The following is a 71,204-nucleotide window of genomic DNA, read 5'->3' on the forward strand; positions in this document are numbered from 1 at the left end:
GATGGCCCTGGTGCTGTTTGTTAAAGGAATGTGTGCTGGAGGAACTGTCCACTGAAACAATTCCAATAGTGACTTTGAACTCTCTCCTGTTCCAGAAGGGCTGATTTACTCATTTCTGCGCTCCACAGCCAGACAGCAATAGCACAAGCAAGAGGAGAGGAGACTGAATCCTGGCAGAAGCAGATGGAGAGCCATTTTCTCAAAGGAGAGTGGCCATTTGTTGGAGAGCTGCACACTTTTTACTCTTAAGTAATCCTTCAGAGCAACAACCTTGAAGAGTATCTGGCTCACTAGAACATGGAGCAGTTGCTTTAGAGAAGGGAGGTGTATGAGCACAAGGCTTCTGCTAGCACCTTCCATGTATATGACACATACATCATTGCACAAGGCTGTATCTTGGTTCTTAATATATATTGTGTAGTTGTTCAATGTGTAACAAATGTACTGCACAGTATAATTCTTTTAAAGCAAAGCCATATCGTGTTTATTTAGTCACAGGCATCCCAGCAGTTTTTACAGTCTATACCTCTGTTAAGACTTCAACAGGCTGGAGCTCAGATGTAAGAAGTCGTCCAGTAACAATGGCCTGTCTTGGGTGTGCAGTTTTCCTTTTAAGCTGTGAAAGGAGAGAGTCTGCTACCATCCTCCACATGCCTGATGATAATCAAAGTGAGGTCTGAATTCCCTGTTTCCAAGTCTGTAATTGTGTAATAAACACCATGCTTAATAAAGCTGACTTTTATTTTGTAAAGTGACTATTGGTTAGAGGTGGAAGTGCTCTCTTAAATCTCCCAAGACAAATTCCCGCTGCCAGCGCAGAGTTGTTCCCTACACTCTTCTGTCTGCAAAGTATTGTTTGAAAATAAGCAGGTGCTGACAAAGTCAATCTGGGTGGTATTTAACGCTACCTTAGAGCACCACTGCTCTTACATTTGTGTAAATAGGACTCTTAGTGTTTACCTCAGTTAACCACTCCTGGGAATGGTCTTATATTTAGCTGCGGCCTTCATCCTGCCCCTCTTATGACTTTCTTTGAAGAACTAAATGCAATATACCAGAAAAGGCTATTTTTTAAAAAAAGGCCAAAGTTGAGGTTTTCATTCAAAAGGTGAAATCCAGGTGCTAAAATGAATAAACATCCCCTGTCAAGTTGGCAAACCTCATGCAGAAATAACTCCTTCCAAAAGGCTTTATTAGTTACTGACATTAGATCCATCTTCCCCCTTTCCTAGAGCCACTCAGTGTGGCTTTAGCAAGGCCACATAACATTCATTCTCTCTAAGGGCTAGGGTGACCAGATGTCCCAATTTTATAGGGACAGTCTCAATTTTTGGGTCTTTTTCTTATATAGGCTCTATTTTCTCCCCCCCCCCCTCCAAATTTTTCATATTTGATGTCTGTTTGCTGTCTGGTCACCCTACTAGGGGCACTTGTTCTTTTTGGCTTCAGCCAGGCCACATAACCTTCATTCTCCCTAGGGGAGCTTGTTCTTTTTGGCTCCATGCTAGCTATTTTCTAAAGGTACAGTAGGTCTATTTAGCAAAGACAAAGATCTTGAGATTAAGAAACTTCTACGAGCCAGGAGATGGGACTAAGTCCCCCCGTCAGTGTTTGAACAGAAGGCAGACAATGCAATTACGTGGCAAGATGGAGCCCCAGCAGCTCATTGGTTAGCAACTGGTGTAGTATGCGATTCGTTCATGGATATGACTGTTGATCTTTTCCACCTGCTCCTCCAGGCCTGCGAGGCTGGCTGACTTGACGATTAATGCATTGTTGCTTTTCTGAATTTCCGTTTCTATAGCTAAGGAGAGAGGCAGTTGGAGTTAGGGGAAGATAGTCCAGGAAAATTATATTATGCCCTCAGGCCTTCATCACCCTTCTGAAAATCTACACCTTCTCACCGTAAGTCAGGAGAGCACTATCAGAATCCAACAGAACAGCCAACCACGCTAGCCCTGCCTAGGACATGCCCAAACCCAATCAATAAGTGCATCATAAAGCCACTCCTCCACTGTCCAGGGCACCACATAACATCAGTCAATGTTTCTTTCCAATAAAGCCTGCCCCCCACCCCTCCAATAAAGCTACTCCAGACAGTGACCATTGAAGTCAATGGAAATTCCATTGCTGACATCAATGGCTGGGCAGAAACAAGCCCATACTGTATGCACCTCATGTTCTGGAAGGGAAATTGCACACAGGCCTATTTAGCAACATCAAGACTCCTTGCTGAGTTCAGCAATCTACAAGCAGCATTAAGTGCCTGGTACCAACAATAAGCAGCAGCATCCGATCAAATCCCTGACCCGGAGAGGCACCTTTGATAAATGATGTTCACTAGAGCCACTGCTTTATCGCTGAAAGCGGTGCCAAAGCTCTGGCCTGATAACTACTTGGGCTCAGTGCCATTCTCCACCAGCTTGAAAGGCTCGAGCTTCTGGCCAGGGCACTTAATCTGCCCCGTGGCTGGCACCCAAAGCATACTGAATGAGGCCCTTAGACATGAGTGCTGGAAATGGAAATGAGTGCATGGCGCATCAGCGTACAAGAGGTGAAATAGAGAAGCAGGTTATTGAAGCTAGTCCATAGGGGGCTGAGTGGCACAGTGGAGTTGGTACATTGGCTTTTGCTCTCCAGATGCAAGTTCCGATCCCTGCATGGGCCACAAGGGATTTGGTGGAGTCTCAACCTCAGTTCCCCATGCATGCCTCTCACAAAATGCCCATACCGCTGGCATGGAGGGGAAAGATACTGAAATTACACAGCAGGGCCCAAATCCATCCTGGTGAGGCCAGGGATGAACATGGCATGAGATTTCTATTACTCAACCCCATAATGTTGCACTGCAAAATTATCTAGGAGCAACAGAAGCAGCAATGGGAGTTGAGCAAAATGCTGTGAGGTTCAGTGATGTGACAAATGGTGGGCACATTAATCAATCCCTTTGTCATGAAAACCACAAAGCAGAATCCTTTGTATTCAGAGCTAAGTTTAACCAGTTGTCTGGGTTTCTGTGGCTAACACATTTGTCCTCCAAGGTCTTTACTTAGGAGAATGTTTCTTGTATCTACAAGCAGAATCACTCATTCAGGGCTTGGCTAGATTAGGGGAATTTGTACTCACATAATTATATTACATTCCTGGCCAAACAGAGTTTGCATAGGGGTTATTCACCCTGCTGGTTTACAAGCCCCTTCTTACACCAGTGGATTACACCTACATTAGGGCTTTGGATCAACGTAGAGGGAGGGGGATGAGGAACCTAATATAGACAGGGCTTCAGCCATCTAATTCAGCACCACTCCCTCTCAGGCCTGGTCTACACTACGACTTTAATTCGGATTTAGCTGCGTTAATCCGAATTAATCCTTAACCCGTCCACACAACGGAGCCAGTTACTTCGAATTAAAGGGCGCTTAAAATTGATTTCTGTACTCCACCCCGACGAGCGGAGTAGCACCAAAATCGATTTTGTTAATTCGAATTAGGGGTAGTGTGGCCGCACACCACCGAATTAATGTGGTTAAAATTAATGGGGTAGTGTGGCCGCACACCACCGAATTAATGTGGTTAAAAACCGAATTAATGTGCTTAGTGTGGCCGCGCACAATCGAATTTATACAATCTGTTTCCCAAATTCGAATTATCTAAATTCGAATTAATCTCGTAGTGTAGACGTACCCTTAGTCTTCTGTTCCTCTTCTGGTTCCATTCCCTCACCAGTGAGAGCCAGCAGCCCCTCTTCTCCCCTTGGAATCATGCTCTGATTGCCTGCACAAATTTACTTACTTTCCATCCTGAGCATCATAGCCCAGGTTTCTTCAAAGAGCGCTTTTGCCTCCATGTCGATACTTTGGATCCTGCTGCCCTGCGCTCCCAGATTTGAATTCTGTCCCATCCGCCTCTTCAGCTCAGCATATTTTTGTTTTACCTGTTCAAATCCCTGTAGGAAAGTGAATGAGTAGTGCAGGTGAATTCAAGCAAATAAATGAGGTCCAAGTAATGAATGACCTCTAGACACTGTATTGGAGCTGTGTGTTATAAAAGGCCATTATTACTACTATAGAGATATTGAAGACCCTAATACATTTACATACTGGTTTCCAATGCCTTTATAGAAACCAATAATTCAGCATCATCTGGATTAACATGTAGAGTACTGGTCACCCCATCTCAAAAAGAATGTTGCGGAAATAGGTGTTCAAAGAAGAGCAATAAGAATAATAGAGGTCCTGGAAATCTCTCACGTAAAGAGAGGTTGAAAAGCTTGGCATTGTTCACTATAGAAAGGAGATGAAGAAGAGGGACAAGATAATAGCATATCAAATAATGAATAGTTTAGAGGAGAGAGAGAGAGAGAGAGAGAGATCAGGAACTTCTGTTCTCCCTGTTTCATAACACAAGAAGAAGGGGATAGTCAAAACTGATGAAAGGAAATTGTTTCTCACATGTGTAATGAAATTGTGGGACTCATTGCCTTGGGAAGTCATTGAGGCCACAAAATTAGCTAGATTCAAAAAGGGATTGGACATGTCTATGGATCACAAGAATATGCAGGGTTACAATTGTTAATGCTAACAATTTTTGGCAAGGATATTCAACCTCGTGCTTCTGGGCTTAAATCAAACTAATTGTTAGACCAGGATGAGACCTAATGGGGGGACAGATTATCCTACTTCTGCTACTGCAGGGTTCTTACACCTTCCTCTAAGTCATTGGGTGCCGGCCATGGGCAGAGCTGAGATAAGTAGACTAGATGGAGCTTAGGTTTGAACCAGTCTGACAATTCCTATGTTCCTAAAAACAGAGTAATTCACTTTCCCTGCACCAGTCAAATATGTTCTGCATTTATGTGGCTTTGCTCCTGCATGAGAATAAGAAGCTAGTGAAGGATCATGGGCAGAGTCATTCCTAGGGTCCTACGAGACCTCCTCCTACCTGCTGAGCGCTCCTTGCTTCTTCACTGGCTTCTTTTGCTCTCTGCTGAGCATCTGTGGCCTGCAACCGATTCTGCTCCGCCTTGTGCTGCAATTGGCGGATTCTCTCCGTGAAGCTGTCCAGCTGATCCGTAATGTCTCTCATATTCTTCTCCATTGGACCAAGGACAGCCTGGATCTAAAAGCCAAAGGTGTTTGGTATTTAAAAGAAAAGCTCCTCCCAGAACATCATTAATGATATATCATCCTCACAGGCACGCTTATGATTTATTATTGGTCTGTAATACAGACTCAGAAGTGAGTACAGCCCCCAGCCAGGGTCCCACCGTGATAGGCTCTGTTCAGCTCGACAAAACAAAGACAGTTCCTATCTCACAGAGCGACAAGTGGACAAGCAGACAGATGAGGTAGGGCACAAGGAGAACACGAAGAGAAAAACAGTCAGACTTTTACAGCAAGCCAATTTTGCTAGGATCCAGCCTCTTTGCTGCATGGTGGGGCATCATTGCATCAGCAGGGTAGGATGAAAATGGGCGGGGGTCAAGGATGTGATTAGTAACCTACCCACCGTGGCAAGGCACTTTGCAGGGAGTTCCAGGAGAGTTTCAAAGGAGCAGTGTGCAGGCCACGCAGCGTTACAATGCCAGGAACGCGGCGTACATCACTCACCTCATCAACGCGGAGTTGGATGAGCTGAAGGGAATAGCTGGAGCCACTGATCGCATCCTGGGCTTCCTGGAGCACTGTGTTTGCTTGTCTCAAATTCTCCACCACTTCTTCCACGTTGCCCTCTACTGCGTTTGCTCGGTTCCTGGGAAAATGCAATAGGGAAGCATGATTAAATCAAAAATGTATCATTCTAATTATGACAACACAGTATGAGATACTGCTTTGGGGCTCAAAAGTTACAAAATGGCAGAGGGGAAATAAGCTGGACAAGTGGAACATCTTGCAAAGAGACGATGTGAAAAGCTTGTAATAGAAGCCAGAAGTCCTAAAGCCACTGTGCTTTAACCACTTGACCATGCTGCCTTCTAAGAAGAGAAGCAGTGCTGTACTTCCTACCACTAGGATGAGGAGGCAGGATGGGAAAAGAAACCAAAGCATCCTTTAGAAGCACAACTGCTTCTAATAATTGGTAAAGTGAGGAAAGATGAATTATTTAAAGGGGGAAGAAAGTGCCCAATTAGTTGCTTAAAGTTTTACGTCCGTTACACCGGCTGCCAGTTTGAAGTGAGACTTTTTACTTTCCCCTGGAATGTCTGCACGCAAAGCCAGACTCCCCTAACTCATCGCGCTCAGCTGGGGTCAGATGCTCTCAATGGGTTTACACTCTGATCCCATTAACCTTCTCTCCAGAATATTGCTACGACGGAGTCGTCATAAAATAAATCCATTGCAGCTCTACAAGGGCTCTCTGGTGGTGGTGGTTGTCGTAAAGGGACAAGCCTCCCCACTTCCATCAGGATAGTAAATATGCCATTTAATGCTCTTGTCCTCTCCCTTAGTAACTGTGCGATTATAATGGAGATCCTATTACTGAGTCCCTGGAAATCCCTGTTCAGCTCTATCATCTCTCATGATAGGAGCGCAAAAGAAGCAAAAAAGGTTCCCATTGGTCAGGGAAAGATCTCCCCACCCCAGTATCTATAATGAAGGGATGTCAGACTATTGTTATTAGCGGCAGGATTTATTATATGCATTGCGATATCAGCTAGAGGCACCAGTCAAGACTGGAGTCCCATTTCTCTAGATACTGTACAGACACACAAGCTATGGGGCTAGAATCTCAGCTGATATGAATCAGCACAGCTCCCCTGAAGTCAATGCAGATTTACACTAGCTAAGGATCTGGCCAGCAGTCAGGTGAAATTTGGTTCCGGTAATTCTGGCAGCATTATCCCAACCATGCTGTGTAACGTGACTCAGGCACAAAGAAGGTGAATCTGAGAGTGGGAGTTGCTGGAAGGCCACGTGGACAGTGAGCAGCAGCAGGATTGAAATGGGAGGGTCTCTCTTCTGGAGGGACTTGAGGAATGCAAATATAGGGCCACTTCCATCCATTTCCGTGGACTCTGGGTCAGGCCCATAGACTCTCATCCCATTAGCTTAAAGCCCAGCTTACCTTGCCTGTTCAGCCTCTTGCTGAAGCCTCTTGGCCTTAGCGATATCACCAGCTGTTTGGGTGAGGATGCTCTCAGGACACTGCAGTTTAGCAGCCAGGTTTCGGATCTCAGTCATTTTCCTCAGGACCGCAGCAGTGTCAGTTGGGAGGCGGAGTGAGAGCACGTAGTCGCTGACCTCCTGGATGGTAGCAGGGTCAGTGGCTGGGTCTAGAGAGTTTACAAACAAAAAAAATGTCAGGAAAAGCTGCAAGAATAGAGTGCGGGCAGGTCTGGGAGCACAGCACGGGGAGCCAGAATTCCAGAGGGTAGGCAGTGCAGCAGGTAACTGTAAACACCAGGTTCAGGGGTTACGAATTCACAGCTCCTCTAGGTCCCGCTACCTCCTCATTCAAGGAGTTGTGTGTGTCTGCCAACAGGCGGCCAGATTACCGCTAACTTAGTCCATTAGTGTATCCCCCATTTTACAGTCCCTCCGAAGGGACCCTAAGCAGTACTTCTGCCAGAGCCACTCACTACGCACATAAGATGTTCTGTGTGTCCCAGCTGTAGGTCAGTCTTTGTGGTTCCTACCAAGCAGGCAGGGTTTCAACTGTGTGAGAAAATCCAGGAGGTGATTCTTTGACAACTGAACCCTCTGAGCTCAGGGGAGTCCGATCAGTTGAGCAGAGAGACAATGGGCCAGATTCGGCTTTGCACAAGTCAGTGCAGGTCGCTGCACCAGCTAACACTAGGCATAAACTTGACCCATTGCCTGGAATAAAATAAGAACTGGTTGAGATTTAACTGAGGACACTGCCAAACACTTCAGCCAAGCTTCCAGCCAGAGTACTAAGACAACACCTTTGATTTGACAAAGAAAGCTGTGAGGCTAAATGTGGAGCACAGTCTGACACTAGCAACAGACTGAGTAGCACATGTATTCCAGGACAAGCCTTCTCCTAGATCACCACTGAAGGTAACAGATCTGAGACAGAAGAGATGTGCACATCCCAAAGGATGTTAGGTTAGTGACAGGGCCGGCTCCAGGCACCAGCCCACCAAGCATGTGCTTGGGGCGGCGCCTGGAGGGGGCGGCGCGGCGGGGCGCTCCGGCCCGAGAGTGGGGCCGCGACTGGGCTCGCTGCCCTCCCCGCGGCGCTCCGGCCGCCGGGGAGAGCGGAGCCGCAGCGGGCTCACCGCCCTCCCCCGGCGCTCTGGCCGCCGGGGAGAGCGGAGCCGCAGCGGGCTCACCGCCCTCCCCGCGGCGCTCCGACCGCCGGGGAGAGCGGAGCCGCAGCGGGCTCACCGCCTTCCCCCGGCGCTCTGGCCGCCGGGGGCTCTCCGTCCTCCCCCCGGCGCTCTGGCCGCCGGGGAGAGCGGAGCCGCGGCAGGCTCGCCGCCCTCCCCCCGGCGCTCCAGCCGGTCGGGGATTGCGGGCCCGCGGCCGGGCTCGGCTCCCTCCCCTGCCGCAATGGGGGGGGGGGGCGGCCGGTGGCTTTTTTGCCTAGGGCGGCAAAAAAGCCAGAGCCGGCCCTGGTTAGTGATTAGCTGGAGCTTGGTAATCTCTCTAATACCAGACAGTGCTGAATGACCTGATTTTCTTATTCAGCTAATGCTCATGAGGTTGATCCGTTATTAAAATCTGCTTATGAATTATAGGTCATCTCACTGGTTGTTGGGCACAATAACTTCTTTCGCCTGGTTAAATAATCTGCACCATAGAAGATTTGCTTGAGTTTATTTCAGGTCAGCAAGTGCTGCTGGAAAGCTGGTGTAGGTCTGAGTGCTGAGCAAAAGCCACCATCATAACTGATGCTAACTGAGGGTCCTCAAAGGCTGTCTCAGCATCGAGGCGAAGGAGAACGTACTCTGCTCTCAGATGCTAGGATAGAGGTACAATGGCAGTGGAAGGCATGAGAGGAAGTGTCTCCCTGCTGCCGCTGTACTGTACCTACTTTGCAGATGGAGTTCTTGGTGCCCCGGGGCTGCCAATGCAGCACTTTTCACCTCTGCTAAATTTAGTTGATTTGTTTTTAACTGTTTTTTTCCAATTTGGAAAAGGAGAGTGATTCCTGGACAGCTGCAGGAAGCAAGGCCAGATTTCTCATTAAGTTCTACAGTACAGAAGGCCGAGGTCTAGCAATTTCTGCCCTCCCTACAGCCACTTATGGTAACTTCACAGATGGCATTTGAAGGCCATTAAGGCAATGGGCTAAATCTGTCCCTGGTGTAACTCCGTGGAGGTCACCAGGGTTACACCACCAGTAGTTAATCTAGTTCTGTGTGAATGGCACAATCAAAGCTTGACTCTGAAGATGTTGGTCATGGTCAGACTGTACTGCTACTCCCCAGGGGAGAACTAATCTAAGTTTCAGGTGCTGAAGGCTCAAACCTATCTAGATATAGTCAAATACCAGAGCTGACTACATTCAACTTATATCAAAGTTAGTCCATTTTTGAATGCAAGTCTGCTGTCTGGGGCTCACGGTGCATTAGTGACATTTACACTCTTAGGCAAAGCAAAAGCAGCACTCCCTTTAAAAATGGTTGTATCAGTTTAACAGTGTTAGAGTAAGAATATTAACCACATCTGGTTCCCTAGACAGTGCAGTGTGAACTGATGGAAGGATGATATTGGGAATTGCAAGATATTATTAGAACTAAGAGAACTGTTCACAAAAAGGCCCAACACCAATCAGAACTTGCTTGTTCTCAGGTCTCATTGAAACTCGGACTGCAACTCAGATATTTGCAAACCTTTTGAAAGCTCCTGGGCCTTTTTTCCAGTAAATCTGAGGCCAATTTATTGTTTCCTTGCAACACGAATTAGGTGAAACTGAGCCATTTTAACTGAGTTTTGGGCTTCATTTGAGCTTTAAATACAAAGCAAACCTTGGAGGCGTTCAACGTACATGGATCAAAACCAAAGCAAATATTTGTACCGGGAGACAAACCCCTGGGTTTCACACTGCTGTGGTTATTTTATTTCCCCTGCTCTTCAGAAAACACATCTAGGGAGCTAGAGCTGGTGGGGATCCCAATGGCCCAGTGATTATGTAACTTTTTTGCCAGGATTCCATTTCTCAATGCAACCAAGAAATCCTCTCATGAGATTTAAAGACTACGCAGAGAGCACAAGGCCAGATCTTCAATGGCTTCTTTAACTGTACTCAGAACTGGCACATCCAGTGTAACCAGCCAACAAGCCCTTGTCCAGGTGAATAGGTGTAAGTCAGGTTGCGGGAGTGATTCCCTGACCTGTTCTCACCCCTCCTTTTTCTTGTGGCTAAGGTTTTCCATCCACAAAGGGACACGCATGGGCATGCTGTGGGCTTAGTTAAAGAGTCCCTTAGAGCTTTCCCCTCAGTGTCCTGCCCTCGCATGCATGGAGATGGTTGGATTTACCTGACAGGAAGTTGCGGACTTGCTGGATGAATTGCTGGATGCGTCGGACATCTCCTTCTATCTGGGTCCTGGTTACACTCACTTGGTCCCCGAGACGTTGTGCATTGCTTTGGATTTGGTTTGCAGCTGTTTCTGCTGCCCTGATCTGCCAACAACAGTGCCCCCGGTAAAGTCAGTTTCTGCTTGACACAAGACAGCCTAGAACGCTCACCAGCCCTGTCCAGGCTCTGCAACCAACTCCCTGGGTGACCTTGGGCAAGTCACTTCACTGCTCTGTGCCTCGGTTGCCCCATTGTCAACAGATGGGAGGAGAGGCTTGAAGGACAAAGATTTAAGATAGGATTTTCAAAACAGACTTTCAATGGGACTTGGGCTTCTAAGTCACTAGTCTCCTTGGAAAATTCTGCTCTTAGCATGTGCAAAGTGCTCTGAGATACTCAAATGAAAGTCTGTAGGAAGGGACTAATGTGGCTAACGTGTATATGCTGGGTCCTAACGAATGATTGTGCAGAGAATCTGTAGCATCAGAGCAGCATCAAAAGGCTTGAGAAGTTTAAGCTTTCCAAACCCCCACTCCATCTAGCATTGCTGCCCTGGAAATTCAGTGAGAACAAGCTCCCTGGTGACCTTCCCCGAGTGCTGGAAACACCTGGAGAAGAGCTGTTCCCTGGGTATTTCAGACCTTTGGCTTCCACTTTCAGAGGGAGCCAGGACATGCGAGTCAAGCACAAAAATGACCATTTTTTTAGAGAAGTTCTACTGACATTTCCAAGCCACCCAGGAAATTCAGGTTTAGGTGAAGTTTGAGGTGAGTTATTTGAGCTCTCCCTAGCCCTGCCGGGGTAAACATGCCAGCCATCCCCCTCTCTGCTTAATGAAGGTGACACCTCCATTGCAATGTATCATGGGAGCAGGTGAACGCACAGTGTGTACGCTAATCAGCCCCTCCTTGCCGTTACCTGTGGAAGCAGACACCCCCGAGCTCCTCATTCCCTGTACCTACCATCTGCATGGTCTGCTGGAGCTGAGTGTTTAAGCCATGGAGCTCTCTGGTGGTCTTCTCAGCAGTTCTGATTGCGCCCCGTGACAGCGGAATGATCCCTCTGCAGCTGAGGCCTGTTCCGCACTCCATTGTGCTGTCCTGCGGACACAGCTCCCCGTCACAGTGCCCAGGGGTACAGGCCTTGGATCTGACACCACTGCAAATCTAAACACAAAGAGAAGCTGCATGCTGGTGAGAAGGCTCTGATGGTATTGGTGCTACTTCACCATCAATGGCACAAAGACCATAGCGGAGATGAACTTTCCAACACAGACACAAGAGAACAGGTGTATTTGCATATCCACGGGTGCACAATTCTTTTAGGAGTATTTCTGGTGTAGCATTCAGCATGGGCTTAGAGGAAAGTGCATGCAGGCGTGGCTACATATGAGCGTAGTGCAGGAGCGTAGCAGAAGATGCACACAAGAACAGTTCATGGAGCGTAGTGAAAGGTATGTCTTACAATACAGAGCAAACACATTCTGTGGGGAAGAGTTTATACAGAGCAGTGGAGGGTATGCACAGATAGCTGTATGTAACTCACGGTGAGCAAATCTGGGTACAGTAAATGGAGTAGATATTTTTGGAGGCAGGTATGCACTCACTATTTGGCAGCTGTCAGTGGCAAGGAAAAAATGGTATAGATTCCTGTGCTCCAGTTATCAGATCTGTGGGCAACAGAAGAAGCTCCATACAACACACAAGGGTGTCTAGAAATAAGCTAATACGCTTCAAAGGGCCAGGGCACGCCTGGTCTCCAAGTTATGTGTGATGCCCACGAATACCCTGCAACCCACAGGGTTTGCTTGTATAGATGGTTATAGGCTGAGAAGTCCTAAGCGGTACTTCTGCATGAATGGCAAAGGTTTGGGATTGCACGTCGCCTTCTAACATTATCACTGGGGTCTATTCAGTGAGGAGGCCAAGAGGAGCAGCCTGGGAGGGTTCAGAACTGGTGCAGGGACTGGCATTTACCCCCTTCCTGTCACAGGCAGGGATATTTCACCTGGGGGTGGCTCTGATGCTGTGAAAAGCAGCGAGATGAATGGGTGATGGTCTCCACAGCAACATACATCAGGAGACGCTGAAATGTGTCTCCATGGCAATAGCAGAGCAGCGTAGGGAGGGAAAAAGAAAAGGAGACCTTGACCAGAAATCAGACAGCTCTTGGAGACATAATGCAGTGAGAACCGCTGAGGAAAAGTTTCGCTGGTGGGGAGACCATCCAGTGCCTTGGTATCTGCTGTTACCAGACAAGCAATGCTCAAGCTTGGCTCAGCTGAATAGCACCTGCCAAGAATAGCATCTGCCAGGACCACACCCCTTCGGGACCTAAAACAGAGCAGTGATGCATCCTGTGGATGCTAGAGATCCCCGCATACCATGCTAGGCTGCTTGGGCCAAGGTGGAGCAGTGCAGGCTGGGACCTCTACCCTCTGTGCACTGCAGCCGGGTCTTAAAAATGAGTGTGTCTCCTAGGGTACGTCTACACTTACCGGAGGGTCCGGCGGCAGGCAATCGATGTTCTGGGATCGATTTATCGCGTCTGGTTTAGACGCGATAAATCGATCCCGGATCGATCCCGGAAGTGCTCGCCATCGATGCCGGTACTCCAGCTTGGCGAGAGGAGTACGCGGCATCGACGGGGGAGCCTGCCTGCCGCGTCTGGACCCGCGGTAAGTTCGGACTAAGGTACTTCGAATTCAGCTACGTTATTAACGTAGCTGAATTTGCGTACCTTAGTCCGAAGTGGGAGGGTAGTGTGGACCAGGCCTAAGTTGTGGCATCACGACTAGCCACTTACGTATATACCTAGGGTCCTGGGTGGGCTTGAACAGCCTGTGTGATAGGTGCTCAAGCTAACGAGATCAAACCCAGCCCTGTTTGTACTCATGTGCTGCCGTCACACCTCTGGCCGCAGGTAGACGTATACTTTGTCAGAGATGCTTTGACCACCTCATTTCAGCCTGCGACAGGATCCATGTCTGCTTCACCTTATTTATAGTTGGCGTCAAGTTGGGGGAGGAGGCCATCTCGGCCTGGAGGGCCTCCAGCCTGGAGGTGTGGTCTGTAAAGCTGCTTTCCAGCCCCTCAGTCGTTCTCCGGTTCTCCCTGGATCGAGTCAGCAGGCTGGAAGTGCCCGTTATGCGGTAGCTGGCGTTGGTGGAGCTCTGGTAGGCAGAGCTGACAGTCTTGAAGGCTCCTGCAATAATAAAACCATGTGCAACGTGAATGACTTCATGACTCATCAATGCAGCAATGCAACCTAAACCATGGGATTGATTTTAGCCTGCTGGCGAATGTGTGGTGGGGAAGGGGGAGGAAGCTGCGCGAGTGGTTAGTCACAAGGATAGCGATTAACGGTCCTTTTATTGATTGCTTCACTGTGAACTGCAGCCTCCCTTGTGTGTCTAAGTCTGTCTTTGAGCTAATGGCTGTAAACAAAACCAGAACAAAATACATACAGGTCCCGATCCTGGGCTGCATTCCAGCCACCCTCAGTGCAGCCCAGGAGCAGCGGCTTTATGGCACGTCTATGGCTTTCCCACGCCAATCCTGGGGACTGACAGAGCCTGGAGTAGTCCATGGGGGGGCTGCTCTATCTCACATCCATCTAAGAGGGACTGTCCTGATAGCATGGGATCACGTGATTCCCTGGCCATTCCCACGTTCCCCTAGCCAGAAACCCTCCACTGGGAGCCAGAGGAGGGGGCGGCACAGGCGTGGCTGCAGGAACTTCGTACCCCTCTGTGGTTATTCTCCTTTGCTGGAGCGGAGCAGTTGAAAGTGGCCATAGGGGGACCAAGGATGTGGACCCACAGATGGAAGGAGCGGAGTGACCCCTACAGGGCAATGAAAGAGTGAACTCACTTTAAAGTAAAACAAACCGCTGGTAAAACCTTGGATTGAAAAATGCGGAGGATTCTGGGTGGGATTCTAGTTTTCAGCTGAACCCAACATCTCAAAGGGAATCTCACTACAAACCGCCGGGAAGCTCACTACAAACCACCAGGCTTTTCTTGGTTTCCTGCTGAAGCTACTAAGATTCTCAGGTTCTCCATCCGACCCCACCAATCCGCCCAGCTGGCTTGCTGAATGGAGGACCCCTTTGGAATCACGGCAAGGGAGTCCTGCTTCCTCCCTACTGCTCAACAGACATGCACACCCAGCCCTCAATGGGAGCAATCAGAGAGAAGCAGATGGAACTGCACAGAAGAAAGATGGAATCTACCATAAGCCTCGGAGGTCGTTCTCCAGCGCTTCAGATCAGTGCTTTGCCAGCAAAGCCGAACAGAAGTACAATGTGCAATGAGTCAATGAGGGAAAGCAGAAAACAATAAGAAACCTTTAGGGAACTAGCTATAGCAGGGATGTGAAGGCAATCCACCAATATCATCATCACAAGGCTTAATTAGCTCTTCCCAACAGTGTCTGACAACCATTTGGCTCTCTCTTCTACCCCATCACCTCTTCCATCTGTGCAAAAGCTTCATTCGTTCAGCTCCCTTCTAGTCCTGGTGACAGATTCTCCGAGGGGCTTTTATTTCCCTTTTTTAATTAAGCTCAGGCTGTGTTTTAGGAGGAGAGGTGCTTCTATAACATCCAGAAGAAAGTTTGTGATGTCTGGGAGGGAAATCAGCTGGACTGCTGGGATACTAGTAGCAACACTGCCTGTGGCTGACCTTCTGATGCCTAAGCTTTGGAGACAAATTCTACCAGCTGTAGGTGCAAAATTGCTGATGAAAGCTTAGAAGTTTGGTGGAAAGAGCACCTCTAACCTGCATAACTATTTGCTGATCCTAAATTGCCCATCGACACAGAGATGCTCCTCACCCATCCGACTGGTGGAAAATTAGCCAGAATTGCAGTCACCACGGATGGTCGAGTACAACTGCATTGAGCCAAAACTGCCTACCTGAAAGGTCTGTGCGGCGGCTGTCTTCAAACTGGGTCTTCTTAATCTGGTACTGCCCGTTAATGAAAAGCAGGCTTTTGTCCAGGGCTTCGAGATCATTGGCTAGAGAGAAGGTGTCAATCGCAAAGGGTAGGTTGGGATTTATGCCCTGGACCTGCTGTCTGAAATCGAGAAAGGAGACAATAAAATGAACCATATTAGAGAGCACCGTCTGTCTGTCTCACGTGTATTACATGTAGAGAGCCCAGCTGAGATCAGGGCCCCATTGTGCTAGGCATGGTACACACATAGCAAGAGAGAGCTGAGAGTTCCTGCCCCAAAACTTTAGCATCCGAATAGATACCGGACAAAAGGTGTGAGGGGAAACAGAGGCTTAGGCAGGGGAAGGGATTTCTCCCGATCACAGAGGAGGTTGGTGGCAGAGCCAGGAATGCATCCTCAATCCAAGGCCAGCACTGCCTCTCTGCCTTATCTGTCTGTTTAATCATCTGGGGCGATAACTTCACTAGGACGACCTGTGCAAACAATGGGAATGAGGGGCTCACAGTCGGTTCTACCCCGTCTGTGGATTAGGAGGACAGATAGGTTGGCAGGATGAGCACATATGGCAGGACCTCCACATTGTGCGATCACTGAGCCAAGCAGACCTATTTTAAACTGAAGAACAGGCAAAAATATTAGTGTGATTAAATGTGTAGCATGCTAAGTCTGTATGTTGAGCCCCTCTCTAGTATTAGGTCCACACAGGATAAGAGCCTACTACTGCAGCCAGCCCAGGGAGTTCTTCCTTTGGTTCAAGTGCTAGAGGCCGGTATGGGGTTCTTGGCACTGGGAACGGATCATCTGTACAAGTGAGGAGGAGTCCTTTACCTGATTGCTGTGAGCATGCTGGACACCTGACCCAGGCCCTGCTCTGTCACTAGCGGGTTGCCGAGGATCCCCTGGATCTGTTGAACATTGCCTTCCGCTTCCAAGATGCGGGTGCTGAAGCCAGCACCCCCCGTACCCAGCTGCAGTCGTGAGGTGGAGTTTCTCAGGCTGGCTTGGCGCAGGCCGAACCGGCGAATGTCGCTGTCGTAGGTCTGGAAGCAGGGGTGGCACGTCTCGCAGTGGGGGTAGTTGCTGCAGTAACCCCGCTGGCACTGGTCGCAGCGAGGCCCGGTAAAGCCAGGGCGGCAGAGACAGCTGCCTGTGTTCTTGTCACATCCCATCCCCTCCGTGCCCTGGAAATTGCAGTCACACTCTGTTGGGTGGAGAGGGGGAGGTGAAAGCCTGTGACAGGCAAAGCAGTGCTGCTAAATCAGATCCCCATTGAATCCCGCTTCCCCTGCATGGACCCTCTGTGGAAAGGAATTAGAGTGGTGAGCCCCAACATCTCGCACCTTATCCAGGATGCAGAGGGGAAGGCTCTTGCACGGAGGGTGGCAGGAAAGGACCCAGTAGGAGGCAGTACTAGGCACACGGAGGGATGGGAAGAGGAACAGAGAGACACAGGGAGGCTGTTCCAGAGGGGAATGGTCTCGTCTACCTAAAGCAGCAAGGTTTTGAAGTGGTAGGACAAGGGCCAGGAGATATTTTTAGAAACAACAATTCCCTGGTGCTGAAAAACAGTGATAAAAACCGATTGTACAGACCTCTGCATCCTGTCCTGACGTCACCGTAGGACCCATCTGGACAAACCCGCAGCTGGGCAGCAGAGCAGGTACGCCCCGCGAAGCCTTCCCGGCACTGACACTGCCCTGTGAACTGCACCAAGAGAGGCACATCAATGGGGAAACAGCTTTGAAGAATGTCTGTAGGGAGACAGGGGGAAAGCCCTCCCTCGCTTGTTCTTGAACCAGCAAATCACGTCCCCTTGGTAGCAGGACTAGTGTACAGAGTCCCCGGCAATGGCAATCCCATGCTTTCCTGGGGGAGAAAGTCTCATCAAGCTAGTGGGAGTATGTCTCCTGGGGTGGGGAATCACGCTCCCAGCTCAGAGACACCTTAAGAGGCCTGAATCCTTGCAGCTCCTGTTGGCTCGAGAGCTTTTGACAACCCACATCCCCGATGTTTGAAAACGTTGGCCCGAGTCCCATGCTAGCTGTGATGAGAGTTCTCCTCCCCTCCGCGTCTCCTGCACCATGGAGACCAAAGAGCTCTCTCTCCATTATCCAAGCCCTTCTGCTCTGACTCATCAGCTCAGAATCTTTACTAGGCCAAGGGCGAGAAACAAAGAATGTAGCACAGGATTTGATGTTTCTGCCATCGGAAGATGCTGATCTTACAGACTGTAGACAATGCAAATGCAGGGATATTACCATATCTCACATTGACAGTATGTGCGGGGGTGGAGATTGGGGAGAGATCATCAGCTGATTTTAAGGAGGGAGATGTGAGTCCTTAGACACCTGTCCCCACACTGCTCTGACTGGTGACCGCAGCTTGAACCATTCTAGGGGCCCACTCAGTCTCTGAATCACCCTCAGAACCCTGCAGTGCCCAGGGGAATGCAGGAACACTGAATTTCATTCCCCTCAGTCTCCACTGTGCATGCCCAACTCAACAAGGCCCCTTTCCAATGCTTGTATCAGCTGGCAGTCCTCTGCAGCCAATGTCTGTTACTGAATTCATTGCCTGTGCCACTCTCCCAACAAAGGGACTATAATTAAGGGCAAAATACCTGCCTGCTCTGCTTTAAAAGCAGATGCTTTTGCAGGATCATGCTGTCCCTTATCCTGCCCCATACAAGTGCTAAGCTCAGTCTGCAATGAGCCATCCCAAAGGAAAACTCCAATATACAGTCCTTGGTGAGGAAGACCCTCTTTCCTTTACAGGGGAAAAGAATCAACTGACACCCAATTCTCAGGGACGGCTATAATGCAAAAATACAACCTGGGGCTGAGATTGGATTGTGACTCGAGGCTTGGGCTCAAATCCCTGCTCTGCCACAGACTTGCTGTGACCCCTGCACAAGTCACTTAGCCTCCCTGTGCTTCAGTTCCCCATCTGTAAAATGGGGATAATAATCCTCCCTTTGTCAGTATCCTCTGTTTTGACTGTAAGCTCTTCCAGGCAGGGACTGTGTCTTATTACATGTCTGTGCAGCTCCTAGCGCAACGAGACACCAGTCTGAGCTAGTCCCTAGGTATGTCTACAACACAAATAATAAACAAATAACGTTGATTCCAGATTTCAAACAGCCCCGTGTTCGAGATGTTCAGACCTCAGTTTTTTCGTTTTATGTAGGATAGAGGAATCAACCACAAAAACTGGATCTGGGTTCGAATCCTGAATCCTCACAAAGCTTGGCCCCAGTTGTTCGATTTTAGGATCCATCTCCAATTGTTAGAATTGGCATATTTTTCCTAATACATAACCTGAATTTTCCTTGTTCTCCTCTCACTGATTAATTAGGATAATTAGTCCCCCTTCTCCTTCTCCCACATCTTAAGAGCTCCTATTAGGATTTCTTTGCTAAATAGCAGACCTTTAAAATGGCTTAGCCTTGCCCTTGTAATTACTGGCTTGTCTTGCTGCACTGTATGAAGGGCATGATGGACTACAGACAATTGCCGGGTGCTTTAGGGACATGTGATGCAGCCCTTTCCTTAAGGGGAGAGGCAGGTTCCATAGAAAAGCAGCAAGATGAGACCATCTAATAAGCGGTCTCAACTCTGTGATCACTCGGTGGCACAATACCATGTCACCACGGCACACAGCAGGGACACTGGCTTGTGCTGCTGCTTGTGACATCCTCAGCTGTTCTAATAAACCAGCCAGCCCAGTTCCCTTCTCAGAAAGATCCATTCAAGCCAAGAGCAGTGCCAGCAGCATTAACAGGATTATTTTTAGAATTGACTGAAAAACCGTGGGGAAAGAGAGGAAACTGCAAAAAGATGTGCTGAATTTTTTTCCTAATTTTTTTTTCCATAGAAAGTTCATCAACATTTTGAAATTCATAAAATTTCAGCCAGTTCTAATTAATACTATTGCCCCCCCACTTGTCTATCTGTGGAATTTATATGGTCCCCATTACTGCAATATTGGAGTGCCTCGCAACTGTTAATGTATTCATCCTCACAACACCTCGATGAGGGCTGTAATCCTTATGGAGAACCGCAGCATAGAGAGACTAAGTGACTTGCCCAAGGAGACACAGGATATCTGTGGCACAGCAGGGAACTGAACCCAGGTTTTTCAAGTGCTAACCTAGTATCCTGACCCATCATCCCACCCACGGCACCAAGCTAATAGTGCTGTTACACAGCCATGGTCACTACTAGTCTAGATGCAGTTTGACACAGGGCTTTAGCAGTTACCGAAGGGGCAGATGGAGCGCAACGTGCTCCCCGGCAGCGTGACATGCGATACAATGACCCGGTAGCACAATGCCTGTCCACGCCCAGGATTCCCACGCTACTGCTGCCAAGCTAGCTCCCTAGGCTGAAATCTGGGGTCTGTACCTGGTTACACTGGGGGCTGAAGGCGTTACGAGGGTCGCAGTTACACGGCTGACAGCCTTGGCCACTGGCGATCTTCCAGTGATTGGCAGAGCACTGATCGCAATTGGCTCCCACCACGTTGGGCAGGCAGAAGCACCTTCCTGTTTCGTCGTCGCAGGGTGCATCCTGGCGTGTCCCCAGGATGTTGCAGGCACATTCTGAAAGGCAAGGAGGCTTGTTCAGCCAGCGCTGTCATTAGAACCGGGCGATGACCACTCCAAGGCTGGGGGGATAGTCAGGCTGCTTGGGGGGGCCAGATTCCTGAAGGGAGTCTGCTTTAAAGGGGCAATGAGCATGCAGGAAGGGCGCAAGAGGGGGGTTAGTTCAGGGGTCCACAGGATGGCAGCACAGGGACAAGGTCTCTGCTGGCCTTTCCCCCAATATTCAGAGACAAAAGGAGGCAGCTTCTATACCACCTCCCCTGTGCCAGAGTCTGGTGACATCAGTGCTACTTATCTGGTTTAATACAGTAGTGGCCAGTCAGACAATGCACTATGACATTGAGGTTATGACTTCAAAGTCTCTATGACCCTGGGGTCTCTGTTCTCCCCTCCTCAGCCCTATCTAGTGCATGATGGAGATAATTCCATCCAGCCTTTTGCTGATCTTGTTCCCCATGCCAATGACTGAACCTGAGCCCACACTGCCACCTGCTGTAGCACAGATGCCGCCTCACCCCAGCACTGCACTGTCTTTAGCAGCTTCTGAGGCATTTGCAGAATCCAGTGTGAGATGCACATGACTAGCCCTGGGCGAATGTAGATCTGGAGGTCCTGGCTCTGTTCAAATGAGCACCCAAGGGTGTGAGCGCATGACACCCCCCACGCTCCGAACCACCAGCCGGCGATGCTCAGCAGAACAGGTTTTCTCACGAGGTCCCAGAGGGCCCTGCTTGTTGCCAAGCTGAAAACCAGTTCTCTTCCTCAAGACCAGGACACAGCCACTGCAGGGCTGGGTTTTGAAAACCTTCACTGGCCGGGGTTTTGTTCTGCAAGCCCCACACTGAGGCTAGCCTGGAAGCAGATCTCATTCAAAGCTCTCCAGGAAGCCACATAAAAGGGCTGGGTTGGACCCACCTTTCTCTTATGCCCCTGGAACTAGGCAGCCGGGACACACCATGAAGAGGCCTCCGCTCCAGGTTCAAGCACTGACAGACAGCTCAGAGTGATTCTGAATTTACCCAGACAAGTATGTTCCCCCACCACCTTAAAAACCCACCTTCTCTTAAAGCCAATGTGTGCATCTGCTTTCCTAGTTTCATTCGTTTCAAGGCCAGAAAGGACCCTTTGATCACATAGTCTGGCCTCCTGCATAACCCAAGCCAGAGAATTCCCTGTTGCCCCTATATTCAGCCCAGTAACATGTCTGACTAAAGCATCTTCTAGAAAGTGGCAGTAGTTTCTGTGCTCACTCACTGTGGCATCCCAGGGGGTTGGCATTGGTGAGCTGGGTGAATCCGGGCTTGCAGAGATGGCAGCGGTCCCCTTGCACGTTCTCCTTGCAAACGCAGCGTCCGTTCAGAGGGTCACAGCTGGACCCAGGCACCATGCCGTCCGGGTCACACTCGCAAGCTGAAAAACACACACCTTACATAAACAACAGCGACAAGGAGACCACGGAGAAGTCGCTGGGAGTGGAAGGGGCAGGTCTCCCAAGGAGATGGCCAGCGCCCAGGGAATGCCACTTACGCAGACAGGCTTCTGGATGGGTGACATCTTGTCGCTGGTTGCGGAAAAAGTAGGCCTTGCAGCGTTCACAGTTCCTCCCCACTGTGTTGTGCTGACAGTCGTCGCACACACCTCCACTCACGCCACCGCTGGCTTGGTACACAGCTGGGTCAAAATGGCACGTCTCCGAGTGACCATTGCAATTGCACCCTAGAAAGTGAGAACATCGTGTTTAAACGCTGATCATTCAGAAACCACCAGCGGCTGGAGTTCTTCCAGCTCAGCACTAGATGGCACTCGATCCTCGTGCATCACATTCACAATAGCTCTTAACTATATCGTAGCATTTGGAAGTGGGCACTGCCAGGTTGTGTCTTTGAGGGAGGCTGTTGCTGAGGCTAAGTTCCTTGGGGCAGGGATTAAGTCTAGAGGAGGGCTGTCCAGCATGATAGGACCCTGATCCTGATTGGGTCCTCTATGCACCACAGCAATCCTAATATAGCATAATATAAAATAAATAACAGGAGCAGATATTTCTGGGACTGGTTTTGCAAAAGCCATATTGGGATGGTTTGGATCAAGGTCTATTATTATTCTAAACCCCCAAGTTGTTCAGATGAATGGATTCAGATTTTTGCCCCGCTCTAATTATTGTAATGCAATTAGCTTTTTAGGAAGATTCAGAAAATTCTCAGTGTCCAAGTTAGTTCTACCCACAAGAACTTGGCATGCTTTTCCAAGCTGAGCATAGACAGCATGGGGGAGAAAAAGCCATTCACTCTGGGTCAGGTCTACTGGTGAGAGCCACCCATTTTTAGATGGTGATGGGAAATAATAAAATATAAAGGGAATTAAATTCATTGTCCAGCCACAGCCCCAGAGTTACATCAGACAGATTTCAACTGATTTGATGGGTTTGGCGAGGGTAAGAGAGGAAAAGAATGGCTGGACGGTGGACAGACATACTCCGGCATTCATTGGGGTTGCGGTCTTCTGCGGGTCTCCAAGGCTGCTCGTTGTAGAAAGCTGCGCAGCGATCGCAGTGTGGGCCGGCGGTGTTGTGCTGACACACACAGTGTCCGTGAACCTGGAACAGAGACAAAACTTCACACCCTATTTGCTGCCAATCTGTTAGCTCACTGTGACACACACAGTGACACACACACACTGTGACACACACACACACCTCTAGCAGTAGCTACTCCTTCTGGTCCCACTGCTCATTCCCCAGTTAGACTCACCTCTTTTTCCTGTCAGTCTGTGAGGACCAGAGCAGCATGGGGAAAAGCGGCTTATAGGAAATACGTGTAGATATGGCCTGATGCTGTTAACATGAATTCCCAGCAACTACACAAGGTATCTAATGGCAGGGGACTAGTACATATGCCAGCAGGCAGAAGCCTGTATTGGTGAACGTCATTTAAGTATGAAATAGAGAGTCAGCTAGGAGCTTTTGGGTCTCCTGGAGCCAGGGAAAGTGAAGGCTTGCAGTGGCAAAAGGTGCAGTTACACCCTCACTTCACCGCTGTGATGTGCAGCCTGAGCCCTGGTCTACATTACAGAGGTAGGTCGATGTAAGGCAGCTTACGTCAACCTCATTCTGTAAGTATCTACACTAAAATGTTGCTCCCGCTGATGTAACTCGCCCACTACCCCGACTTATCTCCACCTCCGCAAGAGGCGGAGCACTTAGGTTGACGTAGTCAGGTCAATGCAGTGTCAGTGTAGACACTGCATTGTTTACATCAACTTGCCTTTCAGAAGCCATCCCACAATGCCCCACAGTGCCCGTGAAATCGGTGCGAGCGCTCCTGGTGAGGACGTGCATCGCCGATGCAAGGAGCGTAGTGTGGACATGCAAAAGCAGTTTAATTACTGTGGTGGCTGTAAGTCAACGTAACTTAGGTCCACTTAATTTTGTAGCATAGATTTGCCCCGAGTAAGAATCCGTGCAATCAACAAGCACCACTTCGTAGACATTTCTGCCTTCCTCTTTGGGCATTAAAACATTACACACAGTGGGCTTTGCGCTGAGCAAGCAAAAGAGCTCTGTTTTCCTTGGATCCTGTATCATTCCCCCCATCCTCCTAGCTCAGGCAACATGGATCAGCACTGTCCCTCAATTGGCATGGGGCCTGCGTTAAGCAATGTGCAGTGCTCCCTCCCTCCTAAGGGCTGATTGTGCTGCTGAAGCAGCACTGACAGTTCCTAGTCCCAGTGGAGGCCAGGACTGGGGCAGGAGCCCGGTGTTAAAACTAGAACTCGGGGATGGTACTGAGAACTGACACAGCAAAGCACTTGTTTCCTGGTTTTCCCTTGTGCTCTCACCTGCATCATGGCACTGGGGTCTCTGGACGGGGCCCTGGAGGAAGTACAGCGGTCTGCGTGTCCATGGCAGAAGCAGCTTCCCTGAACTTGCATTTCGGTCACAGCATAAAAGGCGTTGGGTGAGCGGTAGCCCTGCTGCGGGAGGCGAGGTAGCTGGGTGAAGTTAACTCTCAGGTTGGTGAACTCTCCCAGGTCTGTATGGGAGAAGAGGACAAATGAGGAGGAAGTAGCGATGAAGTCACAGGCAGGCAGGGAAGCAGGAGGCAGAGAGAACGAGTCATGGCACAACTGGCATTAGCTGGGCCCCTTTGTTGGCACCATCAGGACAGAGATCAAGGAGCAGAGAAGACTGAAGTATTCGCCTACCCATGGGATGTACGTCTCTCTCTATGGCCGGTCTGCAGCATATCTGTGGGATATTGCGGGGGAGGAAGGGAAAGTGTGGGCTGTCCCTGCTCTGTGGGTTCATTGTATAGAGGTGCCAGCACAGCACCTACTACTAGCATTAAAAGCTGCTTTGGAAACAAAGCCCCTCGCAGCGCCACGTCATGCACAGCTTTACAAAGGCTGACTCATCTCCAGGGACCAGCATCCTCCACCTGGTGCTTAGTGCCTACAATCTTCTCCTTTGCAAATCTGTAGCTGGAAGATGCGCAAGCAACCCTGGGAAACCCCCCTCCCCCGGGTATAAATGAGGAAATGTGCATACTACTGATGCTTTGGCTGCGAGATGCGGCGATGCCGGAGGCCAGGTCAAGGGGGTTGAATTTGACCTGAGGAGAAGAACACAGAAGCAACATTTAAGATAGTTAAAGGGAAAAAAAATATGGGTCTTTCTTTTCACTTCCCAACCATCTAAACAATTTAATGCCTGCTCTGGAGTTGCCTCTTCTGGAGAAAGCGACACAGAGTCCTGTGGCACCTTATAGACTAACAGACGTAGTGGAGCATAAGCTTTCATGGGTGAATACCCACTTCATCAGACGCTCCAATAGGTCTGTTAGTCTATAAGGTGCCACAGGACTCTTTGTCGCTTTTTACAGATCCAGGCTAACACGGCTCCCCCTCTGATACTCTTCTGGAGAGTAGCAGTTCCTGAGTACCATGCTGAAGGGCAGGTTAACATTGCTGAGGAATCACCAACAATTCCACCAAAATGCCCAGCTGCCCACAAGTCAGTAGGAGCCTTTATGCTTGGGGAGCATGAATCTTCCCGCAGGACACTCCCTAGCCAGTCTTGCCACCCTGCAGAACATCAGCAGAAGGTTCTCTTCACGCTGCATCTGGGTGATGCCAGGGTCAAACTATAGACTATGGGCAGAGAATGCTACTGGGAAGGAGAGAGGGCTACTGGGGAGTTGAGAAGGTAAAAATGGGGAAGCTAGGTGTTGGAACAATAGATGGTCACACAGCTCTGAGTTTGCTCTGTGTCTGCACAATAAGAAAGTTGAACAACCACTTGGCTAGACCCCCAGAGCGTGTGAATAGGGCAACAACATTCCCGTGTTTTATTAACGTCTGAAGAAGATATAGAGAGTGGAGGTGAGCTCTTTGGTTCGTTAATCACAGAGCTGCACTTCGTTCAACAGCCTGCAGTGGGCATTGTGTCCCTCCCTAGCTTCTCCTCTCCTTTTCAGATCTCCCGGCTTTCCACTTAACCCAATGGGGAAGAACAACTCCCTCCATTGCAGGAATTACTGGGCGAAATTCCATGGCCGGTGCTATTCTGGTGCTCTGACGAGCTGATCATGTTGGCTCTTTCTGACCTGTGAATCTATGAAATGCCAGGGTGGCCAACTCCAGTCCATGGGCCATAAGCAACCAGAGGTTTCCATAATCAGTCCATGCTGTACTTATGTTGAATATGAAGGTGCAGCCCAGAGAAACTACACTTCCCAGTAAGCGGTGCTCCCAAAGGCTTGTTGCTTGGACCAAGACAGAGCATCACATGCTGGGAGCACTAGTTTTCATGGGAAGCTCCTGCATATTCAGGATGAGCGTGGCTGCAGTCTGCTCTATTTTATGGCCTTCTGGGTCCTGGCAGGTTGCTAACCTGGCCCTCCATGTGGACCTAAGGCAACGAGTATCACAGACGTCGTACCTTCCCCCCGTGCAGAGGGTGCCCCTGGTGGCTCCGCAGTTCCTGACAGCGCACATCCTGCCAGCTCTGGGGGGAACCTAGGGGGATCCGTGGAAACGCGGCGGCGCAGTCAGAGGCCAGGTACTGATAGATAGTCCAGGTCTCGCCAAAGTCGATGGAGCGCTCAATCAGCATCCCTGCAGGCAGAGGTGCCTGGAGGAGGGAGGGTGGGGATGAGATCGCAGAAGTGCTGAGCACACACAGAGCAAGAAGCCCATTTTTAATTCCTCAGTCCCCTCTCCCACATGAGGCGCCCCGATTCTCCATGCATCTCCCCTTCCCTCCCCACAACAGAACTCACCCCCTCACAGCCCTACTTCCTTCTACAAAGCCTTCGCCACGTGGGCCAGCTCCCTCTCTGTCCTCTGCCACTAGCCAGAGCCTCCCCTGAAGCCTGCTCCAACTCAACCCCTCTCCCTGTGCTCATGGCCTCCCTCCTGGCTGGTTGGCTGACCTGGTCAGGAACCAATAGGGATGCACAGGCTGCAGATCACTGAGTCACCTCTAGAAAACAGCCAATTATTTCTGGATGAATCAAGAAACCAATCTTACAAATACAGTGGAAGAAGGGGGGGTGGCATGTGTGCACATCTGTGTTTTTTCACACTCCGTTTCCAAACACACTTTTTAAAGCAATAATAAACCAAGCTCTGGAAGGAGCAGAATATATATTGGTGCCTTCGTGCCCAGGCGGAGACATTTGTTTGCCTGTTTGTCTCATCGGGAGCCTGGAGGGGGCTGTGGGTTTACATTCTCCTCTGCTTGCAAGGGCCCATGGGCCCCTCCCAGCACAGTTTATAACCCACTAACTAAAGTGCAAGCTGCTCACGTACCCTGAAGTCCAGCATGATGCTGCTGAGCTGGAACTTTTTGTCGAGATCCAGCTGCAAGGAGACCTGGTTCACGTCTGAGGAGACACAAAAGGGCAGTTTTCAGAGCTGCAGACCTCAGAAAAACAAAACCTTCACCCATCAGAGCCAGGTCATTGTAACCTGCTCAAACCAAAACCCTGTTTGCGGAATCCACAACCCTCATCCTGTCATTTCCATCATTATTAGCCACTGCGGCCTCTTGGAAATCCACTGGCATCCTTCTGGTGAAAAGCTGGTGCTTTCTAAATGGCTCTCGTTCGGTTTGGATCAGCGATGGGGTCCTACCGGAGCCCAGAGCCAAACCACCACTTTGGGAATGTTCAGGTCCAGATCCAAATCCACAACCAGAGCTGATCTTCCTGGAGCCAGATCCTCGACTGGTGTAAATCAACAAAAATCCATGGATTTCCGTGGGATTCTGTATACCAAAGGTGAGTGTGAGGAGTTTCACTGTTGTGATTAGAGCTGGTCTGGGATTTTCTGATTAATTTTTTTTTTTTTTTAATCAGAAGATGCCAATTTGTCAAAACAGAAACTTTTTGTAAAAATGTATCCGTTTGGATTAACATTTTGTTGGGAAGATTTCTCAGGTGCAGGGTGGAATTTCAGAAGAGTGGAGAGCCACAGAGACCCACCAGAACAGACAATAGCCCAGTGCAGGGAGCAGGGACTTGAAGCTGGTTTCTCAACCCCACTTTCCTACCACTTGTATAGAGAGCTATAGATATGGTCCTAGCAGACCATGTGCCAGGGTTTCTTCCCTGAAATCTTTTAAGGCATCCGTAATGAAAACTCGTAATTATTCTAATAAGCTGCCTGTAATTTATAAAGCAAGCAATGCTAGCTATATCTCCCCAGGATATCAGTGATCACACCCATAAGTTCAGGGCTGGTGCTACCATTTAGGCAAACTAGGCGGTTGCCTAGGGCGCCAAGATTTGGGGGCGCCAAAAAGCGGTGCCCCCAATTTTTTTTTACAGCGTTCCTACGCCCCCTCCCCGAGCACGCGGTCGCCGCTCCACTTCTCCCGCCTCCCAGGCTTGCAGCGCCAATCAGCTGTTTGGTGCCGCAAGCCTGGGAGGGGAGGAGAATTAGAGCAGGGGCGGCGTGCTCGGGGAGGAGGCGGAGCAGAGGTGAGCTGGGGTGGGGAGCTGCCGCACGGCTCCCCAGGGGAGGGAGCTGCCGTGAGGGGGGGGCCTCAAGGCGGGGGGGGAGCTGCCGCAGGGCTGGGGGGGGGGCAAGGTGGAAGTTTCGCCTAGGGCGCGAAACTTCCTTGCACCGGCTCTGCATAAGGTGTCCATGAAAGGCAGCTGCAGCTTCTGGGATGGATCGGAGCAGCTTGGAAGAGAATCCGGTACCTACCATTCTGGGACTGCCACCAGCGCATGTGTCCTTTGGGGGAAAGTACGTTCTCCACCCGGTGACTGTTGTGAGTATGAGGCACTCGGGAGTCGCATCGGCAGCATTTCATCCTCCACTGAAAGGAAAATGGAGGCAAACATCAGATCCTGACTATGGGCAAGGCCCTGCAGACTCTGTAGCAAGTGGGAACGAAATTCTGTTGCAAAATCTCTAGATTTTGCAGCACTCTGGGCTATTTCTATAACCTCACTGGCAGGAGGACACGAGATAAACCCATATGTTCTATTACATCGGGTCTAAGAGAACATAAGTGAATAAGTACCATCTCTTTGCTCAGATTGCCGGCCACCACCAAACCATTAAGGGAAAACAGGGTTTTCCAGCATTGCACCATGAGACTATTGCATTGAGACTCAAACAAACCACCGAAGATTGAAAAGTGGTGCATAAGATTCAGATAAATGGCCACACTCAAGAAGGCAGCTTTCCACACACTCAATAAACAACCTGTGAGATTTGGGCCAAAGTTTTCAAAAGCAGCTGCTAATTTGGGGTGTGTTTGTTGTTGTTGGGAGCCCATCTTGGGCCTGATTTTCGGAGCAACTGTGCAGCATGTTGATGCAATGGCTTCTGTAAAGGCTGGCAGTTGTCAGCCATCTCCGAAAGGTGTCGGAGGTTTGCTCTGGCGATGCGTCCAAGAATTCAGCCCAGAAATGAGACTGTAAATCCCATGAGGTCAGGAGGGAGGAAGGGACTCCGTTTTTCCAGTTATTTATTTGTATGGTGGTTGGGCCTGGAGACCCCCAATCAGGGACCAGGGCCCCATAGTTCTGGCCACGATACCGACACACACACAAACCGACAGACACACGCACGACAATCCCCGCCCCAAAGAGTTTATAACCCGAGTAGCCCGAGTTATACTTAGTCAAGCCTGCCTCATGGCGTGCCAGCTTTTTTATGGAATTTGTACCTGGAGAGGCTGATGGTTAAAGCTCACCTGGCTTTCCCCTGACCTTGGGGGCTGTTCCCCCTGCACTGAGCCTAAAGGCCACTCTGACTTACACAAAATGCCACCAATCATCAGCATGGCACTGGGCTATCCCAGTCACTCCTTTCCTCCAGCCACACCTGCAGCCTGGCGGGAGAGTAGCATAAGAATCCCTACCGCAGCTCTGTCTCACCAGAGAATCACCACTTAGACAGAGGCAATCTTCCCTGGAGTGGTTCAGCTGGATTTAGGGCCCAACTACACAAGCAATGCAGCTGCACCGCACCAGGAAATGAAGCCCAGTATGTCCCTGTTTAGCTACGAGCTCTTCAGGGCAGAGAAAAGACTGCAAAGCTGGTCTGTTATCTTCCACAGTGATAGATGCCTTTGGGCCTTGCCCATAGCTGACGGCTGCACTGGATGGGCTGAGGGACGTGCAATGTGTAAAGCAGAATTCTCAGTAAGGAACTCAGGGTGACCACAGAGCAAGTGTAATAGGCGCCTATATAAGACAAGGCCCCAAATATCAAGACTGTCCCTATAAAATCGGGACATCTGGTCACTCTAAAGCAACTAATCATACTCCTGCTCTCTGCTTCCCATGTTACATGAACCACCAACCCACCTGGGTGGTGGAGGGGGATGTTGCCGAATGGAACGCTGAAATGAAGCACGTGGCGGGTCAGCAGATGTAGCAGATCTGTTTGGTCCTGCAAGCTCTGGAGCTCGGGTTGCCAAGCCTCCAGGATTGTCCTGGAGTCTCCAGGAATTAAAGATTAATCTTTAATTAAAGATTATGTCATGTGATGAAATCTCCCGGAATACATCCAGCCAAAACTGGCAACCCTCTCTGGAGCCTTGGCTCATACAAACTCCAGAATCCTATTCTGCATGGTGCCGTGTTGTCTACACAGCACCCCTGGGCCCCCTTGTGACTGGCATGATTTGAATTTGTTTTGACAGATTTGAAGCATGTGGGGAAGGGGGGTGCAGTGTGTTTATTTTGACGTTTTATACCCAGGAGACAGTACATTTAAGACTCAACTTAACACCTCTGGGTTCTGGTGTGTGGTAAATGCAAACACAAATCTTAGCCCGAGTGTCTGTACAGAGGGTGTTTAGATGGTGTCATGATGTTGGTGATGAATATATATCACTCAAGCTGGTCAGGAAACTATGTATTTCTCCCCCATAAAAAATGTGGGGATTTTTTGGTAACTGAAAACCAATTTTTGGGTTGGCTACAAAATCCCAAATATTTTAGCCAAAACCTTTTTTTTTTTTTTTTTTTTTTTTTTATTAAAATTTTTTTTTTCAAAATTTTTTTTTTTTTTTTTTTTTTTGGTGCAAAAAACTTGTTTGCAACAAAACCCCATTTTTTGACTACAAAACTTGTTGTTGAAGAAATTCTACCAGCTCTAGACACAAGTTCTCAGTGTCAGTGAGCCTTTTCCACACAATCCAGTGGGGCTGTTTATTTGGGTGAACAGAAAGGCCTTTATCTAAAATGCTACATCTTAGTCCAGCCTCTTCTGCTCCCTCTCCCTGTCAGCGGAGCAGAGTGCAAACAGCTTAGTGGGTGAAAGGTTACTGGGTGGAAAGTCAAGCGGACCAAAGTTCATCCCTTGAGAGTGTAATTCAAGAAGCAAACTGACACAGCAGTCAGGCAATGTGGGGTATGTACAAAGGATCCATTACAGGCTGGTTTCTAGAGATGGGGAGAAACAGGGACTTAAGGGGGCCCACAAATATGCAGGGAAAGAGCGATCGGGCAAAGCTAACGCCGTTACTTTTGGAAAGCCTTTTGGGTGAAGCACGCTTAGGCTTGGCTGTATGTATATGGAAATCCATGCAGTAGAATTTGATGGAGGGGAGTGATAGGGTCAGGAAATAGGATAACAAGGTTTGACAGAGCAGCAGCAGGGCTGATGGGGAAAATTGGTTTGCACAGGAGGAAATACTTTACAGAGGGGGTAATACAGTTGTAGGCGGATATCCCAGCTGAGATGGATGTTAACATGGTTGACAGAATGGGGCTCAGATACTGTGGTAATACGCATGGTATAAATGCCTGGATTAACAGAGGTACGAGGACTGATGTAGAAAGGGCATCATGGAGAGGCCTGGCGGCGGGGAGGGGACGATGGCTGGCAGGTATTACAGCTGATAGAGAGCAGGCAAAATGAGACTTCCATTAGAGAGCTCTCAGCCATGCTTGTAGCGGGTCCATTGCTTCACACTGACTCAATAAACATTCTAGGCTTCAGAGTGACACACAGACCGACTGACAATCCTGGAATCTTTGCATATAGATCCTCACATGGTAGGTCAATGCTATTATCTCCATTTTACCGGTGGGGAACAAGGCCCAGAGAGACTAAGCGATGGGGTCTGTGGAAGAGCAAGTTCCAGGCTAGTGTCGTAACTACTGGACCTTCCTTCCTCTCCTCCCTATCCCATAGAGGGATGTGACTTATCCCTCAGTTTGGGGTATAAACAAAGCCGAAAACTCAAAGGAAAATCCTTACCCAAATCTGTCATTCGTTGCCTGGGTGTATCAGGAAACACATGAAGCCGAGCATGGTTTTGAATGGAAAACCATAAATCAGCCCTAGATTTATTCAACACTGGGCCCAGATTTGCTTGAAAGTTTCACAAACCTGAGGTCAGATTAAGGCCTGACACAACTCTGCTGAAGACAATGAAACTCCAGATTAACAGAGCTGCAGCCTCTTACACCAGATCTGAATATAGTCTGTGGCTTGATTTTAATTTGTAATAAAGTCCAAAACCAGGTGAGTTGCAGGTAGATCTGGGTTCCACTAAGATAAGAGAGCTATGTGGATATTGCAAACGGTGGTTCTGTGAATATTCATTCCTATTTTTAAATGGATTCACTTCAGCTGTGTTTGCATCCTTTCTGTTCACTTTCTGCAAATATCCTAGCACAGGAGTTTACTTGCAGGAATATTTGTAGAAACAGCCAATTTTAAACTAATCTTGTAAAACAACACAGAATGGTGCATGTATTCAGAGCAGCTGCAGAAGCAGCGAAAGCAGGACTGCTTCCCTGGAAGGAGGGAGTAAAAGGGTGCTCAACCAGAGAAATCCTTGTCCCCAGCACCCCTTGTACCAGAGAGCTGCCCCATGCTCTGGGTAAACGAGGACCCAGCTGTTGCCCTCCTACCCCACACCTTGGGGGGTAAACTGCACAGTGGAACCAGCCAGAAACTCCAGCCAGTCGGAGCAGCTGCAGAAGCAGGCAAAGCAAGGACCTTCGGAGAAGTCTCTCTGCCCGATACCGATTGGCTGTTTGCTCCAACCCTCGCCCTCCATCTCCCTCACAATCTTTTCCCCTTAGCTCTCTCCATACTTGACCCTCTTCTCCCCTGCGCTCTTTACCCGCCTTCCCTCTGGCATCCCCCCTCCCTTCACTTTTCTTTCCAGTTAGACAATCTCCTCCTAGTTAAACCCACCCCAAAAGAGGTTGTGGAACTGGACACGCCATTTGCCACCATCACATTGTTTGCAATACTTGTGTGTTACACCCCTTCCCCCACCCCAGGTCTGTCTGGTCTATGCGGATTAGATGCTCTTTGGAGCAGTACTATTCTGTTTTTGTACAGGACAGTCTTGGTTGGTCCTCAGGCACTACCCTAATAAACATGTTTAATAAGAATAAAGCAACCTTAAAATGCATAATCATGAAAGTTCCCTGGTAGTAAGAGTTACGCTTACCCAGTCAGGGAACAGAGAAATACCATGTGTCCAATAAAAGAATTCAGATTTCAGATTCTGATTACTCATAATGTACTTCTCACCAAGAAGCTACAGACCAGGGATTATCTGCAAAAATTAATGAACAATTTCCAATCAAGATTCAACATGAGAAAAGTTCTCAACGTGAGAAAATTTCTGATGCGACCACAGAGAGTCCAAGGGGAAAGGAAGGGTAAATTCATCAGATAAATTATTCATTAGGAATTATGCACTCAGCTTCGTTAAGACCGTGTCACACAGACTTCGGCACAAGTAGCTTCTAGCAGCTAAAACACAATGCTAGGTTTTGGCAATCAAGCTTTAATTGTTTTTTAAAACACAGCTCCACATAAAGCCATGGTAAAAATGTCTGGGTCAGACTGAAACCATTGAAGCTCAGCTCAGGAATCACTGAGAAGCTGTTTCCTAAGCAAAGCTTCTGTTTCAATTTACTGGCAAAGGCTCCCCCCTTCCCTTGGTGCTTCAGTGACCTGGAGCTCTTTAAATCCCACCTGTTTTTGCTCAACATAACTGTTACTGTGTGAAAGGTCTGCCTGCTGCAATCCCAGCGGAGGCTGGCATTGGCCGAAAGCAACGTCAAGCCACTTTGGCTGAGTGCCGCGTGCCTCCCAGCCAGACTGAACACGTCCGCACTTGGAGACTGAAATAATCGTTACATGAAGCAGCAGCCTGGAGTGTTGAAATCTCACTCGCATTTTAAAAAAAAACAAACTATTTTTTTGGAAAGCTAAAATTAACTTTGGAAGCGAAACCACATTTCGCTGGCTCGGGACAAATTGGGTAACTTTTGCATTGCACAAGAGCATTTTGCCATTATAGAGACTTGGGCTGAAAGCAGAAACTATGTGTCTCAAAGTTCCCCAGGACAGAGGGAATTACCGGATATCACAATAGAACTGTTGATTAAAAGGAGGTTTACCCAGAAAAATCCTCCTTTTTCTGTCTACTTCTCTTTCACTGCACTGTCATGGCTTTCAATATAGATTCATTTAGGGTGCATTTCCCATGCTATGTGGTCTAGTGGATAGGGAATTAGACTGGAAGAAGGAGATAAAGATTCTGTTCCAAGCTCTGCCAGTGACCTGCCATGTGATCTTGGACAAGTCACTTCACCTTCCTAACTTTCTGTTCTGTCTACTCAGATTGCAAGCTCTTTGTGACAGAAACGGTCTTCTGCTTTGTGCATGTACAGTCTCTAACATTGGGGGCCCCGATCTTAGTTACAACCACTGTGTGCTACTGTAATATAACAAGTAGGTTCTAGACTATATAACAGTAATAATCCCTTGCGATCCTGGGCTAAAGAGTGTTATAGAAATGCAAACCCGTTTATAAACATTAATTCATTTAACCTCCCCAAAAAGCAATTTCAGGTAGGGGAATAATAATATCATATTTCACAGATGAGACCTTAGGCACAAAGCGGTGTTGGGACATAACCGGGCTTGTGGATGCAGGCACAAGTTGAATTGAGGGTTTGAACATGAGAAGTTGCACCTCTAACCAGGTTCTCAGATTCACGACAGCAACTGAATTGGGAGCATACAGATGCAGGCACAAGTTATGCTCACAAAAGGAGACCGAGGGAAAATTTGCCCCTGACATTAGATTGGAGATTAGATATCTGTAGATAGATTGTATGCACTCAAGTAAGGACATAGAGTTTGTGTGGGGGTATCAGAGATGGTGTGTGTGTGGCTGGTTTTCACATGTTCTAAGTGAGTGTAAGTATTTACATGCTTTTGTGCTTTGTGAGAGTGTTCAAAGCAGTAACTCTTTCACACAAAGGCAAAACTAAGCTGTTGCAATCCTCGCTCACCTCCACTTTGGTCTCATTCTCCGGTGACTTTGTAAACCAGCTGCTGCTTATCCTCGCGCTGCGGGGTAGGGGTGGGGAGAGGTTATCAGGCCACTTAGAGAATTTTAAGCTGACAGACTGACCAGAAATATTTTAAATAGCTCTAGCTGCCAATGTAATACTGGCTTACAGCCCCTAAAAATAGAACTTCCTGGTGCAGAAACCAATCTAAACTAGAATGACTGATCTCTCAGCAAAAAGGGAAAACTTCCTCCCCCGCCAGCCCCCTCTGGCCATAGTATGGAGACCCATGACTCCTCTTGACTTTATGGTCACGTTTTTGACTCAGCTTCTAGAGGCATCAATGTCAGTTTGGCTGCCAAAATCCAGCTTCCCCTCTTGGGGCCTTTCATGAGGTCTATTATGGGAACAGTTATTGCCGGTCTGAGCTTTATCTGGGGAGAAGCTGAAAGACTGCAGGGATTATTTTTTTTTAAACATATAGGCCTGTCAGGAACTGTAGGAGTAGCCAGAATAAGTCATGTCACGACAAGGGCTGCCAATAAAGCTGGGTTACGTAATATATTATATTATGTCCATATATTTTAATTCCCCATTAACAACAAATATATGGATAAGTTATGCCAGGCTGGATAGTCTCATTACACCCGTAAAGCACCCCATCAAACCATAGACGCCCTAAGCTTTTCAACAAAAAGCACTGAAGAAATATTGGCCGATATGCTGTCCGTGTTCCAGCTCCCAGGATTCAAGTAGGCAGCTGAACGTGAAAAGCAACCCAAATCATTACATTTCACATCATTTCAAGTCAGAACCAGAGGTAAGGCAAGGAGGACAGGGTCAGGTTTGGCAAAACCATGGGTGATTTAGATCCCAGTTTGATTTTATCTAGCCCCAAAGTCTGAAAAGGGATGGGGGAAGAGGAATGCCTGACCAACTTGATCGCCTTCTATGACAAGATAACTGTCTCTGTGGGTATGGGGAAAGTGGTGGACGTGATATATCATGACTTTAGTAAAGCTTTTGATACGGTCTCGCACAGTATTCTTGCCAGCAAGTTAAAAAAGTATGGATTGGGTGAATGGATAAGGTGGATAGAAAGCTGGCTAGATCATTGGTCTCGACAGGTAGTGATCAATGGCTCCATGTCTAGTTGGCAGCCAGTATCAAGCGGAGTACCCCACGGATCTGTCCTGGGGCCGATTTTGTTCAACATCTTCATTAATGATCTGTAGGATGGGATGGATTGCAACCTCAGCAAGTTTGCAGATGACACTAAGCTGGGGGGAGAGGTAGATACGCTGGAGGGGAGGGATAGGGTCCAGAGTGACCTAGACAAATTGGAGGATTGGGCCAAAAGAAATCTGATGAGGTTCAACATGGACAAGTGCAGAGTCCTGCACTTAGGATGGAAGAATCCCATGCACTGCTACAGGCTGGGGACCGACTGGCTAAGCAGCAGTTCTGCAGAAATGACCTGGGGATTACAGTGGACGAGAAGCTGGATATGAGTCAACAGTGTGCCCTTGTTGCCAAGAAGGCTAACGGCATATTGGGCTGCATTAGTAGGAGCATTGCCAGCAGATCAAGGGAAGTGATTATTCCCCTCTATTCAGCACTGGTGAGGCCACATCTGGAGTACTGTGTCCAGTTTTGGGCCCCCGACTACAGAAAGGATGTCAACAAATTGCAGAAAGTACAGCGGAGGACAACAAAAATGATTAGGGGACTGGGGCACATGACTTATGAGGAGAGGCTGAGGGAACTGGGCTTATTTAGTCTGCAGAAGAGAAGAGTGAGGAGGGATTTGATAGCAGCCTTCAACTACCTGAAGGGGGGTTCCAAAGAGAATGGAGAACACAGATGACAGAACAAGGAGCAATGGTCTCAAGTTGCAGTGGGGGAGGTCTAGGTTGGATATTAGGAAACACTATTTCACTAGGATGGTGGTGAAGCACTGGAATGGGTTACCTAGGGAGGTGGTGGAATCTCCATCCTTAGAGGTTTTTAAGGCCCGGCTTGACAAAGCCCGGGCTGGGGTGATTTAGTTGGTGTTGGTCCTGCTTTGAGCAGGGGGTTGGATTAGATGACCTTCTGAGGTCTCTTCCAACCCTAATCTTCTATGATTCTATGAATGTATAAAGGATTTCAGCTTTGCCCTATCTGTAAATAGGCAAAGTGACATCAAAACCCAGGGCGAATCAGATCTGGGACCTGTTTTATCCAAACCCCAAAGTTTGGGGCAACTGTATACCAAGCGGCGCTTTTAGTCAATCCCTTGCAAAAACACCTACCTGCCCCATGATTCCATCTGAAGCCATAATTCTGCCCAGGCTCGTTACAAATTAGGCTTACATTTGCTGAGGTTTTGGCAAGCTTTCCAGCAAACCTGACAAACTCTGGAGTCTGTAATGACACCCGAAACCAAGCAACATTCACTCTCACTACTTACGGAATTTCCCTAGTAACCTGAACAAGAGAAAACAGTTTTGTTATTGCATACGGAACAACTGAGTTGAGCTAAGTAATTTGTCTTCTGAAGCTAGTACTGGCCAAAAATCATTGCTGTCTGGAAACCTGAGTGAAGTCTGTTAGGTGGCTTGTGACTGATTCTTTGTTGGCAAGGTGGGACCGGTAATTTATCTTTTATGGGACCAACTTCTGTTGGTGAGAGAGACAAGCTTTTGAGCTTACACAGAGCTCTTCTTCTTTGCTGGCAATCAAAGCAGAGGCCAGGGACTGAATGGGCTGTAGACACTAAACTCCCCTCTGATTCCTAGTCTTTCTCCATCAGCCTCGCAGCTGAGCCACGCTTTCTGGAATAGTGCAGGAAACTTGCACTATTGCTTCTTGTGCTCCACATAGTTTGTGGATAAGCTGATTCCACTGCTGGACAAGGTACAAGGTACCACTTAAATCAAGGAATCGGCTTTGCTTGTTCCCAGTGGACCCACCCTTGTCTCGGTGTTGTCTAAAGGTACTACACTGTGCCTTTCCCCGAATAAATATTCCAATGAGACCGTGGCTCCCGCTGCTGTGACAAGTGTTACGCTGCTCTGAGCCTATTTCATTTGGGGTCTGATTCATTGTCATATTGAGAGTTTGGCAGTTTAACCAGATGTCACTCAAGGACAAGAGCACAATCTTTTCAGGATATGGGTTATATATTCCTCCTGGGAGCTTAATCATCTGTATATATTTTAGCATAACTTCCTTCCTGCTTTCTCACAGTAAACACACAGCTCCACAGTGGAGGTTTATCATAACCATTTCTAATCAAGAAACATGCCTAGTGGCAAACACCCATAGGGTATCTGGGGACAGCATGAAGCCTGTTCTCAGCAAGAACAGACATGTGGTGCATACATTTCTAACCACCTCAGGCCAGACCTGATACCCTTCTTCCTGGGGAATAACACTTTACCCCAGGAATGATTCCTTCCATTGGTTTCAAGGATGAAAGGGGAGTGGATTAAATAAACAAAAGTCAAGTAAGAACACACATGAGGTTTCCCTTCGAGCACGTATCAAAACTAACCAAGGGCATCATTTCCATTTAAAAGGGAAGCACATTTAAAACAGGCAGAAGGAGATATCTGTTCATGAAACGTTAACCTGTGGAATACTCTGCCACTGGATGCTAACAAGGCAAAAGTTTCAATAAACAGGTAACTATTCATCAGAATGAGATTAGCTCCTACAGTTACACTAACTATGATAAACATTAGAGGCTCACATCTTTGATTATAAAGAGTAGCTAGATATAATTGAAAAGGCATATGCAAAACACTAAAGTGGCAGGATATATTCACCCCATGATCAGGGTGTGTAACACTCACATACTTTCCAATAAGTTTCAGATATTGAAGGGAGAGGCCCCTGTCTATCCACTTTAGGCATTTACATGGGCCCATCACGGGCTGGGAAGTAAGGCACAGAGAGGCTAAGAGTTGTGCCCAAGGTCGCACAGGAAGTCTGTGGTAGAGCAGGGACCTGAACTCAGGTCCTAGGCTAGTGCCCTAACCACAGGGCCATGCTACCTCTCCAAAAAGGCCCCTAGTAAGGTGCTCATTACTCATCTCTTACTGCAATAAATTTTCATTTCTACCATAATCTGTAAATGCCGCTGATTCTCCTGCCTCACTGCCATGGGGCGACTATTGACAATCCTTGACTAAACAATGCCAAAGGCCTGCTAATGAACTTCTAACCCCTTTCCTGCTCTCTGTTGGAGGTCAGCAGGTAGACATTGCATGACTGGAATCAAAGGTAAAATACCCTGCAAGCTGCCAGGGGCACCTGCTGGACAGGTACCTCATAGGTAGCTATCTCATAGAAGTGCCTGGGTCTAGTTAGGCGACACTCAGTTCATTAGCCTTTCTGAAAAGCAAACGTGTGGGCACCTGTTTTCAGGAGTGCTGCCAGCTTTTTCGCCGCCCTCGGCGGCGGAAGGTCCCGCCCCTGAAATGCCGCCCCCAACAGAGGCGGCAGAAGGTCCCGCCCCCGAAATACCGACGACGACCGGGGCGGACGAAGATCCGGCCGCCGCGGTCGCCGCCCCCCAAATGTTAGTGCCCTAGGTGACCGCCTAGGTCGCCTAATGGGTTGCGCCGGCCCTGCCTGTTTTGCTTGCTTAGAGTCAGTTCAGTCCCCTCAGCAAGACATGATTTACAATCTGCTAGTACAGCAATCTGGAGGAACCATACGGTGCTGTTTATCCACACACAAAAAAGCCTGTTAGGGTGTTAAGCTGATGTATGGTACTCTGCTGTAATTTGTTCATAAAGCAGGGTGCTGTGCTGTCTAGAAGCATATGTAATGGTTAGCGTTTCGGCAGCTCAGCTCAGCTAAAGTTGGCATAAACAGAGAACAGGGAAAACCAGTAGGAATGGGTTTTCCCATTGCGTGACCCATACAGGTTGAGATGTATCCTTTGTAGGACTGAAGCAAAGACAGTGTGAATCAGTGGACGAATAAGAAAAGGTTAGCCACTGCAATTCCCATATCAATGTTTTCTGGCAAACCAATCCCACAATGCTAGGCTTCTACCGTCAGAAGGACAGAAATAAGAATGCCGTTATGGATATAGACACCTTCTATGTCCAAGGCATTACAAAGCAATGCCTTCGAACTAGCCTTTCCCCCAGAGAAAAGCTGAGTTTAATCCTGCTTTGGGTCACAAATGAAAAGAAGCTTGGTGACTCATGGGACTGGGAAAGGGATGCTGAGTCTTTCCCCAGGAGGTTGCTAGTTCTAAGTTGTCCAAGGACTATCGTACCATCAGATGGCTGTTTGGTGGCCTCTGGGAAGTGAGCTGGTGGGGTGAGACAGAGGAGTGTACTTTCTACATTCCATTCAGTCCTTGGCCAATTGGGGTTTCTGTGATACAGAAATTGTACTGAGATCTACACTCAATTCAGATAGCCTGCATACTTGAGCAGCCATCAGATGGTAACAACAAGATGAACAGTTTGGGAATCATTGGTACATTCCCTTTTACTGATATTCTTCTGTCTATTTGGCAGTAGCCAAAATGTTTCAGTGCTTAGATACTAACATGATGGGTTCTATGAATAAACCAAAGACTGATGGACGAGGTGCAGCAGCACCTCACCAGATTGCCAATGTATAGCTCTCATTTGTCATTCAAGGATTCTCCCCTATATTACAGCCCCCTGGCCCTGCATTTTGGGGATTAGGTGTATCTATCACTTCACACCTCCTCACCTGCCGTGACCATGTTACACAGTCCTGTTATCACTCCGTATCTCAGTACGATAAAGATGTCTTCTCACTCTTTGTGGCTGTTATGCATTGACTGCCCAGCAAGATAATGAAGGAACTATCCTTGACCTTATGCAAACAAGGTTTTAATATTCAAGGTCTTTCATACGATAAACCTCTTGAGAAAGTTAGGGTGGCAGGGTCACCTGTAATCCTCACAGATTAACTGCCTCACCATGCAAAGCTGAGACCCCGAGCAGCACCTCACAGATGTGGAAGCGTAATTTGTTTCTATCAGACTTTGTGTACATTTCAAAAGATTTTTGCAATGATGTGCAAGGAACTTGGAGTGCTTCAGTAACCAACTAACACAGAGCGAACAGCAAACTCACAGCTATTTCTAAACCCAGGCTATGCTTTTATGCCTAACATACTCTGTAGCCATGCAGGAAAGTTCCAAAGATTCCAAGAGGCGCACCGCTAGCTCAGTGCCCCACCATCTTTGCCTCTGCTTTCATATCAAAGGAAGCAGCAAGGTGCCCACAGCACTGCCCCAGGCTCTCAAGAACGGGTGATCTCATGATTAAGGGGGAGATTTTCAAAGACAAAAACAAAAAACTAGCTAGGCACCTAACTCCCATTAAAAATCACTGTGAATTAGGTACCTACCTGCTATTTGTGTTATAACTCAGAAAGGGCGTCAGAAAGGTCTGAGTTCAACGTCTACCTCTGCCATTGACTCACTGTGTGACCACAGGCCTGAGACACATCACAATCTCTCTGTGCCTCAGTTGCTACTTCCTTTATGTGACACTTTGCCTGTCCCGTTTATTTAGACAGCAAGCTCTTTGGGGCAAGGACTCTCTCTCACTATGGGGCCCTGATTTGACTGAGGCCTCTTGCTGCCACCAAATACAAACAACGGGTTTGGGGGGGAGGAGGGTGGGGGGGGCGTGGGAGGGGAATTGAGATTTTGGACTTAATATGGTATGTAGGTTCTGTGACCAGAAAGGGAGAGAACTGAAGACACAGCAGACATAGGGCAAATATATCATCAACCCATGCTGTTGAGCCAAGCTAGCCATTTTTGCTCAGCCAGTCTTCACAGGAATACGTGACTCTGGGAAAGGATCTAAAGCCTTGTAACGGGGTGTGCCGACTCAGGGGCTAACTGAGCCCCCTGTCACTCAAATCCTCCCCCGCCCCCCGATTACATGAACCAGGCACCGACTGAACAAGAGGCAGTCGGCAGAAGGCCAATTAGCTGAGTGCAGATACCACTCGGGGCTAATTGCATGGAAGCATCTCCAGCAGCTAGGACTATATAAGCAAACAGGAAGGAGGTGCTGAGAGCAGAGAAAGGAGCCTGATCGAAGGCTGAAGGAGGCCAGGCAGGCTAGATGCTGCTAGTTCTGTTCCCTTTCCCAAAAGCAAGTGGGGAAGCTGGCTAGGGACTGTAAACATACATCGAGAACCCAGCAGCCCCCCCGCACACACACCCACACACCTGTAGTAAGAATACAATAAAATACAGTGGTGGGGAAGGAGACCTGGCTTTGTTGTGGTGAGTTGCCAAGGCTGGAAAGGCCCCTCAGGGGACCACCCCGTGACAACGCAGAGTCAATCTGTGGAACTCTTTGCCAGAGGATGCTGTGAAGGCCAAGACTATAACAGGGTTCAAAAAAGAACTAGATAAGTTCAAGGAGGATAGGTCCATCAATGGCTATTAGCTAGGATGGGCAGGGATGGTGTCCCTAGCCTCTGTTTGCCAGAAGCTGGGAATGGGTGACAGTGGATGGATCACTTGATGATTCCCTGTTCTGCTTACTCCCTCTGAGGCACCTGGCATTGGCCACTGTCGGCAGACAGGATACTGGGCTAGATGGACCTTGGGTCTGACCCAGTATGGATGTTCTTATGTTCTTAAGCCTGTTGAGGTCAATGGGACTATTCATGTGTTTAGCCACATGGCTGGATGAGACCCCTCATCAATAGGGGTGAAATCCGGGCCCTATTGAAATCGATGACAAAACTCCCATGGATTTCAATGGGGCCACAATTCCCACCAGTTGTTTGAATTGGAACTGGCTCTGTGCACGCAGGCAAAGGAATGAATGCACCATGGACATTGCCCTCCCTGCATCACTCATAGAAGTGGTATCCCAGGTGAGGGGTGAGGCATCTAAGTGGGGTTGGGAGGGGGGAGAGGGTGTTAGAGAGAGACCTCTTATCTCCACTAGGATTTTACTTTGTTTAGCGAGCATACGGTAAGAACACACCTTTTTTCCTAGTGAAGACGAGGCAACTTGTAGTTTGGACACATTGGCAGCTCAAGGCAAACCCTCGGCTCTCCCTTAGTCTTTACCACGATTTGCTGACACAAGTTAAAATATGAACTGCTGTCTTCACCAGGAGTTTACCTCATGTTAGTTACCACATGTTAGCTAACACGCGTCAAGAACACACCCTTTCCCCCCGTGAAATACTATGCTGGATATTTAAATAAATAAACGATATAGGGGCCTAATCCAAATCCCAAGGAAGTCAATAGGATTCTTCCCGCTGACATCAATGGCTACTGCATCACGCCCTGGTCTCCTTTCAGCAGCACCAATCTTCCCTTAACAATGATTTGTTTTAATTCATTCTCTCTCGCTTTTACTTCCTCTGCTGACTAAACTCTCCCAAATTCTAAGTATTTTTCCAACGAACTCTTTGTTTTGTCAGATTTCCCTCCTCTCTCACCCTTCTTTGCTATATATGGCATCATCCCTCCTGGTCTTTGCTCTATGCCTGAGTTTCAGGCCCTGACTAGTGGCCAGTGGGTATGAAGTATAAAGGTTAGAGGGAATCACACTCAGAGCACTGGAAGCAGACCATGGACCAGGGGCTTGGGATGACGCCAGCATCAAGAGACCAACTGGGATTGCAAAAGAGCGCACTTTGGGACAATTCACACTGGCACCAAAATCAGACAGTACACACCGGCCAGAAGGCCGGCGAAGGGGAGGGAGCAACACAGGAGACAGAATGAGAGTAACCCCTCATTACATGACCACTGCTGAGGTTGCAAAATGGACTCTAAATCTGCCGGTATTTGGCACGGAACAAGTCACGTAGCACAGTTGTCTAAAGAGCGTGCAAGGGAATAAAATGGGAATAAATAAAACAAGCTTTTGTACTAGGGGGGAATTCACTGCATAGATTCATCTTAGCTCAGGATGCTCTGACTCGAGGCATTTCAAGAGGGGAAAGATTAGGGAATGAGGAGTGCATGGGGAGTGGTCCTTCTGGCAAAAGCTGAATAATTCATAACACTCATTGGTCACTGCAGTTGGGAAAGAGGAGCAGGAGTGTATTTTAGGTGACAATGAGCCTATCCGTTCAGTAAGGGAAAGGATCAAGCATGTGCAGATGCCAGGGAAACAGAATCACAGACACAAAACAGATAGACTCTCCTCTAAACTGTACCTCCATCTCAGTTATCCCAAATCAAGGGCTTGATCCTGCATGGGGCTGGGTGCGTCCTGGCCATCTCTATATTTCCACAGGAGCTGAGGCCAATCAGGGCTTCACAGAATAGGGCCCTAGGGCTGGCTCAGTTTGAGCTGCAGTTACAGACAGCAGAGAACTGTATTGTTCGGATTATTATTATTGTACAGCGGGCCTGATTCTGCTCTCTTTTAAACCAGGTGGGATGAGGGAACATAGGGATTCAAATAATAGATTCATAGATGGCCACCAGGATTATCTGGTCTGAAAAGAATCTCACCCAATAATCTCTGCATCAAGCCCATAACTTCTGTTTGAACTACAGCATATCTTTCAAAAAGGCTTAAAAACTTCAGGCAATGGAAAATGTACCACGTCCCTAGGTAAGTCAATGTTGTTACGCTGGTTTAAGTGAGAGATTAAGCCCATCATATCTACCATATGCAGATCACCAATTTGGGCCCAATTAGTTTAGCTTTCGGAAGTTCCTTATTCCCTAGAGGAAAGGACAAGCTTTTCTTTAGCTAAAAGAACACACTATTTATTCAGGGGGAGGTTTCAAAGGCACAAAGGCAGTTAGGTGCCATTGACAGCCAATGAGAGTTGGGCACCTAACTCTCATTTGTGCTTTTGAACATTTCCCCCTCATTTATTAAAACCATGGGATTAAATCTCATGACAATAAAATTTGCAATCTTTGCAAAACCTTGAATCCCCAAGGCCTCACCCATCCCTGCTTACTTTAATTCAGTGGCCTCAGTTACACGAGGAGATGCACCATGAGCCCATGCTGTCTCTTCCACAGTAACATCATTGTCAGAGATACAGTCCAGGCAGAAATGCCCACAGCTAACTGCTGCCCCATTCCTCCCCAAATAAAACGTCCCTTTTACAAGTGCCTCATGTTGGGACTGTCTGCCAAGCTATCTGGCCCTCAGAGCCTCCACCCAGGTTGAGCCTCAGACACCCACCTGCATCTGTCAAATAGAGGTTGGGTTTGGTCAGATGAGCATCCATAGCTTAGATGCTCATTCTGGACTTTCCGGGTCTGTCAGATCTCACATAAGATTTTAGATACTTTCTGATCCCTATGGGCCCCCAAATGCCATGAGAAGAGCACAGGGGTAGGAGGCTTGTCTGGGGCTTCACCCTAATATTGTGGAACCAGCCTGCAGTCAGCAATGGCACAGCTGAGAACATGACATTTATAGTAAATAACCCGGGCTGGTGCACAATGCAGCCACTGTGTATTAATGGGAATTGGGAAAAATAAACCCTGTCTAGGACCAAACCAGAAAAAAAAAAGCACTATTTGTATTGTCCAAGAGTCAAGGTGACAGACAGTCCAGTTTTTTAAGTAAAGAAGTCTGCTTCATTCACAGCAGCAAAGCAATTCGGTGTAAAGGTATCGGGACACACACAAAAAAACCCATCAGCCCAGCAAAAAGATCTGTCTGAAGTTTTTGATACTGCACCGGATACAAGTGTTCAGGTCAGAGATTAGGCTAGATTATAGACAAGAGGCGTTCAGATCCAGGTTCTATGATGTCCAAACTATGGCAAGTAGTTGGATAATTTCAAACAGCTACAGAAGTGTGTAGATCTTTGCACACATGAACACGCTTGCTAACAAGTAACACCCATGCATTTCCTGTCATTTTCCAGTATAAATCTGACTCAGCGGAGCTGTAAAATTACTGTGCAAAATACTGGCCAATAAAGGTCCATCATTACCTCTCAAGCATCCCTCCTTTATGAGCCACACCTTCTTTCAAGGACCCCAACTTCCACTCCAGCACTAAACCTGCTCCTATCTGCGCTTCCATTGGTGGCAGTTATTGAGATTAGAAATCACTACAAGGATCTAGGAAATGGCCATGCTAAGGAAATTAACCCCACAAAGAAACCAGTAACTCACTTGGTTTGGGAGACTGTTAAAAAAACCAAACTTAGGCTAAGTTAGTGAAGTTCTTTGGCCCATCATGGTTGAGTTTCAGCTGAACCTAGGGAGATATCTTTGAGATGACCTAGGATAGAGAGCTGACAATCTTTGAGTAAGTCTGAGCTGATTCAGTTCCATGTGAAACTCCAAGGAAACTCAATGGTTTTCCATAGTTTCAAGCTGAAAATGTTGCTTCTTAGGACAATTTCTACTTTGAATTTCACTTTGAGCTTTTGGGTTCTAACAAATCCAGAAGTTCAAATGTACCTTATATGAATCCAACCCGCCGTACCGGGCCTTGTCTACACACACAAGCTGTACCGCTACAAATATACTGCGTATCCAACTCGGCACAACGCCCCTATTTTGGACACAGTTATACCCATATAAAAGTACTTATCCTGGTATAGTTACCATACAGGAAGGGGAGTAAGATATACACATATAAGACACCCTTTCACCGGGATATCTGCATCTATCCTAGGGGTGTACAGAACATATCAGTAAAAACAACACACTCCAAAGTGAAATGGTTATACCAGTACAGAGACTGTGTATAGATCAGACTTAAATGGTTGAAAGGTCTGACTCAGCTCTGACTTATACTGGGGAAATGTCACATCCTGTGCTGTCCGCTAGAGTTAGCAGCTAGAGTTATTCTGGGTTTATTATCCCAGCGTTTGTCCGGATGGTTGGGGAACTGGCCTCTTTGTACCATTTTTAACGTGCCCATGAAATAAAATACTGTCTAGTTCAGGATGCCTCTTGGTGCCAGCTGAAACTGTGCTTCACCCTGTTATGAAAGGCCCTCTTTCCCGGCACCTGTCAGCTGCTCAGAACTTTCCAATGGCAATCACCTAGAGGCAGGATTAGAACAGTGGCCTTGGACTTGGGAAATCTGTGCTCAACTCTCAGTTCTGCCAGACTCCCTGTGTGACTTTGGGCAATTCACAGTCTCCCCGTGCCTCAGCTCCCCAGCTGTAAAACAGGGATATTAGCACTGCCCTGCCTGGGAGGATAAATACGTTAAAGATTCTGAGATGCTCAGGTACCATGTAAGTACCTAAGCCAGACAAAAAGCAGCATCGCTCAGAGGGGGGAAAACAGGAGTATAATTAGCTTCCCTAGGTGATGTCTGTGAAGGCAGAGATATCTGAGTTGAACGTACTTCCTCATATGATGTGCAGTAGGTCTCGGGCTTCACAAGGCCACATGTCGACGAGGCTTTTAAGTGATGGATTCGTCCTATCAGCAGGTCTCCCGCAGGTGGGTAGCAGGCCCCGTGGGAACAGGAGCCCTGTGCATCCAGGAGCAGTGGCAATGCTAAAACAACACAGGAACAAGCCTTTAATAATGTTCTATGCTACGCCACAAAATCACCATTGCTGGTGGCAGTACCTGACCTGGCTAATTGGCATCCTCTGAGGTAAGGGAGAGGAATGAATGGGTGAACTACATGAGCCCAAGCTGAGTGTAAAGGCAAGATGAAAACACTCAGCACAAGTGGTGAAAAGCAAACTCATTTTCTTCCTGAGTTGCACATAAGGAAAATGGGTTTTAAATAATTGGGCCTTAGTAACAATCCCTCCTTAGAGCTCTCCTCTGCCAAGATGTCTCCAAAAAACGTGATGTCGGTTAGGCGGCTGGTGTGCCGAGACCACTGCCTGTCATGCTGACCAATGGAGTCTCGTTGTTTCCTTGTGCTCGAGCTGTATCCACCTGTTATCGCTAACTCTTTGGGATAGGACCATCTTTTCGTTCTGTGTTTGCACAGCACCTTGCACCCTGGGGTTCTGGGACCATGACCTGAGCTCCTAGGTGCTAAGGCAATGCAAGTAATAACAGCAAATACATAGTTCATAACCTAGAAGCATCTCGTGAATCTCAGATTCTAGCTGTTCTAGCTGCTCGTGAAAGACTAAAATCATTTCTCACAGAGGACCCCCATGGATCACCCTATGTACTAATTAACTCTGCGGGAAATGTAGGCAGCGTTTACAACCAACTTGACTGAACAACGGTTTTTACAGGAGCTAAGGGCAACGTGGCTCATCCCCGACCCAAATATCCTGGCCACTTTCAGTAAAGCACAGCAAAACCACTACTAAACAAGGGCAGATATTACGTGGGGTCTCCTCAAGGCCCCTTTAGAGGCACAGATAGGATGGTAAAGCTTACCCAGGAGAATGAAGCACGTCCATACAATGGGCCGAGGGAGAGATTCCATGCCTCTGAGGACTCACCTGAGATAGAATTTGCAGCATGAATGAAACGGTTCAGAAAACAACAAGCTAAAGCACAAATCACCATCCTTTTATCACCCTCCCTTCCCGTTTTACGACAAGATAACTTCCTTGACTTCAACAGAGTTCAACAAGCGCAAGTGAGAGAGGAGATTCAGCGCTTTGAATTGTCCAGAGTGTATATTTAACCTTTAAAACAAATGGACAAGCCCCCACTTTTGTTTTTAACCTTTTAGAATAAATACCTGCTCATGAATGATAAAAAGCTCTTCGATGAAGTAACTGGCTGTATCTTTGCATCTTTATTTTATTCTCTAAAGTGACCAATAGGTATAAACAGAACAATTTACTCTGCTAGGATTCTGCTTTCATGCCTAACAGCCTGCTTTTTCAGAGGTGCCAAGAACCCACAGTCTCACGGACTATAATGAGAGTTGTTTGTGCACAACACCTCTGAAAATCAGAGCCCAAATACACAGCAAGTAGACACATTTTAACAAATGAATATACTCCAGCCAGGCCACTTCTTCACCTGCCTACAGTGTAGTTATGTTTGCAGTCCCACCCTTTATCCCTTCTTTTTCAGGCTTTATTCCAGCTCAGGTTCAAAGTCTTTTACAGGTTTTGCAAAGTTTAAAAAGTACAGCAAAGTACATGCACTATACAAACACTTTCCATTTCTGTAACTTAATCATATCAATGTTCTCGCTGCCTGCAGGAAACGCCTGCCAGCCCTCCGATCTCGACAAGAAATCCCCTCCCTGGGCTGCCATTTTCCCCGTGTAACACACAGCACTGGCAGGGCTCACTGCTTGTCCCTGTCTTCTGGGCAGTGCTGTACATACCTGGCTCAGGGGCTAGACTTTTCTTTCCTCTTCCCCTGTTATTGAGCAGCTGATATGAATTCTCACCTGAGTCCTGATGGGCTGTCTCCTTTCACTCTCTGCTTTTAAATAAAGCCTCACCTGAGGAAGGAAGTTCCTGTGGCCAGGGTGCGGCAATGATAAAGGGAGGTGATTCAGGACTCTTCAGACATACACACCCATTTACTGTGTAACTCATTACACACTCCCCAGACAGCCCGAGACAGAAGGTCCTTCTGCACTGTAATGCACATGAAAAACCCTACAATTAGCCAGCAAGTGGACTCAGATCTATGAATATACACTTCAGCTTTAGGAACATCTGAGGACAGTGAGACAGTTTCACAGCTAATGTTCATGTAGATCATTATAATCCAGACTGATTCTGAGCAGCTCGGATGTTTACCTGAAGGGCACATATCCTGACAAGAGTTTGGGGATCATCATCGTTATCAGCCCCATTTTACAGAGGAGGAGTTGAGGCACGGAGAAATTAAGGGCAATGTTTTCAAAGGAGCTCAGTTCCCATTTAGCCACCTAAACAAGTGGCCAGATTTCCAAAGGAGCGCAGCATCTAATGCGCCAGGATTAGAACCCAGATCTCCCAAAACCCAGTCTAGTCCCTCAACCACATCCTTCCCTGTTTTGGATCCAATTCTGATCTCATTTACATGATAGCACTGAAGGCCTCATTTAGTTCTGAGCTGCTCTGATAAAACTGCCCAGTGTTACGCGAATACTAAGTCACTCGGAGTTGGATTGAGACCCACCAACTCATTGCACACAAGAGGCTAGCCTGCTGCTTGGAGAGTAGTGGCTTTCAGGCACTGCCTCTGCGTGCTGCATTTGAGCAGATGCAGAGAGACAGAAAGCTGTGTGTTCGTTTGCCAATCCCCCAAAGCCATGCAATTCTCTGTTCTCACTCCCTCATTTTAGGGTGAGATCCAAGCCCCATGAATATCGATGGCACCCAGATGAGGCCCTTAACCTCACTGAAACAACCACCCCAATAAATATCTGGTCTCCAGCTGTTAAAGCTGTTGCACCAGAACACTGGCTGTTAAAAAATTAGTTTGACTCTTAGATCCTCAGCTGGTGTATGCTGGAATAGCTCCATTGGCTTCGCTGGGGATATGCCAATTTGCTCAGGCAGAGGAGCTGGCCCTTAATGTAGCGAGAACAATGAAGGTTCAAAAATAATCTGTCCCCTAAGGCTACCACATCTGAAACCTTAGCTCAGAGATTTAGGTGTGCCAAGTACGCTGTGTGGGCAGGCAGCAGCCTGGGCGTGCCTGCATTGGATGGGCTGTTCATAGGCCGATTAATAATGGTGTAATGTCACATTTTTCACTCTGGAATCTTAATCCAGCAAAGCATCACCCCGCAGCCAGCAGCTCACAGCATGTCGAAATCAAGCGACTAAACGTCCCCTCACAGATGTAAACTCAGCGTCTGAACACTGGTGGCTTTGTGGACACTGCATGTGGAGCAGCCTAGCTGTGGGACCAAACCCCAAACTCCAGATCCAAACCCTCCCAAGCAAATCCACCCATGGTAATAACAACACTTTGCACTCATATAACACCTTTCAGCAGGCCCCAGATGATAACAGTGACCTGACAACGCAAAGTACCAACTGGGTCCCTGTATCTCCTGGTGATAAATGCCCCCACAACCAAGCTAAAATGGGACTTCAGAGCATTGGTACCTAAATAAAAGCTGTACCGTATCCTTCAGGACCAACACTGACTAACGGACCAAAGAGAGGCTTAGAAATCAGAGATGGGTCCAAACCCTAGAGCTGAACACTGCAAACCTTGAGGAAGTCTGGATCCGATCTGACCCCAAACCTGTCGCTGCCCCGGACAGCCACTGCATATGACAGAGCCAGTCCTGCTGCAGGCAAGAGACCATCCGGCTGCCTGTGCCTGGGACAAAATGCAATGCCCCCCATTCTGAATGCCTAGCCCATATATCAAAGGGTGCTCTTGTGGTCAAGGCACTGTACTTGAGAAAGGTGGGTTCAACTCCTACCTCTGCCACACACTGCCCGCGTGACCTGGGGCAAGTCACTGAATCTTCTTTTGCCTCAGTTTCCCATCTGTGGAATGGGGCTAATAGTCTATCACAGAGAGGTTCTGAAAATAAATTCATTAACATTTGAGACGCCAGGGAACTACAAATGTCTGAGCACCACTGATGTGAAGTACTTAGGGCCTGTTCTGATCTGTTTTGGTGGGAGCTGGATCTGGGCCTTAATACCCCATGTGAATTACGACAGAAGTTATTATTATTTTTGTTATCATAGCACCCGAATCCCATTGTGCTAAGCACGGTACAAACACAGAACAAAAAGACAGTCGTTGCCTCAAGGAGCTTGCAATCTAAGTCTTGTACTCATTTTCCTAGGGATTGCCTCTAACGGCCCCTTCAAAAGCCAAATTGGTCACCTTGGTGGCAGCACACTAGACAGCTTGGACAGCACTGCTCGAAAAGGGTCCAAGTGTCCTGTGTGCTCTCCCCATTACATCCGGGGATCCTGAGCATTAGATGCCACATACCATGGTGATTCACAGCCTGATAAGGGGATGCGGAATCCCAGCCTACCATAAAAGGCCGAGTGTTGCAATTCTGTGGCACAGACGGGGTGGAGCAGAGAAACGTAGACAGACCCACAAAGCAGCTCAAAGTCTATCCAAAATGGTTTATTCCACTCTCCACCTTCTGCCCCAGGAGAGCACAGACAGGAAGTAAACAAGCACCTGGTTAGTCAGGCTCTGCTGGCTGAAGCAGGAGCAAACGTGAGGAATCGCCTGATTTCAGGAAGGTAGAATAACAACAGCCACTGTAACAGAACTAGGGCTTCTGGTGTAGGCTGGTCCAGGGATGAGAGATCCAACCTGGGAGTCAGGAGAACAGAGTTCAACTCCTTGCTCTACCGCAGACGTGTGCGATGTGGAAGAAGTCGCTTACTCTCTGTGCCCTCATCTGTAAAAGAGGAATAACAGGCCTGCCTGCTAAATACTAGTGAGATAAGGTGGGTGAGGGAATACCCTTTATTGGACTAGCTGCTGTTGGTGAAGGAGACAAGCATTGTAGCTCGAAATCTTGGCTCTCTCACCAACAGAGTTGGTCCTATATAAAGATACTACCTCACCTGCCTTGTCTTTCTCATATCCAGGGGCCAACCCTCCTCCCACAACACTGCAAATACTGTAATATTAAATAGCAGGGAATAAAATATATTAAAGACTGGGGGACCATATAAGTACCTAAAACAGATAGAACTGCAGCACAGTCGTGCAATTTTTATTTATTTATTTATTTATTAATTAAGAGGGAGCATCCATGGACATAGGAGGGGATTGGAGGGACACAACGCTGGACAAGTTTTAAATGTTTTTTTTTTAATTGTCTACAGCTGCATTCCCACATGCTAAGGTCCCTTCAGCTCCTGCAAGCTAAGGAGGGTTGGGCCCAATCAACCCCCAGATAACTGACCTTCAATAAAAAAAATGAGTCGCGTCAGGAAGTGGTTTTGGTGATTCAACAGCTAGTGCTCTGTCCTCTTAATCAGCACTGAGACGGTGCCCCAGGGTGGTGCTAGGCTGCTGACAGTGCCCTCTGTGGGGTGCAACACCAAGGCACTAAGTACTCATGGCCACTAACGATCTTATGGCACTTTTCCCATAAGCTTGTTGTCCTATCTGGACTGACCTAGGACTTCAATTTTGCCTCCCTAAACTCCCAGTGAAGTTTCATTTGGATCGGAGAGTCTCCACTTCCTGCCCTAATCTGTGGGGTAGTGTTGCTGCGAGAAGCCAGACAGCTTCCATATTCCACCTCAGAGGCAGCACTTTGGAACTGGAAGAGTTCTCCGTCTTGAGAGGCTGCCCACTGAGCAGCAGCTGGGTACAGACAGAGCATCCGTGTTCACGTTGCTGCCAATGGGACATAGATTTTAAAAGACTCCATCCATGCTACACTAGCAACAACCAATAAAGACGCTGCTAGTTTGGGTTCAACCGCAATGTGGAAAGGGCCAAAGTGGCTTGAACATAAATGCTCCACAGCCCGTTGGCTAGGAACCAGAGGCGTAGCGAGCGCCCTCCGTACCCTCCGACCGGAGGGGGCCCCGCAAGGAAGGGGCCCCCTAAAAGTGGCAAAATAAATACCGCATTCCAGTTTCTGCATTGTAAGGGGCCCGCCTGTTCGGAGGGGGCCATGTTCTTTGTTGCTACGGCCCTGCTAGGAACTAACCTCCCAACAGAGACAACTGATGGAGCGAGGGGTGGAAGGATCACTCCCACGTCTAAGAGACACAGACAAAGCTCTTCTTCAATTAACACTCTCTGCAGTACATTGCGTACTGGCCACACGATATCACTGCATCCTGCCCAGCCCAGGTGAAAGGAAACAGATGTAGGTGCCACAAGTCCAAATTCGGTGATTAAATCTAGAGCTGGATGTTTATTGGCAAAGTTAGAATCCCTGGCAGCAGAGGAGGGAGATGCTGTGACATGGCAGTTTCAGATACTGGTATCAAAGCTGAGGTGCTAACATGAAAAATGTTCCCTCCCCATCCAATCCACTTCCCTCTGTTTCTTCTTCTCATTTTAAATAGAGCTGGTCAGGAAACTATGTTTTTTCCCCCTGCAAAAAATTTTGATGAAAACCAAAATTTTCATTTTTTGTCAAATTTTCTTTAGCATTTCTTGGGTTTTCAGTGCCAGATTATCCTGGTTTTCTAATGAAAACCCAATAAATCTCAACAAAAATGGATGGTTTCTGTGAAAATATCCATGTTGTAAAAAAAAAAAAAAAAATCGATTTTCCGTTGAAACAAAAGATTCGGCAGAAAATGTTTGACCTGCTCTAATTTTAGTCTCTTTTCCGTTATCCAGGAGTTCATTCCAGAGAGCTGTGCCGCACCTGGGTATGTAGGCCATTGCCTTTGCTTAGGATCTGAATGCAGTGTGAGTCAGATATTGATAAATAGCCTCAAACAGGAAGCATATCAGGGCTGTTTGTTTATTGCTTTGGGCAGACAAGCTCTGAAATGATCCACCCCTCCCAGTTAGCAATGGCTCAGAAGGAACCACCATTTGACTAACTGGTCAATGGGAAATCAGATTACTAGATATTAGTCAACTGATCCATGCAACTGAATTGCCCAAATGGCTGGGAATGGACTATTTTGCAATGCAGGTAAATTATAATAGCTAGACCTCCCTAGAGAGAAGACAACAAGCTGGGGACTAGAGCTACTGGAAAAATTTCCATTGAAGTTTAAGTTCTAAAATCAAAAGACTATTTAGTTAAATCTAAAATCAAAACCCCACTTTTTACAATTTTCAAAAAACTAAGATTTTTCAACTTTTTAAAAAGAATTAAACAAAATGAAACATTTCCATTTCTTTTTAAATTTTTCATGAAATATCCTTTTTAACCAGCTCAACTTGGGACGCAGATTAAACCAGTTCTGGCCCAGTCCACACCCAAACCTTCCCCTAAAAGCAATTTCAAATGTTTAGGTAACTTTTTGGACCCATTTTTTTTTCCATTTTCATACCCTTCCAAGCTTCCTGATACCTTCTCTAACATTAATAGACAATTTTAAATTAACTAGGCAGTCAGCAAAATACTATTCACTACACTTTGTCTAGCATGTAGCTAAAGGAACAAATTAAAATGTGTCTGTAATATGTGTCACTTTCAATAAAAATTCAAGTTCGTTTGCAGTGTGTATAATAAAGCTGGGTGGACTTTTTCAAATTTTTAAATTTAAAACAAAAAACGGGAAAAGACTTTTTGTAGGAAAAAAGGTGAGTTTTCTCCCTCTTTCCCAAACAGCTGGTGTATATAGTCAATAGTTTATAATCTATGTTCAAAATGTTTCGTCGCAGTCCAGTAGCAGCATAACATGTATACCGCCAGTCAGATTTGATGGATAAGGGCATGGAGTAGAGCTGGTTGCAATTTTTCTGTTGAAATATTTTTGTCTTTGACGAAAAAATGGCTGTTTGACCAAAATGAAAATTTTCACAGATAATTTTCACTTTGAAATTTTTCAATTTCTTGGCAAAATCAGTTTCTTGATTGATTCTTCAGTTAAAATTGCGGATAAACATTTTCAGGTTTTCTCCAAAACTTAACATTTTTAGTTTTGCTTGTTTCCTTTTTTTATTGTACATATGTCATTCTTTTAAAGCTTCTCTGAATTTCTGTTTGTTTTCGGTTTGTTTGTTGATTTTTCCTACGTTTTCCGAGAAAACTAAAGTGATATTTTTTGATCCACTGCAGTTTGAGGATCAGTCTTTGAGGAAGGCAAGAGGCAGAAGTTCCACTACTGAATAACTCAGGAGTGGCATTAATGAACATCCCTTGAGAACCACATCCTGATTTTCCCCATCCACAAGGAACGGCTGGCCCAACACAGCACTTCATGGGAGAACAAATGAGGGGAACCAGAGATGAGTTCTGCCTGCCAAACAGCCCAGGAGCCCAACTGAAATTGCAATTGCGAACAGCAGTATGGTTGACAATTACCCATTTTCCACTTCTAAATGCTGATTTGTACACACAAATGTGGGCTTTACACGTGCAATTCAGGCAACCACTTTGGAAATCTGGGCCTTGTCTGTGCAACGCTTCTGATCCCATCTATGCAAAAGGTGATTTGCTTCATTCTTTTTGCACCCGTTGCCACTCTCAGAACCACAGACCACGTGCCTTAGCCTGCTACCTGGCTTCCCTACCAGTCCCAGCAACTACATTTTCCAGACACTATTGCCTTTATTATGTAACTTCTACTCCAAGCGGGGAGCCATCAAATCATTTACCTACCTGAACACGTGTTTATTAGAGACAAAGTCCAAATGCAGCTGACCCTTGCCCGTATATGGGACATGTGGAACTGGGAGATGTGGCAATAGGCCCTTCTGCTTTAGCAAGACAAGGATGAAAATAGTGCTGTGCAATATTTGGGGAAATTTCGCTATCTGGCAGAAAGTGGGCATTTCCCTATGTCTGACTGGGCTGGGCTTCTCTTGAAAATGAGATGCAAGATACTTGTGCAAAAACAGCATTTCACTGAATCGTAGTTGAGAATTTCCCTCCAACTGTTAAATAAGCAGGGCTAGATTTCCAATACACACATGCCAACCCGATTTGTCTCTTTCTGGTCTTGTTGATAAAGCTGTACCAGTTTAACTCAAGGTGGGAGGCTGTATCGATTTAGTTCAGGGGTTCTCAAACTGGGGGTCGGGACCCCTAAGGGGGTCGTGAGGTTATTACATGGGGGGGTCGCGAGCTGTCAGCCTCCATCCCAAACCCCACTTTGCCTCCAACATTTATAATAGTGTTAAATATGTTTTTAATTTATAAGGGGGGGTCGCACTCAGTGGCTTGCTATGTGAAAGGGGTCACCAGTACAAAAGTTTAAGAAACCCTGATTTAGTTAAAAGGTGCATCTTTGTGTGCGGACAAGCTTCCATGAGTTTAAACCTGGCTTGTGTTGAGTTAGCTTTCACGGATGTAAGAGCCTTGAGCGCAAAGTTGCACCTGTTTAACTAAATCGATGCAACATCACACTTTTAATTAAGCCAGTGCTTAAACAGAGCAGAAACTGAGGGTGTGGCCGTCTGACAGTTCACTCCAACATCTGCTACTGCACAGAGGGGCCAACACCTTCACTTCCTGCAGCACCCTGAGAGTTTCCCATCCAAGGCCTGACCCCACAGTGCTAGCCTGAGAGCCCTGATAGGATCACAGTGCAATATGGTGTGACTGCAGGCGTAGACAAGCACGTGACATCCTACCTTCTTGTTCATGTCCCTTTACCAGTGCTGACGGCTGGACCACTAATGATACCAAAGCAACATCGCTAGGGCTATACTACAAGCTGTGGAATGTTTACAAACATAAAGGGTCACTAAAGATCAGCGCAAGGAGCTCAGCACAAGCCTTGATGGTCAATATAACTTTACGACTCAGGATCATTAATGAAACAACAGATCAGCAGCCAGACCTATGTTCCTGCTGCTCCATCCCTGCTGATGTGTCTGCAGGCATGAGCGACACAATGCACCTGTGGGCTTTACTGCAGCAATAAAGATAACACAAGGACACTTTCCTCGCCACACGGGTCTTTGATCACAAAGGTCGCGGATAAGGGCTCCGGCATTTTCCTCTCTGGGACGGAGTGACAGGGTGATAGGTCCAACTTTGGCAAGAGAAGGGAGAGAGCAAATTGCACGCTTAGGTGATCAAACTGGTCTGAAGGGTTGAAGCGAGCACTCATAAGGAGGATGTAGAGGTAGAGATGGGGTAGGGCACTAGACTGGGACTCTGTGATTAAAAAAATCCTGCAGCCCTGAATCTGAGCCGGGGGCAGCTGACGTGGGCTCGGGTTGCGGGGGCTACACAATATCAGTGTGTCCCTGTTCAGGCTCAGGCTCGAGCCCAGGCTCTGAGATGCTCCCCCTCGGCGGGTTTCAGAACCCTGAGTCTGAACGTCTACATTGCAATTTTATAGCCAAGCAGCCTGAGCCCCATAAGCCCAAGTCAGCTGACCCAGGCCAATCACAGCTGTGCCCTGGATCTTTTCTCACAGTGCAGCCATACCTTGAAGCTTCTGTTCCTAGCTCTGCCACTTACTTGGTGTGTAGCTTTAGTCAAGTCACTTCCCCTCTCTGCTTCTGTTACCCCTCATTGGGTAAGTCACTTCACCTCTCTGAGCCTCAGTTTCCACATTTGTAAAATGGGGATAATCAGGGGTGGTGAGCTTTCATTCATCACTGTTTGGGAAGGTTTTGAGATGTTCCGATGGAGTGTGCTGTATACAGATGCACAAATGCCTAGATATTGATGCTATGGTGCCTGTGTTCTTTATCAAAACTTAGATAAAGGGAAAGGAAATGAGGAGGTTTGCTCTAGCTTCCTTGGCTCTGCTCTCAAGCTACGTTAATCTACAATACCTGCACGTGCCAGATCCTTTCCTGTCACTTACTACAGCCTCGTAATTGCAATATTTATTTGACTGAAATGAAAACTGAAATCTTAATAGCAAATGACTAATGCCATCAGCTGATTAGCTATTATGCACTCCCATCCTGTACACAAATCACAACGTTGAGGTGCACAGGACCAAATAAGAAAATAGTCTTATTTGCATAGAACTATGCGCTGTCCTGTCCTGTGGACAATAAAGGTCTGACATTTTTTAAAAGAGTGGGTAGTCAGAAAGTGTAAAACGTTTCCCTTCTTATTCAACACAACTTTGAGATGCAGCTGCTCACTCTTCTGACCAAGACGTGTTTTTTCCTGCTGGCCCTGTAGAGTCTATGCAGCTCTGGGACACAAGGCTGGATTTTGTTGTGCCTTAAGCACACCAGTTTTTTGTTGTTGTTGTTGCTGCTCTAGACCTGATCACGTCTAATGGAAAAACACCACTTGCTTGTCATCACATTTGCTACGTGCAATCCCACTAAGACAAATCCTCAACATTTTAGCTAACTTCCAACCCCCCACATTCCTTGCCCGTAGCTAACAGGATTAGACAGTCTGGCCCAGGTTGCATTTATTTAGTTTCAGATTAATTGTTTTCCCGGGGCCAATGTACATGGATTCTTTTTCCTAGGGAACTATCGCTATCTCTCAGCCTTATTTTCCTTGAAAACCCTTTAGCTAATTATGCATCTTGCGCTTTAGTTAAAACGGATTTATCCATATTCTCTGTAACAGTTATAACAGTGTGTCTGGCCCCCAGATATTGCTAGCTCTAAAAAAAATTAATTAAAAAGCGCATGATTCCTATTTATTTAACTCCATTTGCAGCAGGGTAATAAGGCACCCTGTAAAGAGAGTTAACGGTGTTGTTCTTTGCTTGTTATGTTTTGCAGCTTGGTTTCTTAGCACTAGGATTTCCCCCCTTTTCCATTATACTTATTTTCTCTCATCTAGAGTTCTACAGACTTGGTTTGACAAATCTTCCCCTTCAGACTGGCTGCTCAGCAATTCCCAAATCTTTACAGAAGAGAGGAGATCAGTCCATCCTCCTATGTTACAGAGCTCAGAATTCACACTGTGCCTATGTCCATAATGACGGGCTTCAGAGTAGCAGCCGTGTTAGTCTGTATCCGGAAAAAGAACGAGGAGTACTTGTGGCACCTTAGAGACTAACAAATTTATTTGAGCATAAGCTTTTGTGGGCAACAGCCCACTTCATCAGATGCATATGATACTATATGTTCCATTCTATGCATCTGATGAAGTGGGATGTAGCCCACGAAAGCTTATGCTCAAATAAATTTGCGAGTCTCTAAGGGTAGGTCTACACTTACCCGGTAGTTCGGCGGCGAGTGATCGAACTTCTGGGTTCGACTTATCGCGTCTTGTCTGGACGCGATAAGTCAAACCCGGAAGTGCTCGCCGTCGACTGCGGTACTCCAGCTAGACGAGAGGAGTACCGCGGAGTCGACGGGGGAGCCTGCCTGCCGCGTGTGGACCGAGGTAAGTTCGCACTAAGGTACTTCGAACTTCAGCTACGTTATTCACGTAGCTGAAGTTGCGTACCTTAGTTCGAATTGGGGGGTTAGTGTAGACCTGGCCTAAGGTGCCACAAGTACTCCTCGTTCTTTATGTCCATAATAATCATCTTCCCAATTCCCCTTGCTGTTCACTCCTTTTGATGTTCTCCCTGCCACCAAATTAACACCCTGTTAAATTTCATGCCCACAGCAGCTTTAATCTTCAGGCATTAACATTAATCGTAGACATTAACCCTCTGCATGACACTCCTTCTCAAGCCCGGTCTGCACACCAGAACTGCACCAATTTAACTAACTGGTTTCTAAAGGTCTGGTCTACACTTAGAAATTAGATCGGCCTAAGAAACATTGCTCAGGGCTGAGAAAAATGTTGCATCTTGAGCACTGTAGCTAGGTTGACCTAACCCTTGGCGTAGACATGGCTAGGTTGATGTAAGAATTCTTCCATTGACCTAGCTACTGCCTCTCGGAGAGGTGGATTAACTCGTGAACTACAGCTATGGAAAAAAACCTTGCATTGATGTAGGAAGCCTCTACACTACAGCATTATGACAGCACAGCTACGCTACCAGAGTACTGTAGCAGCTGTAGTGTAGCGATGCCCTGAACTAATTTAGGGCTTGTCCATCCAGGAAAGTGGCACTGGCATAACCTAAGGTGTGAATTTAAACCAAATACAGTTAAGATAAACCAAAAGAAGCGGCTCTTAAACTGAACTAAGAGTGTCCACACAGAGGTTTGCACCAGTTTAAGCTGATTGGTAACAGCTTTCATTTAAAGAAAAATAACCCACTTAAGCCAAAATAAGAGCAACCACACAGGGATTTGCAAACTGATTCAAGTTGAACTGGTGCAACTTTCCTGTGCTGAGAAGGCCTCAGTTAAACCTGTATAAATGCCTTTGGTTGGACACTCAAATAAAATTAAGAGTGACTAAAATTAGTTTAATTTAACATTAAGATAATTAACAGTAACCACTCTTAATCCAATTTAAACATATCCACACAGTGAGGTTGCATTGACTTAACTAATGTGATGTAAAAAACTATTTTGTTAAATAGATGCAATTTCTGGGTGTGATGCACTGCGGGATTGTTGCCAACTCACAGGATTTGATCACGAATCTCATGATATTCATTTATTTTTCTTAACTGTGTGACTCCAGGGGCTGAAGCTTTATGTGAAAAATCTCATTCTCAGCTTTCTTTTTAAAAACTAAAGTGGCTGCAGAGAAAAGCTGAAGAACAAACCCTAAATGCTCAAAAATCAGAAGGCAAGGGGGGGAATTTTTTTTTTTTTTAAATCTCATGGTTTCGGGGAGCCTGACTCTTAGGCTACATCTACACTATGGAGTGGGGGGGTCGATTTCAGATACGCAAATTCAGCTACGCGAATAGCGTAGCTGAATTCGACGTATCTGATCCGACTTACCCCGCTGTGAGGACGGCGGCAAATCGACCGCCGCGGCTGCCCCGTCGACAGCGCTTACTCGTACCTGGGCTGGTGGAGTACGTGCGTCGATTCGGGGATCGATTATCACGTCTCGACGAGACGCGATAAATCGATCCCCGAGAGATCAATTTTCTACCGCCGATCCGGGCGGGTAGTGAAGACCAGCCCATAGTTTTTGAACTCTTGGGCTTGCCAATACAGTTGATTAGTTTCTTGTTACACCTACAATGTGCTAGGCTCTGTACAACCCCAAAAAGGCACAGGCATTTCCTCAAGGAACTGATACAAAAAGCTATGACCAGCTCTCCCTTTCAGATCAGACTTTATTCCTTAAGGAGCCAGTACAGTCCTGTCCTGTCAGACAGTGGCTGTACAGCAGTTAACAAACAATCTGGTAATAATTACAATGCCCCTGAACTTTCTCTATTTGCTGTCTCCTCAGCATTTTTCTCTGTAATGCTCACTTTTCAATGTACTGAAGGAGGAAAAAAATGCCTTAAAGACTGTGACCAGCTGTAAAATTTGTTGCCAAGTTGGAGGAAAAGGTAAAGAACGTAAAAAGAGCAACCAAAGAGAACCAGCTGGTTCTTTAGCAACCCTTGCAAAAAATCCAGCAATTCAGTTTCAAATGCACTTGGGGAATCTGTGCATAAAATAACAGAGCAGTTTCAATATCATCATCTTTCAAGGGTCCTTTCCCTGACTGACCGTAACCTGTTCCCAGCAAGCAGCACCAGCCGTCCTTGGAAGGGGGAGGAGAGTGTTACAATGGTGAAGAAACTATAGTGCTTCTGCTACGTGCAGGATGTGTGGGGAAAGCGTGTGAGTGACTCACTGACTAGCCCTCGCTCACATACTGAATGAAACTCTGGGCCAGAAATAAAGTCCCAGATTTCAGTAACAAGTACTTATCTGCACGTTTACCGCTGTACATTTACACCATGACCCAGATCCTTGAGACTGGCTATTTAGTGCCTCATGCAGGTCAGGGGTGTAGGTAGGGGGACAAGCCACCTTTATGCTCTTCCCCCCAATCACTTTGTCCCACAGTGTTGTCCCAAGGATCCTCACGGCTACTCCAAGTTGCACTGGCTGCCTGCAGCCCCAAGACCATGCTCCCTCCAGCCCTATACCGGAAGGTCTGAGGAGGGGAGGAGGAGCCCCCCAACTGGCTAACACTGCCTTTTTGGCTGCTTCGTACAACCAGAGTAGTTCAGAACAACTTTAACAGGGTCTGGCCCTGTACTGTACCATTGCGTTTGGGCATACACAGAGTCACAGTTTACAAAGTGGGATCCACACCCACACCCCCACCCAGTGGCTCTGCTAGAACAATCTCTTTGACCCAGCTGTACATTACACTATTTTCTCAATGGAACTTCACTTCTCTTTCCACTATAATCAACCGGACAAAATTTCCCTCTTAGCTCCACACAGTCGATCTTGACTCTGATATGCTGTTCTCCCTGGCAGATCCACACATAGGGAGCGAGAACAGACTACCTGTATCCACATTCAACACTACCCTCTGGATCTGAGAGGAGAATTCTGCCCAAATTTTCCAAGCAGTTCTGAGGGATCAGCAGGCATAGCTCCCGCTGCCTGCTCTCGGCTTGAGCAGGTATTCAGACCAGCAGTCCATCCAGCTGCGTAAGGCTCTTTCAGACAAGGAATTGTTCTGTACACTGCTCAGCATTCACTGGCTCAGTGGGTGATGTAGTCTGCTTTACGCTGATGATGCAATGCTCTTATGGAGCAGGCAGCAGAGGAAATGTCAAAGTGCTACAGACTGTGTCATGCTTCCCATGAACATAACATACTGTACTTTACTTTCACACTCGTTTCAATAGAAAAGATTGCATGCAGCTGGCTTTCTTTTGGTTTCAGGATAGGAGAACTGAAGGCAAGAAACCACATTCAGCAAGTGGGGTGGGTGGAATGCAGCAGAGAGAGGGAGGGTATGTCTACACTACACCGACTACAGCGGCTGTAGTGGAGATGCTTCCTACTTGGACAGAAGGGTGTTTTCCACTGGGATTCTGTGTGGTTAATCCACTCTGAGAAGGGGTAGCTAGGTTGACGGAAGATTTTGTGATATGCAGCATTTAGCCCATGTTGTAACTGAGACAATCCATTTAGTCATTCAAGATGATCAGTATTCAGCTGCTAGTTTTTGCTGTGCAATTTCAACTATAAGGTTCCAAAGAGAGACAGATCAATGCATTCCCCAAGCTCCTACGTACATACTATAAATCAGGGGTTCTCAAACTGGGTTTGGGACCGCTCAGGGCGTCCCGAGGTTCTTACATGGGGGGCTGGGAGCGGTCAGCCTCCACCCCAAACCCCACTTTGCCTCCAGCATTTATAATGGTGTTAAATATATAAAAAAGTGTTTTTAATTTATAAGGTGGGTCACCCTCAGAGGCTTGCTATGTGAAGGGGGCCACCAGTACAAAAGTTTGAGAACCAATGCTGTCAATTACACTTTTCTGAAACACTAGGTTACCTTCCAAGGGCAATATTCCCCCTTTAAAGCCACACTGCTGCTGACTTTCCCCAAGAGCAGGGAGGGACATTACAGTGCTTCTTGCCGCAGTTTAGGAGAGATCTGGGCAGATTCCAAACCTTGTGCATTTCACACATCCTTCCCCCGAAGGGGGTTTATGAGTCTGCCGCTGCCCCAGCCCTAGGCACGACCACCCCTGCACCCTCGCCCGCCATCAAGCAAACACATCAACCAGCCCACTCCTCCCCTGCCGACCGCCCGAAACTGGAGAGGGCAGAAACGTTTGCTACGTGACTCCCAGGCTCCAAGCCTGCCCAGAAGCCCCCTCCCACTTCTGGTGCCCAGAGGATGGATTAGGCTGAGTGATGCCTGCGTGATCCGGGCGTGATCCCCCCCCCCCCCGGTGTGTCTGCTCTGTAGCTGGCGACCCCAGCCCCCGCAGCGAGCCTCAGGGGGGCGGTCACCCAATAGAAACCCTGCTGGCTGCATGCTCTCGGGGCGTGCACAGCCCTGCTGGCCCCCCGCCTGCCTGAGCAAGGAGGAGCCGGCCCCGGGAGGGGAGGAGCCGCCAGGGCGATATAAGGCTCGGGGTGGCTGGGGGAAGCAGCTGCCAAGCTACAGCGGAGAACTGAGCCGAAATCCCTCGCTGCGAACCCGCGGAGCACAGCGCGCCCTGCGGTAAGTACAGCGGGAGCGGGGTGCAGTCCCATGCCCCCTGAGAAAGGGGACCACGTGCCGAGGGACCCCCGGCTTATCCTGGGGGAATTCCAGACCCAAACACCGGCAGTTACTAGGGTGACCAGATGTCCCGATTTTATAGGGACAGTCCCGCTATTTGGGGCTTTTTTTTTTTTTAATATGGGTTCCTATTACCCCCCCACCCCTTATTACTATTGAGCCATGTCTGGGAGTTCTTCAAACTCCGCTTTGCAACGGGGACTGGCCCGTGTGGATGTGGCTGGAGAACGGCTGAAGGGATCGCTTGGCGGTGAGGTTTTGGTACTGCCCATCACCGCCCTAGCGGAGTGTCCGCGTTTTCCTGAAACAGACACTGGGCCATGACAGTGTTCATTAGTGTTGCCTGCCTGTGCCCTGTGCCTGTGCCCTCTAGACGGACTCCGCTTTCTCTTGGAAGCAGCCCTGCTGAATGCAGAAGGAAGCTGCTCGAGATAGCAGCTGATGGGTCTCTCTCTTTTTTCCCCCCTCTCTTGCTCTCCAGGTTTTGTGACCTTCCAGGTCTGCGGCCCTAGATGGAGACCATGCAGGAGCTGATTCCCTTTGCCAAAGAAATGTTCACCCAGAAGCCCAGCAGAAAGATGGTCAAGATCTATATGCTGGGCAGCGTGCTGGCTTTCTTCGGGGTGGTTATTAGCCTGGTGGAGACCGTCTGCAGCCCTTTCACCTCTGAAGAGCAGCTGGAGGAGGAGGAGGAGAAGGAGAAGAGACCTCCCCTGACCAAAGAGCACACTGTCCCCCAGAAACAGCGGGATTTGATCGTGGAGAAGAGCAAAGAGCAGGATGTAATGCAGAGGAACTTGGTGATCAGGCAGCGTGCATCCTAAGAGAGACTGCCCAGTCAGTGATAGGCGTGCCCAAGAGACTGCTGGCCTGTTTGATCTCCAGGTGCGGACTCCAGGGAGAAGGGAATCGACACTGACTGCAGACGCAAGGGTCTCTAGAGAAGTGACTATTATTTGCTGCTATGCAGCAGTTCAAAAACGCCACCCGTTGAATATGTACCCTTTTGTTGGTATAAAAAGGTGTAAGGTGCCCGGCATTTTGCACCAACATGTTTTTTTTTATTATGAATAAACTTTACAAATATATTTTGCATTGTAAATAAATATTTTATACATTACCAAGCCTCTTTCATTTGTCAGTCTTCAAAGAGGGATGGAGTCTTAATTCAGCTAAAGTTATTGAAATAAATTCTTCACAGCCTAATGCCTCCTGCAGGGTGGTGTTTTATCAGGGCACTTAGGGAAGCATCCTAAGTTTGGCAGTGAAACAGTTGCTGAATGCTGTCACCTTCCAATTAGTACAAACACACAGTCAACAATGGGAGACCCTGTGTGGTTGGTTGGTTTGTTTTTCTTCTCCCCCTTTTGTTTTCTAAAGCCTAACTTCTTTATACAAACCAGATATTGCTCACATCCCTGTATTTATAATCATACACAGAGGTTGGTTGGTTTGGGTTTTTTTAAGGTTGGAGGCAGGGGCAGTGTAGCCAGATGTTGATCTCTGTTACATGGGTGTAAATGCAGAAAGGGATATCTGGCCCATTCTGTCTTATTCCTAACAAGCTGCAGGACTAATGAAAAGAGCCTGATCCTGCCTCCATTAATGGTAATGGCAAAGCTCTCAAGGACATTAATACCCACTTCTTACATAGTACTTTACAGTACCATTATTCCCATTTTGCAGAGGGGATAACAGACACAGAGCAGTGAAATGACTTGCCCAAGGTCACCGACCAGGCCAGTGGCAAAGCTGGGAATAGAACTCACGCCTTTGAGTCCCGGTCCAGTGCTCTACCCACTAGGACACACTGTGCTCACCAGACCGTCCTTTGATCACAATTTTCCCGCAATTTCTCACCTGCATGGTCTTGAATGCAGCAGATTGTTAGCACCACATGCTTTAATTAACAAGCGAGTAGGTTAACGGTTTCCACTGTACTTTAAAAAAAAAAAAAAGATTGGTGCATGTATGCTACATGTAACACAATGCTAGCAAACTCACCCATTCAGAAGTCAATGGGTCATCCAAGTATGGGAGGGGCACGTCAATGTTGGTTTCTACTTGCTAGAAGTTAGAAGCTGCAATGCTATGTCCAGTGCCCCCAAGGAGGCAGGGTAAACATTTCTCACACTAATTCCCTGCCAGGTACACGCTGTATATAGCATCAGGAAAACACACAAGCAATGTGCCTCTGTGTAGCCACAAGGGGAAAAAAGATCCCTTTTCTAATTGCTACAGAGAACGGGAGATCGTGGAAACAAAAAAGATAGGAAAGCAGGAAGGAACTAGCTAGAAATATCCTGAATGGTTTCTAGATGCTAGTCTTATTTTAAGAATAAAAACATCCAACTTCACCCTTTCATCTGTGTAACCAACACCGGTTGTCAAAAAGGGCACATAATATGGGGAGAATGTCCCTGAGCCTGTAAAAACTTCATGTTCTGAATTAAACACAAGGGTGCACGTACATTTTCCATCTGGGAAAAAACTGGGATAGACATCAACATAAAATAGCACTTGAGAACTAACGTGTTTTATGTGCCAATCAAGCATTCCTCCGGGTTTCAGTTTCCCAGACATGACAGACGGGCCAATGCCTCATTCACTTCACTGGATGTTGAGTGTGCAAAGGTGAAGGCACAATTTAGCCTGAAGAAAACAGTTAGCTGAACCATGTCCCTGAATAATGCCAGATCAAGGACACTGATAGTTTTACAGCCTACCCAGATTCTTATGCTGCAGAAGGCTTGTGGCAGTGGAAAGAAAAACTTTGGGCCCATACTCCAACCCCCTTACTCACCTCGCTGCCCCGTCCTGTACCTTACTTCAGAAATAGTCTCGTTGACATTGATTTTTGTTGTGTTTTTACATCTCCTAGTAGCACAGTGGGGTCCTGAGCTATAGTTGGGGCTCCTAGGGGCCACAGGTGTGAATGTGATTTAAGTGAGACAACAACTGGGTCTTGACTTGATTCAAGCCTTTTTGGCTTCAAACTCTTAATATCTTATTCATTCACAGGACTAGACCTGCTTCACAGGTTACACCTGGTGCAGGACAATAGGGAAACCTAGAAAATGAAGAGAAACATTTCTTCTTTGCTGTCATAACAGGAAACCCCTGTGATGCAGAGTTCAGAGGCTTTAGATGAAGCCTCTCTGTTGAATGACCTGAATTTAATATGAGCCAGCAATTATTTTTATCATCCTTCAACTCTGTGCAAAGGGGCATTTCTTTTTGTCTGGGATGACTGGGAGAGGGCAATCGTGTCCTTCCACCCGCTCCCCCTTTGAATAAAAATAGAGTTATCTAATTTCAGGGTTTATGAGCTTAAAGCAGAGAGATTTGTGCAACTGTCAAAATAGCTGCACTTTAGGCGGCTAACGGGATTAGACAGCTAGAATAGCCGTGACGATGCCAGTACGTCTAGAATCTTCTGAGCAAGTCCCTCCTTCCAGGATGCAGCCTTCTGATCTACTGTGATCCTGGGGGTCATCCCCTTGCAAATATTTCCCCCAAAGGTCAATCTGAAAGATCAGTTCTGTATCTCATTGATTCTGCAACATGAGTTTGCACTTAGTGCATAGAAAACTCTGGCTTTTTACAGCCGTGCAAATTAGGCAAGTGTCAGTGGCTAAACTGCTGTGCAATAATGCCAGTGCAAAGTTTTACATCAAGCCATGTGTATTAGTTCCAGTGCTTGTGAATTCAAAATAATGTCACGATTATATTGTAACAGTGGTGGGTTGCAGGAATCACCCACTAAAGAAGAGCAGGTTTCAACAAACCCCACTTTCTTCATTATGGCTGGAATTTTCAAAGTGGCCTGTCATTTTGGTGCTTCCGTTTTTGAATCCCCAACTCGAGGCACCTAGAAATTTAATGCACTTTAACTCGGGCATCCAAAAGCAGGAATTCTTGTGATGTTTTGGGGCTATACAAACAGCACAAACACTGCCTTTCGCAACTAAATGCCATAAGCAAATTGTATCTGTCAGATACAGAGGATAAAGTGTTGTATCTGCATCATACATGTACATTTGCAACTTCCAAAAAGATAGAGGGATTTTTTTTTTTAACATGGGCTATTGGGCTATAGCTAAGAGCACTGGGATGGAATTGATTAGAGGGAGATGTAATCTCAAACTCAGGAAAGGCTCCTAACAGTGAAGTTTATAGTGTGAAATAACATCACTTGGACCATTTGAAATTGGACTGCGCTAAAGCATTTAGGGCTAAGCTTTAGGAACAACCGTGCATTGTCTGAGGAATGAATGACATCCCCTAATACAGGGGTAGGCAACCTATGGCACGCGTGCCGAAGGCGGCACGCGAGCTGATTTTGAGTGGTACTCACACTGCCCAGGTCCTGGCCACCGGTCCGGGGGGCTCTGCTTTTTAATTTAATTTTAAATGAAGCTTCTTAAACATTTTAAAAACCTTATTTACTTTACATACAACAATAGTTTAATTATATATTATAGACTTATAGAAAGAGACCTTCTAAAAACGTTAAAATGTATTACTGGCACGCGAAACCTTAAATTAGAGTGAATAATGAAGACTCGGCCCACCACTTCTGAAAGGTTGCCGACACCTGCCCTAATATGTTAGGTTTTAATTTCTATTATTCTGTTCTGTTTAGGGCATATCTAAATTTGGCTTATTCTAAGCAATGAATCAGGAAAAATCCCCTGGCACGTTACATCCCCAGGCAGGGCCGGCTCCAGGCACCAGCTTAACAAGCAGGTGCTTGGGGCGGCCAAGAGAGAGGGGCGGCACCTGCAGCAATTTGGGGGCGGCATTTCCTTCACTCCCTCTAGGACTGCTGCCGCCGATCGCGGCTTTTATTTTTTATTTATTTATTTATTTTTTGCTTGGGGCGGCAGAAATGCTGGAGCCGGCCCTGTCCCCAGGGAATGCAGCTGGAGTGAGATCTGGTGTACAGCTTCCCGCAAGCTCACCAGGCACATCTCAAAAGAGGTTATGTTAACGCTGAGACTTCACTCAGGTCTTGGTAGCATGACGGTAGCGTGCTGCAGGCACTGCAGCCTTCTCTCACCTGCCAATGCACCGCAAGAGAATGGGTGGCTGTTTTTTTAGAAATGCCTAACTTGCTATTTGCAGGTTGGGGTCTGCTTGGTTCAAGGGCCTGCCACCTAAATTTAGGACTTCAGAAATCAACACCTCGAGAGAAACAAGCCAGGTTTTTTTTCAAGGGCACAGGGAGCATGGCCAGTGTCCAGAGCTCCCCCAAGCAGGCTGTAGTCAGGGTCCTGGAGATGATCTTTCCCGGGAGTGAGTTAGGTTAGGTCAGGTCACCCAGCAGATATGAACATCACAAACACACTATTCCCCCTGTACTAGCAATGCACAAACTCCAGTGGTACTTGTAACGTGGGGAGCTCTCACTGAGACCTTCAAACAGGAATACCACCTGAAACCTCCCCCAATCTCACCTCCACACAGGCCTTCCCACCTTCTCTGCTTAACACACATCTCCACACCGTTTGCCAAGCACTGTCCCCATTTGGGCTAGGGGCATTTTGCTGCTTCATTAATCCAAGATTTAGCACATAACTGGGATGAGGCTTGACACTGGAATGAGGTTTGTCGATGAGGTGAAGTGGTCTGAGGAGTGGAGTGCCAGTCCCTTTGGAACAGTGCAGGCGGTCCCATACCTTCTCCCTGGAGAACTAGCAAGTCAAGCCAGCTTTCCCCAAACTCCTGGAGCACTCTGCTAGGGGCCAGAACACCTTCTACCCCCTGTCCCGTCACCTGAACATTGCACCTCATCCAACTGCTGTCCCTGTAATGGCTTCACACGGGGGCTGATTGCCCCCAAAGCACAAGGCCCTCAAAGCTCATAAGAAACACAGTGGCTGCTACTGAGCCGAAACCTCTCAGATACACAGCAGATTCCCACGCACCGGCCACCGCATTTGCACTGTCCAGCTGCTTGTTTTCCCAACTTGCTCTTTTGTGGTTTCGATTGAGCTTCCCAAATCACCTCTGGAAGCACCCAGTGGCTCAGGGGGCTGAGTGAACTGACTGTCGTCTCAGGCCCACGTGTGTTTGAGAAAGCACAATCAGCTAACACTGGGCCAAGTAGTGCCGTGGTGATGCACACCTCTGGCCACTCTGAGCTGCACTGTACCTGCCTTTCGTTGAGCAATGGTCGAAGGCTCGACTGTAACCAATAATGACCAGGAAGTGACATGCCCGTGTCCCATTCCCAAAGCCCAGGATGGCCTCTCTTTAGTAAGCACTGAAAGTTCAGCTGGTGACATCAGCTTTTTCTTTATGATGAAACAGAAGCAAAGCTGCTTTTTTAAAAAGCCATTTTAATTGCTACTATTACTATTTAATTTCAAACTATTGTGAATCCATCCGTTTTGCCTGGCATGCATAAACCTGCCTACATTTTTTCCCTGTTCACTGTATTTGCTTCTAATACTCAGGCCAGGGGTGGCTTGTGTGGGGAGGGAAGCTACAGCAGATATGATTTGCTGCTTCACTGACCATCCATCAGGACATTTAAAAATGCACCTTTAAATTTACATTAACTCCTCTCTCTAACAGGCTATGGGTTTCAAGGCGTGGAAAACATCCCCTGTGCAGAATGGCCAGCACAACGTCTATGCACCATTTATTTCCTTCAAGTGGGGTATAAATTGGACTTAAATGGTACAGAGCTGACCCTCTGCACCAGGGTGCATTTCTCCAAAGGGGAAAAAATACAATAATGCCGCTGAGGTTGGTTCAGAAGTGGCTGCGTATTCTGCATGCTGCCAATACGCTCACTTCAAGGGCACTCCTCACTCGCTCTCATAAATACTTTAC

At 47.4% G+C, this 71,204-nt stretch overlaps 2 protein-coding genes across 4 annotated transcripts; one reads left to right on the forward strand and one right to left on the reverse strand.

The window, feature by feature from the left end:
- Nucleotides 1-488: 488 nt before the first annotated feature.
- On the reverse strand, nucleotides 489-49,246 carry LAMB3 (laminin subunit beta 3). Of its 3 annotated transcripts, XM_026661100.1 has the most exons (24): nucleotides 49,164-49,244; nucleotides 48,188-48,252; nucleotides 47,178-47,332; nucleotides 28,262-28,376; nucleotides 26,861-26,934; nucleotides 25,989-26,180; nucleotides 24,597-24,660; nucleotides 23,888-24,081; nucleotides 22,526-22,646; nucleotides 21,581-21,769; nucleotides 21,308-21,463; nucleotides 19,854-20,050; nucleotides 17,043-17,154; nucleotides 16,279-16,651; nucleotides 15,409-15,569; nucleotides 13,487-13,695; nucleotides 11,454-11,657; nucleotides 10,451-10,595; nucleotides 7,066-7,273; nucleotides 5,610-5,751; nucleotides 4,942-5,118; nucleotides 3,793-3,946; nucleotides 1,640-1,804; nucleotides 489-616 (listed from the first exon to the last, which is right to left on the reverse strand). In XM_026661100.1, the coding sequence occupies exons 2-23, from the start codon at nucleotides 48,234-48,236 to the stop codon at nucleotides 1,671-1,673; spliced, it is 3,525 nt and encodes a 1,174-aa protein (XP_026516885.1). In that variant the 5' UTR covers nucleotides 48,237-48,252; nucleotides 49,164-49,244; the 3' UTR covers nucleotides 489-616; nucleotides 1,640-1,670. The 3 variants fall into 3 exon arrangements, with proteins under 3 accessions (XP_026516885.1, XP_026516886.1, XP_026516884.1); XM_026661101.1 differs by lacking the exon at nucleotides 489-616 and having other exon boundaries at nucleotides 1,361-1,804; nucleotides 49,218-49,246; XM_026661099.1 differs by lacking the exon at nucleotides 489-616 and having other exon boundaries at nucleotides 1,361-1,804.
- A 14,973-nt stretch (nucleotides 49,247-64,219) lies between these two features.
- Nucleotides 64,220-65,481, forward strand: G0S2 (G0/G1 switch 2). The gene is made up of 2 exons (XM_024201796.2): nucleotides 64,220-64,301; nucleotides 64,843-65,481. Exon 2 carries the CDS (start codon nucleotides 64,874-64,876, stop codon nucleotides 65,183-65,185), a length of 312 nt encoding a protein of 103 aa, XP_024057564.1. The 5' UTR covers nucleotides 64,220-64,301; nucleotides 64,843-64,873; the 3' UTR covers nucleotides 65,186-65,481.
- The last annotated feature ends 5,723 nt before the right edge of the window (nucleotides 65,482-71,204 follow it).

Source organism: Terrapene carolina, unplaced genomic scaffold (genome assembly GCF_002925995.2).
Source record: "Terrapene carolina triunguis isolate 2854851 unplaced genomic scaffold, T_m_triunguis-2.0 Scaffold926, whole genome shotgun sequence".
Taxonomy (NCBI): domain Eukaryota; kingdom Metazoa; phylum Chordata; order Testudines; family Emydidae; genus Terrapene; species Terrapene triunguis.

Coding starts and splice junctions, on each gene's coding strand:
- LAMB3 (XM_026661100.1), bottom strand. CDS start 48,236: ATGGAATCTCTCCCTCGGCCCATTGTATGGACGTGCTTCATTCTCCTG. Junction 16,652..17,042: donor CGTCAGGACAGGATGCAGAG/GTCTGTACAATC, acceptor TCCACCCAACAG/AGTGTGACTGCAATTTCCAG. Junction 5,119..5,609: donor TCCAACTCCGCGTTGATGAG/GTGAGTGATGTA, acceptor TTTGGCTTTTAG/ATCCAGGCTGTCCTTGGTCC.
- G0S2 (XM_024201796.2), top strand. CDS start 64,874: ATGGAGACCATGCAGGAGCTGATTCCCTTTGCCAAAGAAATGTTCACC.